Below are 70,789 nucleotides of genomic sequence, written 5' to 3' on the forward strand. Positions count from 1 at the left end.
TTTTCAGCATTCTGTAAAAGATACATCTCATCTCCAAGCACCTCCTGAACACTGCTGAGCAAAGGTGATAAACGTGTGTGACAGTCTTGCAATCATCTCTAACATAACATAAGGCCAATATAATAGCTCCAAAGTGTGCTCATCTCCTACTGAAATGAAATTATTTAGGCACATATTAGATTCAGATAGATTCAGATGTGACAAGAGAGAATTTCCTGAGTTCCCCCCAAAAGAGTAACCTAAAACAGCTTCTCAGCCTTGGCTGCACAATGGAATCACCTGGAGTGTTTTAGAAAACCTATGCCTGAGACCCATCCTGAGTGTCTGATTTATTGAGCCTGGGGTGCAGCTGGGCACTGGAATAAAAGCTCCCGATGATCTAATGTGCAGCCAAGCCTGAGAACCACAGATCTAAAAGAATAGGACATTCAGGTTCAAGAGCAATGATTAAAGGACTGGGTCTGGGTACCCCGGGGGAAGGAAGGTGACAAATGATTTTCAGTGTTTCCCGTCGACTTTCCATTATCCATACTAATTGAAAGGAAGACCGTCATGTGCAACTATCAGATCTTGAATTTGAAATTTCCTTTCTAGTTTGCAATTCATTTGATCTTATTTTAACCTCCCCACAGCCTGGGAAGTAGACAGCATAGCTATGCTTATCTGATAGCCTCAGAGAGGTTGAGGGATTTGCAAAGTTGGAAGTGGGAAAACCATTTGTGAAAACTGTAACCCAGAATTTCCAGCAGCCCCAAAGTCCCAACCATTTCATCCACGTTGTTAAACTCTCCCCCACCCACTGAGGTAGAGCAAAAATCTGTTCACAAGTCAAAGATAGGAAACCTTTTAAGAGCAGATGGACTGGCAGAAAACCAACCAAAATGAAAAGTTCCTCAGCAGATAATGGTGGGCGTGTCTTCATCTCAGGGACTATGAGAAGCTGTTGCTGCTTTATTTTTCTCATCTATATCTACACCCAAGCTGAAGATTGATATAGCAACAGATGGTTAGACTGTCAAGGGATCTTTTTAGCTTTCTCATCTATGAGATCTTCAGCTGGAGTCTTGAAGCACTTGCAGCAAAAATAAAGGGGGTGAGCCCTTGTGGATTACCTGGATATGGGGCTATAGGCCATATTAAGTTCTTTGAAAGAACTAAGATGATATAATAATAAGAGGGAGAACCATTTTAATGTTAAGCTATTCACATTTTCAAAGAGTACATCTTTGGGAACTTTGAGATTTTAGGTTGCTCTCTTCAAAGCTAGAGTAAACTTTGGAAGCTGTCTTTTTTTTTTTTTTTCAGGGCTGTGTGTGTATTTTCCACCCACTTTCCTCCTCCGGGGCATGTGGTCCTAGCGGGGCTGTAATCTGGTGCCCCATGCCCTTACATGGGCTCATGATCCCCCAGCTATAGTAACTGGTCCAAGGGTGGCTTGCGTGCCACACAGGGGCAATCACATATGTGCTGGGTACAGATCAGAAACCCTATCATCTGCAAAAAGGACCCCCGAATCTCAGTGCTTTACCAAATAGAAATGCATTTGTAATTCACTCTAAATCCGGTGTGGCCCTCTGTGCAGTCATTCAGGGACCCAGGCTCCTTTCGTCTTGTGGCTTCACTCTCTTCCTGGGCCTCAGAGTCTGCTCTAGTCAGCCAGCAAATGGAAAAAGAGAAGAGGAAAATCACTCTGGGGAGGTTGCTACGGGTCAGGCCGGAAGCAGAGACTTTCACATCTGCTCACATCCCATTGGCCAAGCTTCTTCCCATGGCTATTCCAGAGGCAAGGGAAGCTGGAATGCCATCCAGTTGTGATCTCAGAAGGAGGAAGCAGGTTTGGTGACCCGCCAGCCAAGCTCTGCCAAAAGCCTTTCTCTGGGATTAGTATATGGATGTCGGGAGGGCCACCTGGGGTCCTGCCCGTCTGCAGCACTAGGGGCCTGCCACTCTAGAAGACAGGTAAACCGCCACACAGTGGGAGGCAGAGCCAGGAGGTGGAGTGAGAGAGAAGAAAGGAGGGAGAGACAGAGCAAAGAGGGAGAAGGAAGTGAGGAGGGTGGGCATGGGGGGAGGAGGGGGTGGGGGAGGGGACGAGAGAGCACGTGCCCACAGTCTACGGTATGAGCGTCTTTGGGCAGTAACAGCCCTGGACTCCCAGTTACGGCTGCCATCAGGACCAGCCGCATGAGTGGCGAAGTAAGTCTGGAGTCCTTGTTAAAAAGTTAAGAGTTTCAAGACAGGGATGCCTGGGTGGCACAGTCAGTTAAGCATCTGCCTTCGGCTCAGGTCATGGTCTCAGGGTCCTGGGGTCAAGCCCCGCATCGGGCTCTCTGCTCAGTGGGGAGCCTGCTTCTCCCTCTGCTCCCCACTCATCATCTCTCTCACTATCTCGGTCTCTCCCTCTCTCAAATAAATAAGGAAAATCTTTAAAAAAAAAAAAGTTTCAGGACAACCCATAGCAAAGCATTAAATCAAGTGTGGGCCTTTCTGGGCGTGGGGTCCTATGTGACTTTATAGGTCTCATACCCATGAAGCTGACTCAGGGGGTCGCAAATGCCCTTTGGTCTTTCTGCCAGTTTGATCTGGGTTTGTCCCGCCAGCAACTAAAACTCCTGAGAAGTACAACAGCATTGCCCTAGACTCTGTCCCCAAGAGGTTGTGAACCCTCCACTTTTGGAAATTACAATAACTCTGCAGTGTGTTTGCGTGTCCTGGCATGGAGCTCTGTTTACGGTGGATGTGATAAGGATTGATTAAGTAAATTTTTCTTGGAGGCAGGAATCAGGACCAGCCTGAGCTCTGGAGATTTGTTCTGGTTGTAGGATTTTATAATCAGCCTAGAGACGTACATGTCTTTTGGCAAGAGATAAGTCCCCCCGCAAAGTTCATAGTATATTTTCGTTCTTCGTAAACTAAATCCTATTTTCAGTGCTTACCCTTAAGGAAATTCATGGGGAATTATTTTGTCAGGCCAAGAACTGTTCCTTTTGAAAGTGCAAGTTTGAATTTGCGCTCGGAAATTGAATTTGCTTAAAGTGAGGCGTGGGCGTGCTGTCCTTGCACTCCTGCTCTCAGGGCCGCGGTCAGTGCCCACTCCGAGGAGCGTCTCAGCCCTGCCCCAGCGCCTCTGCGTAGCACCCAGCCCTCACCTCCAGGTGAAAGCAAGAAGGTTTCACAGAAGAGGGTGAATCAGCCGCGTACCCTGGTCTCTGGACCCTGACAGGCTTGGAGTCATGTGGCACTCTGTGGTTTCCCTTAGGTAAAGCTTTCCCCCTTGTTGGTTTCTGTATCATCTTCTGAATCCCAGAAAGACTCAGTTTAAGCATTTATCTGATCTAGGCCTGAGCACCTAGGGAAAGTACAGTCTTTAGTCTAGAGTCCTTCTGCCTCTGTCTCTTCCCAGATAACCTGTTTCTAGTAAGGTCAAAATGCTAGGTAGAAGTGTCTCCCTCAGGGCCTACCCTGAGCAAGAAATAGCACGGGTGAAATGAAGAATGATAGCCATCTGGGTTCATTTCGAGAACACACACGCTTGGGTCGTTTTGACCAAAGATGTCCTTGAGAAACCCTGCCTCCTCCAGGAAGCCTTCCAGGGTATTTCGGGGAAGAGCCAAAAGCTTGCTTTTGTTTTATCCAGCTGGAACCCTTACAGGTAACCGCACCCCTGCCCCATCTCCTTTACGATTACTGCACAGAGGCACGTGAATACTTAATAAGTTAATGAATGAATTCTTAAGAAGCGTATTGGCCACTTACGACGTGCCAGGCATATTTTGGGAGATACACACTCAAATCAGACATGGGCCCTGGCCTCGTAGAACTGAATCCAGCAACTGATGTGGATGCATCGTGAGTGCCTCAGTGCTCATTCATCCGTGGTGCCTTCAGCTCTGCTGTGTCCCTGCCTCCAAGTCGGTGTCCGCAGGCAGCCATCCATTAAGCACGTTTGTAAAGTGCCTGCTCTGTGCACAGAACGTAGGAACTCCGAGACAAAAGACCTGGTTCCTCCACTGAAGGATTTCGCAGGCCACTGGAGAATGGCCCAGAGGGGGCAGTAGTGACCAGAAATACCCCCAAAGTTTACATCCCCATGTGAGAGGTACAGTGGTGACGCTCTGCACGGTGGTTCTGAGGGGATCCAGATCCTTGTCTGGATCGCTGAGAAGCAGCGAGGCAAGGACAGGACCCCTGACTTCCAGGTCTAGTTGGCCCCCTGCTTATCACCTGAGACAGAACAGGATGGGCCTTGCCTGAGGGTCAAGATTCCCCGAGATCAAGGAGGTCAAGTGCAGAGGACCATTCAAATGTTAATGAAAGGATTTTCTTTTTCTCTTCTTTTTTTTAAGATTTTATGTATTTGTCAGAGAAAGAGCTAGCCAGCAAGCACAAGGGGGTAGGATGGGCATCAGGCAGAGGGAGGAAACTCCCCTAGGAGCAAGGAGCCCGATGTGGAACTCGATCCCAGGACCCTGGGATCATGACCTGAGCTGAAGGCAGACACTTAAACAACCGAGCCACCCAGGCATCCCAACAAAGGACTTTCTTGAAGACAGAGCCATTTCTGTCCTTAGCAATCTTGTCGGACAGGCTTATGTGGATAAGAGACGTAGTTCTCCAGTCCCTTTCACACAGAGCAGTTTCTTTGCCCGGTGCCTTGATTTCTTTCCTACTAAGGGCAGGCGAACCTCCACTAGATCTCCTCTGCCCTGTGTTCTGGAGCCTGGACACTTAGGGAGAGTCTAGCACAGGCCCACACAGCCCTGAGCAGGGGCCAGAAGTTGAGTCTAAGCTGTGAACCTTGGACTCAGCCACACAGAGAGGAATAGCTCGCTCCACACACCAAATCCTAGCTGGGAGGGGAGATGGGGCTGGAGAGATTCCAAGTTTGCCTGCAAGGCTTCGGGAATGTTCCATTTGTTCTAGCAAGGGAATTGTAACTGGAATGCAGTACAATCCGGTGTGCTGGAAAACACTCCAACTCCTGTTGGCTTCCAAATGCCTTTCTCAAGACTATAACAACTCTTGGGAATTTTTAGAAACTTTAAAAAATCATTGTTACCTTCGCCTTGAGTACGATAAAATCCTGATTTTTAGTCCATGTTTTTATTTTTAGATTAGCACCTGACTAAATATAATAATGCTAATTTAATACTCTATGTAATAACATTCATAAGAAACAGATGCCAGTTTCCCCATTTAACAAATGATGCAAGGTGTTAAATTGATTTAAAATAACTGTCTAAAAATGATTTGTCAATGAATAAATTTTGAAATAACATATTGTGTTATCTTGGGGAGCCACAGGAGTATTAAGACAGATTGAGATTTCACTACATGTTGAGTATGGCATCGAAAATAGACATAAACTATTTTCATTACCTACTACTAGAATTCTTGAGAACCCCCCCAACCCCGAGTTATTTTGATACATTTTAGTGTTTTGTTTCTAAATGGCAAGAGAAGAGGAGGTTTTGGTTTCTATTTGTAAGCATGTCTCAGGAAATAAAGCCCAAGGACACAGAGGCATTTTCATCCAGTGAAAAGTCAAATTAGATATATTGACCCTATTGATTTTTAACATTAATTTTCAAGGTACTAGAGAATCTTGGTTGCTGTGGAAGAATTTTAATCAAATAATAATAACAAGGAGTTGAATAAAGAGCATCCTTAGGCTAATTTGCAGAATTATCATTTATGTGCTATCATTAACTTAATGCATATTAACACTAATGTTCCATAAATACTTTCCTATTTAAACAATTCTTCGTTTTGAAATTAAATAAATGCTATATGACCACGTATAAAACAAATTACAAGTTTCTTGTCAATGTGTGGGACTTGATTAGATCCCCAAAGAAATGAACCTGCAAAAATCACTTGTTGGGAGTAGCTAGGGAAATTTGAATATGGACTAGATATTAGATGATATTAAGGAATTACTGTTAATTTTGTTGGGAGTGATAGTATTGCCCTGGAGTTACACAGAGAATGTTCCTTCTTCCTTTGCAGGGCACACTGAAGGGTTCAGGGGTGAGGTGTCATGCTGTCCGGGATTTATGTTAAAATACCTCACCAAGGCCTCTGCCTTTGGCTCAGGTCGTGATCCCAGGGTCCTGGGATCCAGCCCCGCATCGGGCTCTCTGCTCCTTGGGGAGCCTGCTTCCTCTTCTCTCTCTGCCTGCCTCTCTGCCTACTTGTGATCTGTCTGTCAAATAAATAAATAAATAAAATCTTAAAAAAAAAAAAAACCTCACCAAAAAATAGATTGAAGTAAATATGGCAAAATGTTAATAACTACTAAGCCTTGATGATAGGCATATGGAGTGTTCTTACATTTTTCACAATACGTCTCTGTTTTAAAATTTAAATTTTATGGGGCACTGGGTGGTTTAGTCGGTTAAGTGGCTGCTTTCAGCTCATGATCTCAGAGTCCTGGCATCAAGCCCCACATTGGGCTCCCTGCTCAGCGGGCAGTTGGCTTCTCCCTCTCCTCTGCCTCTCCCCATCTCGTTCTCTCTGTCTCTCAAATAAACAAATAAAATATTTTAAAAATAAAATTTAAATTTTATTATGAATTTTTAAAATCTAAAAATTTCATAATAACGAGATTTAAGGAAAAATTCCACAAAGTAAAATGAAATGTAACCAGTATTCCTACCCGCACTGGCTCCCTCTAGTGGCTGGTGGCGGTAAACCGAGGGGAGCTGGACAGCCCTGCTCAGCCCTCACAGGGCTCTACCCACCCCTCCACCTGCAGCCAGCCGCTACCATACACTCCAGCTCTCCAACGGTTTCATTCTTTTCTTTGTTCTTATTGGAATTTTACAGAAGGAAATTGAGGCCGACATTATTACTTCTTTAATGACTTGAATCCATCCAGAGGAGCAACTTCTCATAGGTTGGAGGGTCACCAGTTGGAAATCACTGCAGTAAGACAACCTGTGTCTGAGCCTGGTGGGTTGTCTGTCTGTCTTGACTGAGGTGGACAGGGAAGGCTTTCATGGATGGCCTGTGACTTCAACTTAGAAAAGGACATCTGTTAAAAGTCTCAGATCTTCCTTTTCTTTGCGGAGGGTGGGCTCATGTAGGGTGGTGGGGAAGGAGGAAAGCAGTAGATACTCTTTTTGAAAATTTTTTTCAATTTAATTAACATATAAAGTATTATCAGTTTCGGAGGTACATGCCTGTGATTCCTCAGTCTTACATGGTACCCAGCGCTCATTACATCACATGCCCTCTTTAATGTCCATCCCCCAGTTACCCCATCTCCCCGCCCCCCTCTCCCCCAGTAACCCGCAGTTTATTTCCTGTGATTAAGAGTCTCTTATGGTTTGTTTCCCACTCTGGTTTCATCCTGTTTTATTTTTTCCTTTCCTCCCCTATGATCCTGTTTCGCTTCTTAAATTCCACGTATCAGTGAGGTCGTATGATAATTGCCTTTCTCTGATTGACTCATTTCACTTAGCATAATACCCTCTGGTTCCATCCATGTCATTGTAAATGGCAAAATTTCATTTTTTTTGATGGCTGAGTAATAGTCCATTGTATACACATTGTATACATATTCTTTATCCATTCATCTGTTGATGGACATCTGGGCTCTTTCTGTAGTTTGGCTTTTGTGGACATTGTTGCTATAAACATTGGGGTGCACGTGCCGCTTCACATCACTGTATTTGTATCTTTAGGGTAAATACCTAGTAGTGCAGTTGCTGGGTTGTAGGGTAGCTCTATTTTCAACTTCTTTTTTTTTTTTTTTTTAAGATTTTATTTATTTATGACCAGGAGAGAGCACAAGCAGAGAGGGAGAAGCAGGCTTCTCCTGTTCTCCATCAGGAGAACCCCAATGTGGGGCTCGATTCCAGGACCCTGGGATCATGACCTGAGCCAAAGGCAGATGCTTAACCATCTGACCCATCCAGGCACCCCTAATTTCAACTTCTTGAGGAACCTCCACACTGTTTTCCGAGTGGCTGTACCAGCTTGCATTCCCACCAACAGTGTAGGAGGGTTCCCCTTTCTCTGCATCCTCACCAACATCTGTCATTTCCTGACTTGTTAATTTTAGCCATTCTGACTGGTATGAGGTGGTATCTCGTTGTGATTTTGATTTGTATTTCCCTGATGCCAAGTGACGTTGAGCACTTTTTCTTCTGTCTGTTGGCCATTTGTAAGTCTTCTTTGGAGAAATGTCTGTTCATGTCTTCTGCCCATTTCTTGAGTTGTTATTCTCTTAGTTGACCTCCTCTGTATAGCCCACATCCCACAGCTAGGTTGACCTTGACATTCCATTCCCTCAGAGAAAACAGATGACCTCCAACCAGGATACCCAGAAAGCTCACAGCTAGTAGATCATATTCTAACTCTCCCCATGACTGTTGCCCCTGCCAAGTGACCTGTCTGCTTACCGAGGGTCCCTTCTGCTCTTTCTAAACTTGTTTGTGCCGGTTGTTCTTATTGGTATGACTGACTAAAGGACAGATGAGCCAATAAAACATAAGTGTGGCATCCTCATCAGACAATACATGTCACAAAAGAGTGAACACAGCTTGGCAATTAAATGAACTTTTTCTTATGTCTTAACATAAAATATGTAAGAAGCTTAAGGTGTACATTTTCATTTAAGTGCTTTTCAACTGCCGCCAGGTATGTAATGAAACAACTCCTTCATCTTGACTGTATTGGATAAGAGGTTTTCCATCATCTTAGGATTTTCCGTCCAGACTTGAATGAAAATAATCCCAAACCAGATCATTTAAAAACCACTTTTTTTTTTTCTACTGAGCCTGGTCAGGGAGTATATGGATTTTGTCCCCACAGACTTATCTCCTGGCATTTTATTTAGACTAATTAGTAAGATCCACTTGCATTTTCTGAGCATGCCCTGGTAGCTGGGGACAGACACTTTCCTCACCCATCCCCCCACACCCCACTTCAGCCCAGGGAAGCCGCCTGACCTTCCATACATTGGAGCACCACATGTCCCGTATCCAGCTCTAACCATATTAGAAAAGGAAGGACAGTGAACCCTGTAGGGCGGCTCTTCCAGAACATTTCCCTTGGTTCTTTGAGACCAGTTAGGGATTTTGAGATCACTTTCCTTCATATGACCAGTTAGAGAAGGGACCCTGGAATCCGTGCCCTGGGCTCTCCAGAGCAGTAAGGAGGAAGCCTGAAGCTTCAGCTCTGGGAGGAGCTGCCAGGCATTGGCCACATCCTGAATGATGATTCTCTTGGGGCGAGGCAAGGGCATCTTACCTCTGATCCCAGCTGCCTTAGACCTCCATGCCGATTCCAAGGTCAGAGATGTGTCAGATCACTGGCAGGAGGAGACAGCCCTTGGAGCTGTCCCATCACAGCCCAGGACTTGGGCAGAGACTATACCTACCCAGGAACAACCTCCCGGCCCTTGGGGGAATCTGGCTGCAATTTAAGGTGAAAGAATCTTGCCCTCTCTGAGCTTCAGTTTGTTCATTTCACCAGCGGAGGAGAGTGACCTATTGGCTTTTGTGGTCCCTTTCAGCCCTGCCTGTCCCAGAGGCAAGGACCTAGGAGCCACCAGCAGAGAATGCACACTACCCAACAAGCGCCCCTTACTCGGGTGAAGGGGTGAATAGGACATCCCGGAACTGGGCGTGAGAACTCAGGTCCTGGCAAACTCTTCCCCTCCCCTGGGGTAGATCTTGTCTGCCAAGATCCTGAATCTCTGCGAGGCAGGGGAGGCGCTGCTCCCACTGATTTGTGGGAGGGACAGGGAGGAGATGGATGCCCTAACTCGGGGCTCAGGGCTGATGGGGGAGTGCTGCCTGACGGAGTCCTTCATTTTATCGGAATGTCCTGGGAAGGAAACACCTCTTGGGAGTCAGGGGAAGGGGGGAGGTTCCGGGACGCGGGACCAGTCACCGGCCTCTCATGCCCTCCCGCTGGTGGCTCCGCTCCTGGGCAGGGGAGGGAATGGCTCAGTCATCTTTGGGCGCCCGGAACTCCGGCATGCTCCAGGTCCGGAGCGGTGGCGGCGTGTCCCGCTCCACGTCCTCAGAGATGGTCCGGATGTCACTGGTGAAGGGGGAGATGCGCGCTCGGGTCTTGAAGTTGGCAAGTGCCAGGGGGCCGCGGGGCCGCAGGCTCCACTGCCGAGTCAGCTTGTGGGCCTCCTCCTCCTGCTTCATTCTCTCCAGGACCTCCTGCAGCACCGAGCGGAAGAGCTGGGACACCTCCTGCACCTCGGGCTCCTGCTCCGCCAGCAGCTGCCGGAACCTGCGGGTGTGGCGCCGGGCAGGTGTCAAACTGCCCCGGCTTCCCTGTGCACGCCCAGGGGTCAGTGCCCTTTCCGCCAGCTCCCCACTTCTGACATCAGTCAGAAACCACCGCGCCTCCCTACTGCTCTGGCCCGTGCTGAGTTCAAATCAAATTGTTCAAATCAAATTCAAATGGCCAACCTCCTCAGCTACTTTCAGCCTCTATGGGCCTCAGCTTCCTCATCTGTAAACTGGGGTCATAGCTGCCATTGTGTGTGTGTGTGTGTGTGTGTGTGTGTGTATGTATATGTGTATGTGTATGATATGTGTGTGTATGTGTATGTCTATGTCTCTGTGTATGTAAAGATCCTGACATTGACTCAGGTTATCGATGTCAGAGTAGCAAGGGGAGCCCACTGCTACCATGGCCTGGCCTAACCTATATGGGGCTTTCTGGCTAACCTCTTCTACCCTTCTCTCCCCGGTAGCCAGAGTGATCTCTTCAAAATGTCTATCTGATGGTGTCACTGCCCTGCCATACTCCTTCCAAAGCTGCTGGCCACCAGCTGGGTGAGGTTTTCCTCTGCCTAAAACGTCTCTGCTTTGAGCTCAAAATGACGGACAGTTATCAGCAAGCCCACTTAGTGGTTTCCTCCACCATACTGTGAGTCAGGACTTCTCACACTTTTCAGCAGTGGGACGGGAAAGGTGAGGGGGTGATCACGATCATATGTGTGTTCCCAGACTCCCCCTCATTTATGAGGTTTTGTGTATCCACCTGGCTTCTCTCCCCAGCCCCATCCCCATGACTCACTCCCCCCGTTTCCCCCATCCCCGGGTGCTTCTGGAAGTAGGTACATTTTGGGGGGATTCTGAAGTACAGAACAAGAGAAGCTGGAGAGGGTAAGATTCTCAGCCTGGAGGAAGAAGCGGGGGGCAGGGCATGAAAAAGAATACAAAATCCAGGGGGCTATGGATAGGACTGGAGACAGAGAAGGAATTTAAGGAGAATTTCCAAGAAAAAGGGGGTATAAGAGATGCTTACATTGGTTAAAGAGATGTGTGGCTGGAGATTTGGGGGATGTTCTGACGTTTTACTGTGGACCCGTATTTCTTTACTAGTGTTTGAGAACTGCACGTAAACCCGAGCAACTTTTGAAATTACTGCTGGTTGCTGGACTACATTTCTTCGACTTTAACATGAACCCAGCCAAGACTGGGCCCTGTGGGTCAAACTTTATTGAGGTTACATTTATATTCAGGAAGACTGTGGTCCCCAAGCTCTAAATCTCTACGTGTTCAATGCCCCAAGCCTCGGAACACTTCACACACACACACACACACACACACACACACACACACACACACCCCGCACAGTCCCCTGAGGCAAACTATTATGAATGCTAGTGTGACAAAGGATAATTAAAAACTGAATTTTGGGAAGATTGTATGGAAAACCTTTCTAAGAAGGTAATATGGACAATAAACCAACGGAGGAGAAAGAGCCAGCTGTGTTGAAATCCAGGGTAGTGATAATTCAGGAAGAACAGAAAACTCAAAGGCCTGAGGTTCTCTCCCATTAAAAGTCCTGTGCCCCCCAAGAGCTGCCTCCTGCCTCCTTCTGAGCCCTTAGCTCTGGCCTGGTGTGCTCTGGGCTCTTGCAGATTCCTCCTTCTGCCTCACTCCTTTTAACGGATCCCTGGATCATGCACATGCCCCCACTCCTGTCCTGCTGGCCTCGGGGCCCCTCTCCCTGCAGCCACAACCCTGGGGTAGCAGTGCACCTGCTGGGCCCCGTGCCTGTGCAGGGGTTACCTGAGGATGGCGGGCCCACAGTAGGAAGGGTGGATCTTGGCACAGACGTCCTCTAGTTGTAGCCGTTCGCCAGGGCTGAGGTCGTAGGTGGGCCGGGGGGCACTGGCCAGCCAGCTGTAGTCGACCCCGGTGCAGATCTTCCTGACTGCGTTGCCGCGCTCCCACTGCTGCCTCTCTGCCTCTCGCATCTGCCCTGCCAGCTCCATCATGAGCGTCTCCAGCACCATCTCGGCGGGCCTCCGGGAGGACAGCCTGGAGGGGGCTTCATTCCACCGCAGCCAGGGGATGAGGGACATGGCCCCCCCAGCCCCTGCCGAGACAGGGAAGGAGTGCGTCTTTCCTGGGCCCCCTGTCAGTTAGGGTGGGGGAGAGCAAGGGGAAAGAGGAGAGCTGGGACCCGAGAGAACCTGCTCCGCCGTCACAGCTGGGTGGCCTGGAGTAAGTTGCTTAACCTTTCTGCGCCATCATTTCTAATTCTGGAAGACAAGATTGGGCTGTCGTGAGAAGCAGTTGTGAATAAACTTGGGGCACTCTAAGCGCCACATGAAAGTATGACAGTCTCATGGTTATAATGATCCCTGATACATCCTGAGGGCGGAGGCCAGGGAAGATGCCTCCGGAATCCCCATGAACTCCAAATAAAGAAGGAAATATACTGCGTATGGCTGAGCACAATCTTATCCCTGCACAATCTTATGTAAGGGGGAAAAATACATGACTGCATCTTCTGTCAACCCAACAGGAAAACACCCTGGGTTTCTTAATGCCCCAGCCTGCTGCTGAAGGAAGCTGGGAACTGTATGGGGTTGACCTCATCCTGCAAAGGACACAACTTACCTGCTGTTCATTCAATCACTCAGAAGCACTGATCCAGCATTGTGTACACATCTGTGGAAGAACACACACACGAAAGCAGATCAGGCACCTGCTGCCCAGGAGATGTCAGTGGAAAGAGGCCCATGGGAGTGGTGAAGCACACGGTGGGCACTGACGGGGAGGGGAAGGAGTGACTCTGGGCGTGAAGGGGGTCATGGGAGGCTTGTGGACAAGAGCAGGCTGAAGGGGGAATACTGGCTTCAGACACATGGACTGATGGAGAAGGTGTCCTGGGTGGAGACCCAGCCATGGTACAACAAGAGACGTGTGCAAGGAGCATCGGCTTCACGAGCCGCGACTTTCACTCATCATATTTCCACAAGGTCTTGTACAACACAGCTTTTCTGAATGGATGACTAGAGGGGTGGATGGGTGGATGGATGGTGGATGGATGGACGGACGGATGGATGGATGGATGGATGGACGGATGGACGGACGGATGGACAGATGGACAGATGGATGGACGGATGGACGGATGGATGGATGGATGGACGGATGGACAGATGGATGGATGGATGGACGGATGGATGGATGGATGGACGGATGGACGGATGGACAGATGGATGGATGGACGGACGGACAGATGGATGGACGGATGGACGGATGGATGGATGGATGGACGGATGGACGGACGGATGACAGATGGACAGATGGATGGACGGATGGACGGATGGACGGATGGATGGACGGACGGACGGATGGACGGACGGATGGACGGATGGATGGACGGATGGACGGACGGATGGACAGATGGACAGATGGATGGACGGATGGACGGATGGATGGATGGATGGACGGATGGACGGACGGATGACAGATGGACAGATGGACGGACGGATGGACGGATGGACGGATGGATGGACGGACGGACGGATGGACGGACGGATGGACGGATGGATGGACGGATGGACGGACGGATGGACAGATGGACAGATGGATGGACGGATGGACGGATGGATGGATGGATGGACGGATGGACGGACGGATGGACGGACGGACGGATGGACGGATGGATGGGTGAATGGCTGACTGGAAGGGTGGCTGGATGAATGATGCCTGTCAGAAATGGGTTTGTGCCTCTGACAGCAGTGAAGGTGAGGGCCATTCCTGGGCTAAAATCTAAAGTGGGTCTTTGAAATGCCCCAACCCCCATGTCTATGCCTTCCCCCCCTCTAAGGAGCTCCCAATTCCTGCACCAATGGTCTTCCTGCCCAGACCCTCCAGATGCTGAGAAAAGTGACCGGATGAACTCAGTCTCAACAACATAGCTGGGAAGCATGGGGACACACACATTTTTAGGCAGCCCTCCCACCACCCTGCAGAGAAATGAACTGGTAATGCCTGAGAATCAGACACAAATAGGAAAAGTATTATGGGGCAACAGTAGCCTCCCGGAGTGGCATCGACGAAACCTCCTCTTTACCCATGAACCACCAATTCCCTTAGCAACCATTATATTTAGGAAGTTTAAAACTTTCACCCTCCACTCAGCTAAGACTGTCACCAGCGGGGCCTCAAATTTCACCCTGACTCCTTCCCCGGGAGGTTGCAAGGGAAGGACACAAACCATCAGATTCTGTTCTTGGGATCAGGACACTCAGATTCTCTGCCCTTAACTGCTTCCTGTGTTCAGGATCACAAAGCTGGGTGTAGTGTGGGGAAGGGGGTGAGGGATGGGGGTGGGCTGTGTTGAGAGCCGTGAACACCAGGAGCCTCTGCCCAAGGCAAAGGGATCTGGTCGCATCAGGCAATGGGACCCCTTGTAAGTGAACATGCTGCGTTCCCTGTAGTAGCAGGTGTTTGTGTTTTCACACGTACACGGGTCAGGTTGATGCTTAACAGCAGACGAGTGAGCGGTACCTGGTCAGGTGTTCATTCAACCGAATGGAAGGGTGCTCCAAGTCTGGATGGGTTACCAGTCCCCGCAGGGGCTGCTGGTGGCGCTGGGCCACTCACAGCCCCCTGCTCTCTCAGTGTCCCTCCCTCCCCTGCCTGGGGACTTACCACCAGACTCAGCTCCTCTCTGGAAGTGTTTCCTGACACCTTCCCTGACACACTTTTCCTGATGTGACCACGCTCCACTTGGTGCCCTGACTGTGCTCTGCACAGACATTTCGCGCAGCCCCAGGAACATTTCATGGAGCGTGACCATCTGACTCCCGGACTCCCTACGTGGGTGAGGACCATGCCCTATTCATGCTTCCCTCCCTGGTGCTGGGTGGTACTGCTGTGGTGCTTAATAAATGCCAAACGAATGAGTGAATGAAAAAAAGGAATGAATGATGAATGAATGCAGGCAGGCATGGTGGTAGGAGAGCCAGCAGCCCCACAGACCTGACCTCGCCTGAATGAGGGGGCATTGGTCAGCGGCCACGGGAGAGACAGTCCCTTCCGGCCCCCATGGCTCCACACTCTCCTGTCACGTGGAGACCCCTCCTCAGGAGGAGACATTGGCCGAGCTGTGTGGTCATGAGGACCGACACTGCCAGGATGGTTCCCGCTTCTCTGCCCCACTGAGCCTCACACTAGGATGCTTCTAAACCTGGCCCAGGCCCTCCTTCCCCAGGAAGACGTCTTCGGTTAACCTCCCGCAACCCCTCCAGGCCATACTGCACCTGCCTCTCAATGCTGGGCACCTGTCCCTGGAGTGTCACCAGCCTGGAAGATGAATGAATGGGGAAGGGACCAGTGGGACTCAGGGTGGAGGAATGTGATGCCTTGGAACGAACGTCACCTGCCTCAGACCCCCTCCCCTCTCCAAACACCCTCCACTCCCTGCCACACCCCTTCCGACAGCACAGGTCCTAACTCACCTGAGGCTTCCCAACCCAACCCCGCTGACCCTTCCTTCCTGTGGAAAGAATCTTCCATTGGTTTCCGTCAAGCCACAATCTTTGGTCTAGGTCCCACCCTGGTCTGCCTTGTACCGCAGTCTGCCTCCTGGGACTCGCTCTCAGACCCCGAATGGGCGCCCCTCCCCTGGCCTTCCTTGGGCTGTTGCTGTCCCTTGGGGCTCTGTCCCAGGCTGTCTCGTTTTAATAGGCCTCCATCCTTTCGCTCGTCTCTAATTGCTTCCTCCATGTCCGTAGCTCCCAAATCAAAATCCGGAAGCCGCTTGTCTCTTGAGCTCCAGGTGCGGTGTCCAGATGCTTCCTGGACACCTCCCCTAGCAGCTTCCACATCCTGCCCCTGCGGCTGCTGCTTCTCCCCGGCCCCGGCCTGGCAGTGGGCATAACCCAGTTGCCCAGTCTCATGCATCGTCCTTGTCTCTTCCTTTGCCCCATCAGTCAGACCTTACACCCAATTCCTGTTGATTCTTCCAAATTTAAGTGTTACCATTCTCCTAAATCTGTCCATTCTCTTCCTCCTTTAGTTTTGGTCTTGACCATCTGCCAGATGTATTACAGCTGCTTCTGGCCAGCAACCCAGGGATGGTCCTTCTGATCTAATCTCCACTCTATTTCCCTTCTATTGTGGTGTTTTTTAAAAAAAAGCAAATAGAAGGAAATTTACCATCTGAAAGATTTTTAAGAGTACAGTACAGTGGTGGTAACTATAAGCACGGTGTTATGTGATTATTAAGTGTTCTCTGGCACTTTTTCCTCCTGCAAAATCGAAATTCCATACCCACTGAACAGCTTCCACTCAAAGATTTAGAAAACGTGGTCTTTTTCTTTTCTTTTTAAGTAGGCCCCACACTGAGCCTGGAGCCCAATGTAGGGCTCACTACCCTGAGATCAAATCCCGAGCTGAGCCACCCTGAAAGGTGCCCTGAAACTGGGATTCTTCTAAATCATAAGCCTGATCATATCACTATTTCGTTTTCATTAGATACCGTAACATAGAGCATGGGGTCTGTGAGCTGTGAGCCTGTCACACCCATACCTCCTCCCTTGCAAATTTCACTGGCTTCAAAATATCAATAGAAATCTGAAAAATTGAAATTAAAAAATTGATAATAATTCCAAATTAGAGTTGTAAAACCCCTTTCAAAGTTTTGTTTAAAAGTAATCATAACGTGGATCCTTTGTATGATGCTGTTTGATGTGATGTGGGGTGGGGCCTCCAATAGTCAGCGTCTGTGGCCTGTGTTTAAGCCCAGGGGTATTTAAAAGCTTTCGGTTGTTCCCAATGTCCTTAGACCCCTTCATATGGCTTCCGGGCCCTTTATCATGTGGCTCCTGTTCACACGGTCAGCTTCATGTCTCATCAAACTTCCCCTTTCTCCTGGCCCTACACACACACACACACACACACACACACTCCCTCCCAGAACATGCCCTGCTTTCTCTTGCTTTTTGGCCTTTGCACCTATCTAGAACATTATTTTCTTTTCTTTTACTGGGGTATAATTGACATGTAACATTATAGTAGTTTCAGATGTACAACATAATGATTTGATATTCATATATATTGTGAGGTGATCACCCTAATAAGTCTAGTTAATAACTGTCCCAATACATGGTTACAATTGCCTTCTTTGTGATGAGAATTTTTAAGGTCTATTCTCTTACCAACTTCCAAACATGCAATACAATGTTATTAACTATAGTCATCCCCAGGATTCATATATTTTATACCCAGAATTTTGTACCTTTAGGCCCTCCTGCACCCAGGCCCTCCCCCGCTTTCCACCTGCTGTCTCTGGCAACCACCAGTCTTTATCTCTGAGCTCAGTGTTTCGTTTTAGATTCCATATATAAGTGAGATCATGTGGTATTTCTCTGTCTGACTTACTTCACTTAGCACAATGCCCTCAAGGCCCATCCCTTTTGTTGCTAATGGCTCGGCCATAGCCATAGAGGATCCTCCTGTGACAGGGGAACAGAAGAAAGGAAAGGTGGGAGGCACTGAAGACAACTTTTATCTCCACACCCTTCCGGCCTCCAAGTATTGGCAGCAAAGCCACCCCAGGCCCGGTCAGGGCACCACACATTTGCTAGCGGATTAGGGCAGTGCCGTAAACAGAACCTCACATTCCATGTGTCTAAACATTTGTTTAAGTTACAAATTAGGTTAACAGACTATTCAATAAAATATGTTTTGCTTTTCCTTCCTTGTCAACTGTACCTTCACAAAAACAATAACAAAATCGGGCTCGGATCCCAACTGAGAATTCTGGGATGCCCAGGAGAGGGCTCTTTGCTAGAACACAGCAGCATGGGTTGAGCCAGCTCTGACCCTCATCCTGTCTCCCTTTTCTTCTCACACCACGAGGGACCTGGCAAACATGTGGGGACAGCCCAGCTTTCACGTCTAAGGCCCATCCACATGCGTACCAGCCCCCACTTCTTTGCCACACTCAGACCTGGGACTGTTCATGTTGATGATGTCGCCCACCCTGGAGAGACTGGGCCCGAGAGGAGACTTTGCTCAGGCTCTGGAAGGAGACGGGAGACTGTCTGGGTCGGGAATTCTGGATCTAAGAATCTAAGGCCTGATCTGGAGCGGAAGTGACCTCCAGGTGTGCATGACTTCCCAATCCCCAGACTTTTTGCCCCAGGACGGTGGGGTAGAAGAAAGCCAAGGTGTGGTCTACAGTGCAATCCCAGGCAGGGTCCCTCTCCTCTGGGTTCAAGGCTGGGCTCCTGACCCGAGCTGGCCTCTAAAGACAGGTGCTCACCCCGGGCTGTGCGGGGTGACCTCGCCTGAGTCTTGGGTTCTGTGGGCTCTCAGCCTCTCTGGCCCAGGTGGTGGAGCTTCCTAAGGGCAAGGGGCAGGTTCTGAATTTTCTCCCTCCTCCCCTAGCCCTCAGCAGGGCTGAAGCCATGCACAGAGACAAGGTTTCTGCTGGAGCTATTTCTGTCTCCGGTGCCAGCTGTTGTCCCGAGAGGCTCTTTAGCAGGTCTGATTAAGTTCTTAAAGGGGCAAAGGAGAGAAAGAGGGATAAAGAGGGATAAAGAGAGAGAGCAGGACAGAGGCGGGCCAGCCACACCGACGCCAGAGGTCATTGGCTTAGCCCACAGCATCCCCAGGACCTGACCCATAGCCAAGCCCCCACTGAGTCTTGTTGTGACCGTCTGGGGAAGAATGTGATGGCCAAATGGGGTCCCATGACACCCAGAAGACTCATCAGAACAGCAAGCGTAGTCTTCCCTGGGGACTTCGTACAATTTGGATTCGACTCCTCCCCATCCCCCAAATCTGGTTTAAGCCCCTCCCTCTGTGGCAGAGCCAGACTCCTCAGTGTGAGCTTCAGGTCCCCTCACACTCTTGCTCACGGCTGGGCCTCGGCAGCACCATGGTGACTCTGGAACCTTCCCAGGATGAATGCCTGCTTCCCGTTCAGTCAACAGCACCTACAACCTGCCTCCAATGCACAAACATGAATTGAATCCTTGTTTAATACAATTAGGACTGGGGGTGCCTGGGGTGCTCAGTCGGTTAAGCATCTGCCTTTGGCTCAGGTCATAATCTTGGGGCTTGGGATCAAGCTGGGGGGTGCTGTCTGCTCAGCGGGGAGTCTGCTTCTCTCTTTGCCCCTCCCCCTGCTCGTGTGAGATCTCTGTCCTTATCTCTGTCTCTGTCTCTCTCAAATAAATAACCTTTTAAAAATTAAACAACAAAAAAAACCCAATTAGGACATTGGGGGAAATTGGAATATGAACTTAGGTTAGGGAAGGAGTGTCAATCTTTTTAGGTATAAAGATAGTGTTATGGTTGTAGGGGAAAAGGGACAAATAGCCCAACTTAGGAGGCCATGTGGAAAGGTTCATGGCTGAAGTATCACGGTCAGCAGTGTCTTCTGTTCCAGTTCTTCAGAAAAATGTCTCATACACATGCACATACTCACAGAGAGGGCAAGTAGGGCAAAGTATTCACGGTGGTTTTCTCCCAGGGTGTTTTATGGGTTTTTAGGGCACTCCCCTTCCAACTCTCCTGCATCTTGGAGCATAGTCACAATTTAAAGCTTGGGGAGAAAACCTAACTCAGAACTCATTTTCTGCAGGAAGCCTTCCCAACTCATTCTACCCGGTGGACCTGACTTGTTCCTCTGCACCGTGGCATTTCTGCACGGATGCCCTTGGGTGTGGAGGGAGCGAGCCTCGGCGGATGCTGGGCTGGCCTGCCTTCCGACACACCCCGCCCGGCCACACGCAGGTGAAAGTGTGCAGCGGGCCGGCTGCCGTGCTGGGGCTCCCTCCGGGAGTTACTGAAAATAAAGAAGGGTGTTTTTCTTTTTCCTACCTGAGTGTGTAAACCTCAATGTCTTGTTCATTTATAAAGCCCTTATGTGGACATCTTTTCCTGATCTTCACAGTACCAGGAAGTAGGTACCTTATTACCCCAACTTACAGACAGGGAGACTGAGGCTTGGAGCAGTGCAGGTGGCTTGGACACAGGCAGCATCTGGCAGGGATAGAAAGGCGGAAGAATTGAACTTAGGTTTTCTCTGCCAAAAGCTGTGCTCATCTCCCAACACCAGCCGGCCTCGTCTGAGCTGGGCATCGGCCGTGGGCAGGGTGGGCACATGCCTCATGGCACTGTACTCCGGACTGCAGCCGCTCCCTCGCTGCACAGGCCCGTCCTAGCTTGTGTCCCTTTTGTCTCTTCCCTCCTGACCGTGTGCTCCTGGAGGGATTAGCCCTGCCACTAGAGTTCATCATTTTACATGTTGATGGAGAGGCACATAGATTACTAGATCTTAAACTGATTTTTAAAAAATACATAAATAGCTACATTTCAAGTACAGCTGGTTTCTTTCCTAACTGAATTTTATGTGTTTAGAAGCATTTTGCTGAGGATGTGTCCCAAGGTGTTAGAGACTTCCAAAGGATAAAAAATAAAGGACCCTATGGTTTGGCACAAGCTTGACTCCAGCATTGTTCCCAGCCTTGCCCTACCCCTGTCTTCTGGTCATGGCACTGGGAGAGCTCTGCCCCCTGGATGGAGGGAAGTTGCAGGTGGTAGCCTCAGTTTACCCCCACCAGCAGGAAAGCCCTCCCATGCGCTCTCTGCCTTTCAGCATCACTCGGCGAAGAGCTCCTGCATTCACTACCTTTCCTTCCCCTTCCTTATCCCTTCCACCCCCAGACTCTCTGAGCTCTTCCTTCAGCCTGTTTTTGAACATCCCTGAGGATAGCCTCTTTTCCGTGGCTCCCTGGGAGACACTATCACCAGCTGTGGCTCGTTAGATACGCTAGAAAAACCATCCCCAAGCTCCAGGGCAAGAGGCGTCTGGTCCCAGGCAGTTAGCAGTCAGAGGGGAGCGGGGATGGTCTCAGCGGAGGGAACAATCAGGGGTGTGTCCTCGAGTTAGAAGCAAGGCTCTGAGACCCCTACATCAGGCATGAGAGGATCCCTTGCCTCTGGGGAGTGCCAGGCCGCTAGCCCCGTGGCCAGCCAGGGAGGGACGGTAGAGCCCTGGTCAGGAAGCTGTTGTCTCAGTACAAAGGGAGCGGTGCCCAGGCCCCCCCACCGAAGCAGGGCTCTAACAACTGACCTGGGGTGTCTGCTGGCCAGAGCGAGGGCTGCCTCGCGTGTCCCCCAGGCCCACGGGCATGGGGTGGCAACTTCTTGGACTGTCCAAGCTGCCCCCTGTTTCAGAGACCAAGCAATGTGACTCTGCTGAAGCCAGACCCTCTTTCTGGGCAGAGGCCTTGAAACATGTGCAGAGAGTAAGCACTCTGCTCTCTGACCTTCCTTCCAGTCCTGTTAGAACCAAGGCCCAAGGCCCACTTCATAGATCACGAATTAACCTCACTTCTTTTCAGCATCGTAGAAAAACCACCGGGACTCCACCAGGCCAGGTGGGACTCGGCCCGACCTGCTGACCTGCGGGCCACCTGACGAACACCTGCTCCTCTTGTAAGGCTCACTTCAAGGGTCGGCTCCCCTCTGCCTGCCCCTCACTGACGGCCCCCGAGGTGCCTGCCGTTGGAGGCACGAGGGCCCAGCATCTGACGGCATCTGTAACGAATACATTTCTCACTTTTTTGGTTCTTTTCCTCTCTCCCCTGCCAGCTCTGTGCTCTGAGAGGGCAAGAGCTCTATTTGCTGAATCTGCTGGCATGTAGTAGACATTTCATAGATGGTTCCTGAATGAATGAATGAATGAATGAATGGCAGCCAGTCCTCCTCACTCTGAGGCAGAGGTGCAACCAGGAAGGGTCAAGTGCTCAGGCCCATAGTCACTGTGGGGGTGGAGAGGGGTGGCCGATCCCTAGGAAACTCTATGCTGACCCGCTGGTCGCTGCTCAGACGTCTCTTCCCAAGCCCTGTCCTCCCCCGGAAACGTACCCGCACAGCTCCGTCAGGCCACCCCTCCGGTGTGTCACCGGGGCTCACAGCCTGAGGTCTACACACCACCCTCGTGGCTTGGGCACAGCTGTGTCCCAAGAGCCTGCTCTTAGTAGGTGCTTGAGTCACGATTCTCAAATCGATGAATCTCGTGGGTTTCACCTCTCTTCCCCCTACGCGGGGCCTCCCCATCAAAGCAGAAGAGAAAAGGCTGGGGCTTGCCAGTTCCAGAGCAGACGGACCTGTGGCTTCCCACAGGACAGGTCACAGCCCCGAGGATCCCTCGGAGTTCACCGACCCTTGTGGGACGGATGGGGACGGAGGAGCCCTCCCTGAAACCATCTGGGCCCTGGGCTCCGACAGCTCAGGAGGCTGTGCCCAGCCCCCGCAGCCCCGAAGCCACCCCTCCCAGCTCCAGGCTCTGCCCGGCCTCTGCTCTAACGTCCAGAAGGTTTTAGGTGGGGTTGCTGCTTCCAGGGTTCGGGTGGGGAAGCCACAGTCTCCCGGGGAGACCACCTTCTCACCTGGCTTTCTGAGGCCAGCCTCTCCGGGGGTGAAGGGTCCCGCGGGGTCCTGCCGTCTGCTTTCCAGCCAGAGAGAAGAGCGCGTCCGGGGGACGAAGACTACCTCCTAGACCTGTCCCTCCTCTTTGTCATCGCGGTGGGCTGCTGCCTCCGGCTCTTCCCTCTCTGTCTCTCAGCAGTTGTACGGAGAGAAAGCAACGCCCGGAGGAAGGATCCAGCCTGGGCTGGTGTTTGTGGACTGTGTGCGCCTGTCCCAGGAGGCCAGAAGCACAGCTCCTCCTGAACCTCGGAGGCAGCGGCCCCGCCCCTGCTCTGCGGTTGCCATGGAGACCCACCTAAGCCTCTTTCACCTGCCGCTGTGTTATCTGTAGAGCGAGCCGGGCTGGCCTGACCCGGATGCCTGGGAAGACCCAGATGGTGAAGAGCGCCTGCGTCCCGCCCCCGCCGGCTCGGGGAGAGGCGGGCGTAGGGTGGCACCAACAGGGGTGGGGGTGAGCTGCCGGGGGCACATGGGGAGCCCATCGTGGTGCAGCGCCCCTCTTCCCGCCTGCTCCCCTCCTCCAGAAGAGGGGCGATTCCAGGTGCTGGGGGCTCGCCCTTGTCCCCCTGCATCCTTACCTGTTTTCCTCTTTGCTGCTCGGACTCCTCTCTTTCCCTCAAGGCAAGCTCAAGGGCAGGACGTTCTGCTGACTTTCTGGAGAAGGGGACGAGGCCCAGGAAGGAGTCCAGGGAGAAGAGGGAGCATGGACCTCGGACTGGCTGGAAGGTGTTCGAGTATCTTGCGGGGCTGGCGCGAGCCTTCTGTGGCTGTTCTCCGGGACCCCACACTGGCCCGTGGGCCTCCTCACTGTCCCCGCGCTTCCCGCGGGCTGGATCCAGGGCCCCCCCGAGGCCCAGCCTGTGCCCACCTGACGTGAGGGGCCGCTGGCACGATGCCTGTCACGCTGCCAGCGGCTTGGGCCCTCGGGTGCTGCGGCGCCGGCCGCCAGATGCCGGGTGGCCTGCCGGACACATCGAGCCCTGATGGTGTGCAAAGTGAAGCAGAACGCACAGCCCAGGGGAGATTAAGCAACGACCACCCGGCCTGGCCCGTCCATCTGCCTGCCCGCATGTCGGGGCCCTCCCGGGAAGCTCGGCCACTCTGTGCTCGAGGGACGCTTGCTTCCGCCGGGTGACTCTGCCTTCCTCATCCGGCTTCTCAAGCAGGGCTCTCAAGTCCGGTCCGGACGTTCCTTCTCTTGACCAGCTCACGGCGCAGAGAGCCGCTGGCCCTGGAGGACGCCACATTTTGGGGAGCTGAGCTCACGTGCTTTCATGGTTCCCACAGTTCCCACGTGGCCCCTGCCCCAGGGCCAGCTGAGGCCACAGCAACCCGAGGCCGGTAACCAGAAGTTCCCACCTCCACCCTGGCACATCCTCAAGGGCAGAAATTCTAAGGCATTTCTGTGCCAGGCATGGGGGTATGGACTAGCAGGACAAGAAGGCTCTGCCCTCCTTTTGGGGAAGGTACTAGAAGTGATTCAACGCGACCAAGTCACATACGGATTCATGCCACACAGAGGTCCAGAGCACTGTTTTGTGCCGGCACGCTGGTCGGAGGTGGCTGGACTGGGAGATCCCGTTCCCCTCCCCCTGCAAGCATCCCAGTGGAGCCTCTGGGAGGCCTGTCAGAGGAGTAAGAGATGGAAATCTCGCTGGAGCACAGGGAGCAGGGACAGTATTAGGGTTCAGAGCTAAAGACTTCTGTCTTCCTACTGTACGACCTTGGGTCTATTACTGGCCATTCTGTTTGAATGAAAAAATTTATCCCTTTTCTAGGGTCATGCATTAGTCTTAACACCTCACCCTCAAACACACACACACACACACACACACACAATTAATGTAAATGAGATCGAAAGGGTCAATGTCGTCAGCCATCAAAAGGAAGATTTCATCGCAGCAAGCGGTGAGCTTCTGAACTCCTGACCTGTGGCTCTGGGGAACATGCAGGCAGATGACAGAGGTTTTGTGTCTTCCTTCCTGACACAGCTGGCTCCTTTCCTGCCTTTTCCATGATGCCAGGGGTAGCCCCTGCCTGCAGCCTTGACGCCATAACTCAAAGAGGGCTTGGCGTTTGTGCCGACTGCTGATTTATTCTGATCTGTTAGCCTGCGGAGGCTTTGGGATTATCCGTGCTGAGTGTGACTTTGTACTAGAGAGAGAAGGTGGTGCTTGTTTTTTCTCTCATTTGACATCAGAGGGAGTTGCTGAAGCATAGTTAAATATCCAGCTGCCATTCAGAGGGAGAAACACCAGTGGGGCCCATGACGTTGCCTCACAGACGGCACTTGGTTAATAAATTGGAGGTGTGGAATTATGAAGCTGTTGGGCACAAGGCTAGATTAGAAACCAAGGAGAGACTGGAGAAGATCCCTGACCCCAGATGTCAGGTTGCCCTATTGGGGTGCTCCTCCCTCTCCCTTCTCCCTGGCTTCCTTCCAGACAGTGAGGACTGCTCCAAACCCTTTCTTTTCCTTTTTATTTCTTTCTTTTTGTTTTGTTTTGTTTTAAAGATTTTATTTATTTATTTGGCAGAGAGACCACAAGTAGGCAGAGGAGCAGGCAGAGGGGGAGAGGGAAGCAGGCTCCCCGCTCTGCAAGGAGCCCGACATGGGGCTCGATCCCAGGATCCTGAGATCATGACCTGAGCCGAAGGCAGAGGCTTAACCCGCTGAGCCACCCAGGCGCTGCTCCAAACCATTTCTAATCACTCGGTCGTGCATTGGGTTTTCAGAGTCCTACAGAAGGTCTGTGTAGCCCAAATTCTGAATGAGATTGTATTAAGCTGACACAATATTCATAGATACGGACCAGACTTGCATTTACTCATACCTCTTCTCTCCAGACAGCCCTCTCTCCATTTCTGCGGCCACATTTTCTTCTCCAAGTAAAGGCAGCATTGTATCTGATGACAGGAAAGATGAAAATGCTCACCTTCCCCCTGGCTGACTTGTTTAAGCCCCAGCTCCCTTTCTCTGTCCTTTTTCCTCTCTCTTGCCTCTAGACTCAAATGCATCAAACTAAAGGGAGCTGAGGAGAGAGGCACAAAGCATTTCTCATTCATTCATTCACAGAGTGTTGACTGTCTACTCTGTGCTAGACCCATTTCCATAGAATTCACTTACTACCAACTCCTTTCAGATGCTGCCCTGTGTTTTAATAGACCGACCTGAGAACCTTGGTGGCAGAAAAAGCTAGCTGTCCACCAAAGCTTCATGCTCCCTTCCCGAGTATAGACACGTTTCTGGGAAGCAGCTGTCCACACGGGGGACTCCGTCGCTCAGTCTCCCCGGCATCCAGGTAGCACCAAGTGACGACGGAATGTGGGTGGACGGGATAAGGGCCACTGTAAGGTCGGGCTTAGAATGTCTCTAATGTAGGCTTTTACCTTCCATCTTTTCCCACTTGCTGATGGGCAGCAAGGACTCGGGTCCTGGAGCACAGTGGAGCCACAGTTTGGAAGGAGGCATGGTCTAAATTATGTGGAAGACCGTCCACCAGTCACCCCTGCTGAACTCTAATAGTGCAAGAAATGTGTGGGTTTCTCTGCCACAGCATTGGCCCAACCCTAACGAGTGGAAAGCCCTGTGAGTAGGGATCGCTGTGGAAACCTTCGGCCCTTCCCTTGGTTCCTGGAGATCAAAGCTCTTCCTGACATGTTCCCTCCAAGATTTCCTATCCTCGTCCCCGATAAATTAATCACCTCACTCCACATTGTCTCATGCCTTGTGCACAATGCACCCTCTGCCCCAAGGGCACTCCCCGCTGGGGAAGTCTTACTTATCCCTCGAAATTTAGCTCCAGTGGTAAACCCTAGTAAGTTTTCCTGTCTTCCCGGCTGTTCCCTCCTCTCCACTCCCTGAAGCTCCAATCTTAGTTCTGTACATATAGCTGACCTTCATTACTCACGGATTCCATATGGGCCAATGTTCCTACTCGCTAAAATCTGTTATCCCCAAATCAATGCTCACGACACTTTTGTGGTCATTCCGGACCTTTACAAAGCATTGAAAAATTTGACTCGCCCGGCAAGCCCATCCCCAGCTGAGGCTGAACAAAGCGACCCTGGACCTTCCTGTCTCAGTGTTCGCACTGCGCACAAGTGTCTTTGTCACGGTCTGGTTAGTGCCACACTTTCCCCACTTGGTCCTTTTTGCTGGTGATTCTCCATCTGACACGGCCCCAAGCGTGGTGCTTGGAGTGCCACATGCTGGTCCAAAGCACAAGCGGGCTGTGACGTGCCTTACAGAGAAAATACCCGAGCTCCGTCCAAGTCCGAGTTACAGCGCTCTTGGCCGTGAATTCAGTGTTCACGAGTCAACAATATACAAAAATAATACTTCTTTAACCAGAAATACACAAAATGAGGTTACGGATGGAACGGTTGGCACAAACGTCATGACCAGAGGCTTTTGGGAAACTCACCCTGTATTTCCCCCAAGAACAATTGTTCAGTATTTGCTAATTCAGCGTTTGCAGCGACTTTTAGGACATTATCTCAGCTCATGAGACTCGGCTGTGCCTGGCGCTGTTTCCTGAGCATGGGGTTCCGCATCCCCGGCGGAGGGACAGGGAGCCCAAGCCCCAGCACTTGGGTTTGCCCTGCGTGGGATGGAAGCCCCCCATACGGGTTTGCCCTGCGTGGGATGGAAGATGACAGCGAGAGCAGCCTGAGCCCGGTGACTGTGCTAAGCGCATGTCCCAGACTCCCAGACCTGCCCCTGAGTTCTCCCTGAACCTGAAAGTGCCCCGGGAGATGAACTGTCACGGCTCAAGGGCCCGCAGGCAACAGACAGAAGCCAGGATGGGCTGTGAGGTGCCAAGTGCACACCGTGGGGGATAAGGGGGTAGCTGAAGCCGGGGGGCCATCAGAGGGTGACCCCAAGGGGCCTGGGCAGGTTGCATCCAGTATCAGGCAGGGTAGACCTAGGAATGCAGGGGAGCCCCTTCTGCTCAAGCTGGAAATGCTCTGGGAGGAGGCCAAGTAATGGAAAACCAGTGGGAAGAGGGGGTCTGATGTGTGGCAGTGCATTAGGGAGGTCAAAGCCCGAGGTGGCACACACTAATGGGGGCCCTCTGGGTGGGCACCGGTGTGAGACCGTGGAGGGGATGCCCGGGGGCCTGGGAAGAATGACATGGGAGAAGGTGCGACTGTGTGGGGGGTTTACCACGTGGACCTGAACGTCACATGTGCACCTTCATAGATTCTAGAATCAGTTCCCAAGGAAGAGCACCAGTGAGCCCCGAGCATGGGCGCAGCCCGGTGGTGAGTCCGCTGCCCGCCTCCCAGGAGGCTGTTTGAACCAGGTGCGAAGAAGGAGGGGTAGGTCGGGTTGTCCGGGCACTCTGACTTGGGGGGTGGCGAGACATGACATCCGCGGAGAAGCCGGGCTCAGCTCTGGCCGTGTGGACGTGGAGCGGACTGTGTGACTCCCTGCGGAGAGATCCACGGCAGCTCCACGCCGCAGGAGAAAGGGTTTGGGGAATGATACAGTTGTGGGGGTGGTCAGGAGCAGGGTAAAGGGTAGCTCTGGGCACAGGTGGACAGGCTCAGATCACAGAGGACCACAAGAGAAGAAGGCCTGGGACAGACCCTCCAGCCCGGGGGGAAACAGGCTGGGAAAGCACCAGGGAGCCGGGCGCCCCTCGCTTAGTTCAGCTGCGTCCCCACCCAGGGCTGTGCAAAGGAACACAGGGGAATTAAGTAAGCACCTCCTGGTAATGCGTCTCTCCAATGTCCTGACACCATCCCAGGGCCCCGGTGACACTCCGGGCCGTGTTATATAGGATGTGAGCACTTAGGAGAGGGAGTGGAGATAAGCAGCACTAGCGGATATTTACAATGGGTCTGGAGAAGGACCCCCAGAGAGATGGAGGAAGGGTGATCAGGGAAGGTCAGCAGTGACGCCTCTGGTGTCCCCGGCCCATCTTGATGGCCCGTGTCTGCTCCGAGCGCAGCTCTGGAGGGCGGTTCTTTTAGAAGTCAGAGGTTCCTCTAACTGACAACACCCGCTTGATCTCACAACCACCTGAGCCTGAGGACTCCCACTGGGCCCACCTGTGACTGTAGTCCCCAAGCATGGGGCAGCTAGTGTCACTGGGGACCGTCTTCAACCTGTGGGGGATGGGAGCTGGCAGATAAACGCTCCAGACTCCCGTCCATTGGAAGGTATTATGTCATGATTCCCAGGGGACCCCCAGGGACTCAGACCCAGCGGCTCTGGTGGTGGCGCTGCTAACACACCCTGGGCTGGTTTCCCTCCTTCCTGTCTCACTCTCCCGTGCCTCACTCCTGCCTCCTCCCAGGCTCCGAGAGCCACCTCCACAGCCTTGTCCTGGGCTCCGCTTCTGGAAAAGTCGAAATGTAGGGGTGGGTGTGACCTTAAATGTCACCAAGAGGTCAAGTAGCGAGCTGCCCGGGAAGAGCCAATAGCAACAGGGCAGTAGTGCAGGTTACTGGGTGGACACTGCCATGGGCGCGCAGGGACCAGTCCCCCCGGGGTAGCCACCCCAGTACGCCGACACCTGCTCTGTGTGACCCTTAACACTGGGCTCAGCCTCAGTCCCCAGAAAGAATTATGCCCTCAGCCGGAGTTGATGGAAGGGTTTCTGGACAAACTGAATTGGGGGGGTTTTCATCACATCCTGAGCTGTAAACTCTGTCAATGCCCTGTGGACATCGACTTTTCTCAGCCACTGCCAGGTCTCCTGTCTGCTGCTTGGACCCTCTGTCCTGCTGGCTCCAGGACACCTGTCCTCCATGTAGCGGGGTCCCCTCTCACAGCCACCTCCCTGAGGGCCAAGCTTGCTCATTCAATGACCTGAGCGGTGAGCCACAGCGAGAAGCCTCAGGTCTGAGCGACCCTGTCCCTGGGGAACCTCATGTCGGCAGGGAGCCTCCTTCCACAGTGGCTTTGTACAGAGAAGACATGCCCAGGACAACAGACCGGCTGACCTGGTGCAATCTTCCCCCAGGAGTCTGCGCAGATGCCTTTCTGTCGCATACAAAGGACAGAGAACAAGCCTTTCCCCCAGAGTTCTTTATGACAGACTCACAAATGGCTCGAGCCTCCATGAGCCCTGGGGGAACTCCAAGTGCAAGGTTTTCATTCTCCACATCTGGCCCCCCTGCACATCCCCGGCCCCACTCATCCCCTCAGCAGAGGCTCACTGAGCACCGACTTTGTGCCAGCCCCACGCTTGGTGCCTCGGTTGGAGGTGGAGAAGGCCGGCTCCTCTGTCCCCCACCAGGTTTCCAGCCAGAGATGGGAAGCAAAACCGTGTGCTGCAGGCTGAAGGCACCGCAGAGATCCAGGGATGCCCCCTGATAGCAGCCCCCGGTTTCCCAGCTCCCACTCTCTCCTGCACCACACACACCCCTCTCTTGTCCCTGGGTTGCTCAATGGAGAGAATCCCGGAGCAGCAGGGGGCTTGGATGCCCTTTACTCCCACAAGGCTGAGATGAGGAGCTCAGAAAGGGCAAGCAACTTGCTCACACAGCACAGCAGGTGTGTGACAAAGCCCGGACAGTGAGCTGTGCTCCTTTCTTCCAAACTTCCCCTGCCCCCTGCTGCCTTGATGGCAGCCACCAATCAGATAGAAGCCCCTGGGCACATACTCCCTAAGCTTTGGTCATGAGCACCAAATACATCTCATGTTCTCATTTTCTCTGGGTTACAAGCGCTTTATCTGGAGGGGACAAGGAGGTGGTGTATGTGTGTGTGTGCGTGTGTGTGCGCGCGCACGTGCGTGCACGTGCATTGGGTGGAATTCCATGTTATTTGCTCTTTTCGTAATCCTGGAAGGCTGCTTGGAAGAGGAGGTATTTCAGCAGTCTTTCAAATAGATAGACACCCTTGGTGGGCTGTTTAAGGAGGGACCCCAGGGACAGGAGGAGTAGGGATTGCATCTGAAATCCAGGGCTGGTGAAAGAGTCAGGATGTCAGTGGAAGCCAAGCACCTGTCCTGTTAAGACCCTGTACTGGCTGCTGGAAATTGCCAGAAGGTAGCAGCAGGCTTCCCAGGGTTTCTCTCACCTGTGCCCTTGGCTCTTTCCTCAGAAGATAAAACAGAGGCACTTTAACCCCCTCCTGCCAAACAACTGGTCAGGAAAGAAAAAGAGCAGGGCTGTGCAATCGCACCACAGAGAAGCAACGGCCCAGAGGGCCCCAAGGCGTGTTGAGCCCCCAGCGCGCTTGTCACTGGGGCAAGAGGCCCCTTTCACTGCTAGGTGGGAGCTGCCAGCTGCCTGAGATCTCTGGAAGCCCCGCGGGGAGGAAATTGGTCATGGGAATTGAGAAACCAAGACCCCAAACTTGTTCTGACACATACTAGAAGCGATCTCGCCGTCCACCAACGGAGCGGCTACTTACAAATTATGCAACATCAACAGCCCAGACTTTATCTAGCCATAAAATAATAATTGTGTCAAATTTGCTTTCTAGCTTCCCATCCTGTAGAAACAGCAGGACCCACCGCGGTGGGTGTATACGTGGATAAAGGTGGGGAGAGGTAAACTGCACCCCAGAAAGCCCTGGTGTTGTGCCAGAATTCCCGTGTTATCCTCGGCAAAGAATAGGACTGCCTGTGTGCTGGGATTCTCTTCAAGGTGTTCGATCTGTGGCTACATTGCCCTTGAAAACCAGTCTGATATTTTAAAAGGACTCTTGAAGGAAAAGAGAAGGTTATTCATTGATTTCCTAGCCAGTAGCTTTTCTGTTTGTGCTAAGGGCACCTGATGTTCTGGATGGTTGGGATGCTCAGAGAGAACTGTAGAGCTTCTCTCAGCTTGAACATTTCTTCAAAGGGCTGTCGAATTCAGACTCCCTGCCCGGCTGGGTCTTCTGAACAGGCTAAACATGACGCGCACATAATAATTCACTCTGTAAAAACAAAAGCATCTGCTTGACTCTAGAGTTGGACAAGATCATCTTAGGGGACGTGTAACTATAAACAATCTGTCTGATCCATGCTGTCCTGGGTGGACACAAGTCGTGTAAGACCACCCTTGTGGGGCTGGGTGAATCTGTTGGATGACTTCACCAAGGAAGGATTAAACACAGAAACCCAAGGTACTCATCTGCTGGAGAGTCACGGCACCCAGGAGGGAAAGTAACGGGCAATCATTTTGCATTTGCAAACCACCTGACCACACAAAACACATTCAGATCCTTTGTTTCATTTTATTAGCAAATATGGGTCCTCCCTCACCAGGGCCCAAGAATCTGCCCCAGGACAGATTCCTGTGTGCTGGGGCTGTGGAGAAACCTAGCACCCATTCCCTGAGTCCAGAAAGCCTCAGAGCTGAGTGGCCTGAGCTGAGTGGCCCAGAATCATCCTCAAACTCATGTGAGCTCAGCATAGAGGCAGCGGGGCCTTATGGATGAGGAGTGGGGCTCTTCAAAGACCTGTACCTTTCTAGTTTCAAACCTAGACCCATACTTGTTTGCTGTGTGATCCGAGCTTCGTGCTGGAACTCCTCTGAGCCTCGGGTAGAATTCAGGGCAAGATTACCTTCCTTAGAGAGTTGTAAGGACCAGAGGAGGTATGTATGGAACACATCTTGTCCAGCGAGAGCCCTACTCAGAATAGCCCCCTCAGTAAACTCTGGGGACCCCCCAGAGTCCGTTTCTCTGTGTTACTGCACTGCCATGTTGAGGGGCAGAGTGCATGGCCCCCATTTCCTTAGTTCTAACAAAAGACACCCTAATAGTGGAGACCTTAGCTCTGTGAGAAGGAGCAGGGTGGTGAACGGGCTCTCTCATTCCCCCTACTCCAGACGCTCCTGGAGCCCTCAGGACAGCAAGGTGCCTCCAGCGCAGACCCGGACCTGTCCCCAGGGGCAGGCTTCTGGCTGTGGACAGGGGCCCAGTCAGAGTCCCATCTTGTCCTTCCAGGGGTCATCCCTGCCCACCGAGCTCCGGACCAAACCTTGAGGCTCCTGGCAGTGCATCCAGAGACGGACTTTGCTCCCTGGCGGGAGAGATGCTGTGTTCAGGGCCCAGGCTGGGCCCTCTGGGAGACTTGGGGATGGGAGCCTGGCTCCCAGAGGTCTCTGGGTTTCCAGGTCCTGCGCAGACACCCATGCCCATCATGGGTCCTCAGTTTCCCTAATGCCCTGACAGGAGAAAGGGCCTAGTCCGCCAGGCCCCTGGCGCACCGGCCCGTCTCAATCCCACAGGTGGCCCCATGATAGTGTTCGGAGTGTCTCCCTTTGCCAGTGAGAAAACTGAGGCTCGGGTAGTAATTGTTGAAAGTTCCAGAGCTCAGACTGGCAGACCCGAAAGGCCAGGCCCTTTGCATCAGCCCAGAGGCCAGAGCTGTCACTCGTGGTTCTGGTGATGGCTGCTCAAGGTCAGAGGCCCCCTCAGACTGATGGAGCAGGAAGAGAGCCCAGTTCTCATGGAACCTGGCCCTGTGGCTGGGGCCCTGTTCCCATGGCTTTTGAGAAATGGAGCCAACGCAAGGCTCACACCTCTCACTCCGTGCACCCTGACCTAGAGGTCGACTGTGCACAGAACTGCCCAGTGGGCAACCCCCAGGGCTCCTGTGCCTGTGCTACCTCTGATCCTATACCTCTTCCCCAATCCTTGTTCACTGGGGCAAAGTCAACCCCCAGCTCCCTTGTGCGATGGGCGGGCACGGAGCGGGGTCAATTACAGGGCTCAGAACTCTGTTGGCCCCTGAGACTTCTACCTGTTTATTCAGAAGTCAGGCACCACACCTGAGGGGCTCCTTAGAGAGGTTTCCAGAAAGCTCAACTGTGCTTCTCCTGCCTGCCCTCAGTCAGTCCCCAGGGCCACCAAGCGGGTAAACATGGCAACAGGAGTAACCTGCCCTCATTACCCGGCATGATCCGGAACTCAAACATCTCTCCCCGACCAGCCAAATAGGCACGGAGGCCTTCAAGCTTTGGGCTCCAGCGGGAAGACCAAGTTATTCTACCCGTCCCAAGCATCCCATATCTGTCCCCAAGGAGCTACTGAGGCCTCATTGCACAAATGCCCTCCAGTGGCTTCCTCCACTTCTCTTAGGGTCCTGAAATTTGGTGGGAGTAACTTATGCTTCTTTATAATCCGCCTTCTTCCAGAAACAGCCTGAGGCCTAGTAGGCATTCAGTACACTGGTTAATAAAAGTATTGATTTACATATTTTTGAAATCCATGCAATACATGATCAAATTAAATTTTTAAGAAATGGATACTAAGGCCCAGACTGTGGCCTTGAAATGCCATCTAGCCCTGAAATTAATGAAGGTTTCTTGGAGAAGAGGCTGATTCCAGGCCTGGGCAGGAAACGTACCAGGCGAACCTGAACTTCTTCTATTGCAAAGCAAGGAAACTGTGGAAGACTGCTACAGCCTACAGGCCTGATGGCAATGTTGAGTCAGCGCGGGTTTGATCAAGCGCCCAGCCTTGCTGAGGAGGTGCGTGTAGCAAGAGGTTCAGGGATTCTCAGCTGCGATCAGAGAGCTAGAGAGTGAATCTGAACCCAATGTTCTTTCCGCCCCTCCACACTGCTGCTCACCGTACAGGAGCACAGGAACCATGCTTTAGGGGCAGCCTCGGGTAGGCCTTGAGAACACGAGCACTGTGTTGGGCTGCCTGAGTTCAAATCCAGTCCCACCACTTGCTAGCTACACGATTTGGAGAAAATTATTCAGTCTCTCTGTGCCTTGGTGTGTCATCATCCCTCACAGCACCTACTTCATAGGGCTGTGTAAGGATTAAATAAAACACATAAAACAGGGTCTCAAACATGGGGAGTGCTCCATGGAAGTTGAGCTTTTATTATCTGTACTTACTATTTATTTTATTTTTATATTTATTATACAATATATTATATATTATTATTTACAGCATAATATAGTAATATATAATATATAATTATATGAGATATGATCATATATGATACATAATACACAATATAATAGACAATATTAAAATAAATAAAATATATAATAAATAATTAAAAACAAATTAATATAATATATAAATATATAATATATGAATTAATGATAATAAATATAATAGATTACATTTTATTTATTATTTATTATCTGTATTCATCGAGCATAGCTTTCCCTGGGTCTCAGAATGGTGATTCTGGGAGGGGAGAGAAATACGGGTGTCCAGACAAAATAGAGACGATGGAACCCCCCCAAACCAGCGGCACTTCAAATGTTTGGAGTCGGTGTGCAGGAAATAAAACCCCAAGAGCCATGACACACCTTTACAGCATAGTGATCTGCCTCTGCAGACCCATTTCAGACACTGGCTCATTGTGGCCTTCTAACGACCCTGTCTGGTGGGTACTTTCACCCCCACTTTGCAGCAGGGGAAATGGAAGCTCTGAGAAGCGAGCTCCTGCCCAAGTTAGGTAAGTAAGCAGGGAGGGAACTCCAGGTGGGGGACGGGCTGAGTTACTCCGACCACCTGCAGGGGAGCAAGACCTGAGGGGCCGCAGGGCCTGCAGCACGACCTACCTACCTGTCCGGTGGTTCTCAGCCCTGAGTGCGCATCGGGATCTCCGGCTGTAGTGTTACGCCGGGAGGCCGGGCCCAGGCGCGGAGCTTCTGATGCCGGAAGTCAGATCCGACCCGGAGCCCGCCCGGCCCGGCGCGCTCCAACGGTGAGCAGCGGCGACATCTGGTGGCGAGGAGGGGGACGAACCTCGGGGTCCTGCCAACCTCTGCCCGCGGCGCCCACCGGTCCCGGGTGGTGCGGGGCAGGGCAGCACCTCCCAGAGCGACTCTAACAGGCCCAGTTCTGGCCGCGGAGTGTGCGGGCGCCTGCGTGCCTCGTGGTACCCCAGGGCCCGGGAGACCTAATCTCGCCTTTTCAGTTCGGAACACTTTCATCCTCATTTTGTGAATGAGTTCCCTGCCTGGTCTTTCCACCTGTGAACCAGGACCTGGAAGTCTCGGGCACAGAGGGGATGGCCGCGGGGTCGGCAGGGGGACGGCTCGGACGCCGTGTCTCCCTGGGCCATTGCGTTGAGCCCACAGGAGCATGTTACAGTGTAGCGCGACATGCATCCTCGGCAGGATTTTCGGACCGATTCAGGCTGCCGGGAGGACTTGGGAGCGGGTGGGGACGGGAGCCCCGAGGCCCGCACGCCGCCGTGCACCGATTTCCTCCGGTCGCGTAGTCGTTCACGCGGTAGACCGGGGAGTAGGCGGCCCCGGGGCTGGACAGCTGCGGGAACAGAAAGCGACGCCGGGCCTGTGTCTGCAAGACCTGGGTGGGTTCTGCCCTCTGCCCCTGAGCCGCGACCCGTCGGGCACCTCGCCGCAGCGCTGGGATTGCTCGGCCTGCGGAGCGGGAAGACGAAAGCAGCCGCTCGGGCGGAGGCGCCCTGCGGAGTCCGGCCCCGGGGGCGGGCGCTGGAGGAACGGCCGGTAAGAGGGGGCCCGCCAGGGGCGCCCCGAGGCGGGGTGGTCGGGGAGGGGGGCTCCGAGGAGAGGAAAGAACATTACCCTTCCGCTCCCCGCAACGCCAAGCCCCGCCCCTGCCCCCCCGCCCGCCCACCCTCCCCGACAGGCGGCCTCCCTGCGCTGGGGACCTCGCCCAGCCCTGGCCTCCGCTTCCCGCGGTAAAACGAGCGGCTGGGGGCGCTTCCGAGGCTCCCTCCCCGCCCGAGTCCCGTGGAACTTTCGCTCCCAGCCGGGAGAAGGAATTAATAATTAACCACCAGGTTAACGGGGACGTCTGGGGCGCGGAGGGAACCAGGTGCTGCCCCCAGTCCGGGTGACCCCGGGGGAAAGAAGGGCTCGGGCCGCCCTCCGCAGGTGTCCCCGTCGCTCTGCGCGGCGCTCGGCCTCGGCCAGCTCCCGGGACCCGCCTCGGCGCGCTCAGCCGCCTGCATCCTTAGCTGGGTCCTCTCACCCGCGGGGCTGCGCCTCCGTCGCCCTGTGGCTTCCAGCCGGCAGGGGACGACCGCCTGGACCGGGCCCGGGGCGGGGTGACCCTGAGTGGGGAGGTGGCGCCTTCGGACAAAGCCTGAACCCTCCCTGCTGGGATGACTGGGTCGGGAGAACCCTATCCCCCAATCTACCCACACCCCCCGCCCCGGACATTTAAAAAGGGCCTGCGCTCGAGCTTAAGCAGGGAGCCAAGGTCAGCCTCTTGCCCAGCCCTGTCCAGTGGAACTTTCTGCAGTTCTGAAGATGTCCTCTAGCGGTGCTGTCAAATGCAGGAGCTGCTGAGCTCTAGCTGTGCAAAGTGTGCGCCTGAGGAACTAAGGAACTTTTTATTTCATTTCATGTTATGAATTTAAATTGCCACATGTGGCTAGTAGCTTTAGTCATGGACCATCACTCCTTTTTCAGCTCCCCTGGGCCCCACAATTGTTCTGGAAAAGATCAGATAAATTAGTTGACAATGAGAAACTCCTAATTAACATGGTTAACCCTCCTCCACTAGGTTCAGGCCTCCTGGCAAAGGAACTGGTGCCCAGGAATGGCAGTGGATTTTGGAGCCCCAGAAGGTTCAGGAAGTCCACTCCTGAGGTTAAAGTCTTCTGGGCACCAGGAGAGCTCCTCCAGGGGGGCCAGACAACCACCAGTGGAGATGAGGAAGTATCCTGGTGCCCCCCACCTCCAAATCCCAGGGACTCCTACTTTCTCTGACTCCCCCACAGTGCCGAAGTCAAGGAGGTCACTTCTCATTTAATCTGGCCTACCAGAAGGTCAAAGGTCACTGCCACGTGCAGCCAGGTTTCACTCTAGCTGTAGTGGAGGCTCTGAGGTGACTGTGCTGGGCAGGCTGATCCCAGGGGAGAGGAGCCACAGAGTGCTGTGGTCCCTGAGGACGGGGACGATGCCGTATCAGCCGGCTGAGAGAGCAGCGCACACCGATTGTCCCCACGGCCCAGAGGCAGCGGGGTGCAAACCCGCCCACTGGATCCCTGTGCCTTCCCCCAGTCTGGCTCTCTGAACCCCAAGGGGTGGCCGAGAGGGTGCGGGGAGGGGGTTGAAAAGGACAGGCCACGGGGCTGGGAAAGTGCAGTCCCAGATACTGGGAAAATAGGATTCTGACCCCACTTGGCCACTGCGTACCTCTGTGTAGCATATAATTTCTCTGTGTCTCAGTTTCCCCCAGCCATAGATGGCACTAATGGTAACTCTCTGGGCTGCCTTAAAGGTTGCCGTGGGGTTCCAATCAGATAACAGGTGTTTGTTCGTTAATCCGTTCATTCATTAAATGTCTATTAAGAACTTGCCTGGAACGGGACAATCCGAATTCTCAGTGGCCGCAGAAAGATCAAGAAGGACCCCTGCGGGCGAGCCTGCCAGTCTTAAACCCAAGCACTGGCAATTAATTGTGCAAACAGGCTTGGCACCGGCCTCTCCTAACCTGTGCGAGAGGAGGCCAGCTCAGGGCAGGAGCCCCAGGCAGAAGGGAGCAGGAAAAAGTGTACTGCAAGGTGGGGGACAGAGGATGAGGGCTGAGGAGGAGGAGGCTGGCTTCCCTGATGGCCTCATCGGGCCCCAGGAGCTCGCTGGTGGCCTGCTGGTTCAGACAGGGCCAGGCCCGGGTTCTCCCTGAAGCTGCCAGGGAAGGGTCCGGCAGGGTGGGACTTGACATCCCCGCTTCGGCCTGGGCCTCGGGGCTGCTCAGCACTGTGGTCTCTGATTCTGGCCTCCATCTGCTCTCACTTCCTCAGCCCCTGGCTCTCTGTCACTTTCTCCTGTTCCGGCCTCCCCAACCCCCACGCCCCCCCACTCCAGTGATGAGTATATGGAAATGGTGACTCCTGCCAGAAGACCTCCCCCCCCCCCAGGAGGCCCCTGTAGGGGCCCACCTTACTGTGCATTTTGGGCTCAGGCTTCCCCGGGCCTTTCCCTCCAGCGGAGATTCCAGCCTGAACCAGCCTTGCCTGATGGCGCCTTCCAGGCAAAGGAGGGGCTGGGCCAGTGTGAGAGGGGAAGGTTCTCCTGTCAGGGACCGGCACCGTGCCAGGGCTCCCAGGCACAGCGGGTCGTGACCCAGGCTATGTGGCCAAAACGGGCTGGGACCACAAGGGCAGAAATAATCGAGTGGACAAGGATAGCAGAGACAGCGTGGAGTAAACGTAATTCCTGTCACAGAGGAGGCCAGCAGGCCGTCTCTCCGACAGCGACCCGCGCATCAAGCTGGATGCCCCAGAGTCCAGCTTCAATCTTGTTACTTCTCTCTCCTTGGGCGGGGAACTTCCCAAACACATCCGTCAGGTTTCCTCTTCATCCTACACCCTCAGCAGAAGGAGTTGTGTAACTCCTTGATCCCTCCGAGCCTGACCTGCACTCACCAGCCCCTGTCGGCCCGTGGGCCCGGCCTCCTGGCAGGGGAGCAGGCCACCAGGGACTCCCAGCTCCTGAGTGGCCTGCTAGGCCAGTCTGCACCCCAGTTCTACCGGTTATCAAGCTGAGCCTCCTGGGCATACGGTGTTTGGAGAAGCTCAAGGGCAATTTTCCATGCGACTTGGCAAACATCGCTCTCCACCTCCTCATCACTTTCTGGGACGTGCGCAGACTCCGAATGCCTCCCTCTGGATGTTCAGCTGAGACGGCTGGCGCAGATGGAAGTAGGCGGAGGTTCGGCAGCTGATGTGGGACCTCGCAAGGCCCTGCTGCCCAACTCTCCACTTGCCTCCCTTCCCAGATGGTTCTAGAACCAGGTCAACCAGTCGGTGCTGTGGGCTGAACACGTGTTGTGGGCAGAGCTCGGTGCTTGGCGTGTGCAGGTCACCTGCTGTTTTGCCTGCCCATCGCCCCTTGCCCCTTATTCTGGCCAAAGCATCCAATTCTGAACTCCTCACCTGCGGTCTGGCAGGTTCCTGTAGGTCCCACAGCCAGAAGTTAGCAACTGGCCCAGGCCTGGCCAGTAAGAGATTTCTCCCACCCCCACCCTGGCCACTGCTGTCCAAGCAGGGATCAGCGCCGAGACTTTTGCCAGGGTGGGGGCGTACTCTCTGCTGATAGGACATAGGAATCTGGGACTGCTGGTGGGCATCTTGCCACGGTTGGGAGGAAAGCCAAGGCAAGAAGCAGAGAAAGACCTATCCCTTGAGCTCCGAGAGTTACCAGGCCTGGAACTGTCCGGCTATGCCAACATCTGCATTTCCTTTTCCGCCTAAATTAATTTGAGTTGGTTTTCTGGCACTTGGAACTAAGAGCGCGGGCTGACATGGGGAGAGGATGGTGCAGGGAGACATAAACAGAGGAAGTGAAATGGTTTCCACTTTCAGAAAGGCCCCAGGCTGAGGGGAAATACGGTTTCCATTCTTGGGTATGTGAACGCATGACCTTCCACTTCTTAAACCATTGTGTGTTTGTGCGATCAGAAAAGATCTTATACTTTTTATTTCTCTACCAAGTAGTACATAATGGAGAATTTACCAAAAAAGAAAAAAGGAAGGAAGGTCACTCATCTCGCACTATTTGCTGCTATTCATTTTTAGTGCATTTAAAACTGGTCGTGGAGTCTTACCGTACATATCACTCTGGTCTGTTTTTCTTCCCACTTAGCAGAACATGGCGATCGTCTTTAGGAACACATTAAAAAAAACTATTAGGATCTGAGTTTCGTGGCACAATCGAATTCACATGCATCTCACTGTCTAACCTCTCAGCTGGTTTCAGAAAGCGACACTGGAGGCCATCTGTGAACACGAACTGGCGATTTTTCTCCATTGTGTCATCTTTGGAGAAAATCTGAGAAATGGAGGCTTCATTAGTTCATGCTCCCAATGAGCAAACGTTTCGGTGCCTCCCACATGCCAGGTACTTCACGGTGCGCCTAGGGCCTGGCTAGACATGGTCTCTCCTCTCGTGGAGCTTAGAGGACAGTGAGGAAACGCCATTCACCAAATACTCACCGGACAAACCATGAGCTGGGACAGGGGCTTCAAGAACATAACATAGGGGGGGTTGACCCGCTCCCAAAGGGCTTCCTGAGAAAATGGAGTTTGGGCTGGCATCTAAAGGACGAAAAGGTGTGACCCCGGCCAAGGGAGGAAGGCGCGCATTTCGTGCGGCTGTGGTGTGGGACTGTGGGCAGTGCGGCTTGTGTGGAGACAGGAGGAGCCTGTGTCCTGGGACACGTGAGCAGGCGGCAGGGCCAGGAAGGAGGCAGGTGATGCAGGACTTTGGAAGTCACAGTAAAAAATTTTGTCTTGGGGCGCCTGGATGGCTCAGTGGGTTAAGCCTCTGTCTTTGGCACAGGTCATGATTTCAGGGCCCTGGGATCCAGCGCCGCATCGGGCTCTCTGCTCAGCGGGGAGCCTGCTTTTCTCCTCTCTCTCTGCCTGCCTCTCTGCCTACGTGTGATCTCTGTCAAATAAATAAATAAAATCTTAAAAAAAAATGTTTGTCTTTATCCTAAAGATGAAGGCAAGACACTGGGGTTTCCCCAAGCTGCTGTGTGCGCGCCACAGGACTAGGTTTTGTGCTCTGTAAAGGTCACGTGACTACAATGTGAGGAATGACCCAGAATGAGCTCAGGGGCCCCTAGCAGGTAGCTGGCTATTGCATGACTTAAGAGGGGGAAGGTCCCGAAAGGTCAGGGTAACTTGCATCACGGGAATGATGTAGGAAGTGGAGAAAAGGAGTTGGGGGGTTAAAGAACTATTTAGGAGATAAAGTCAGCCAAACTCAGTAACCAATGGGATGCAAAGGGTATGAGAAAGAGATCGTGTGTGGGTTTCTTCCTGGCTTCCTGGCTTGCGGGGCTGGGTGGGTGGAGTTACCACACACGGAGCCAGGAGCCAGTATGAGGAGATTAAGTGTTCAGTCTTAGACACACTGAGTTGGAGGAACCTTTAAGACATTCAAAAAGAGATGTCAGGTAGGCAGTTGGATGTCTCAGTCAGGAGCTCGGAGATAATATGTGTGAGTCATTTGCAAGTTGTGTGCACCGACCCATGAGAAACAACAAGCTGGTGTGGGTTCTGGTCCCAGCTTCGCTGATCAAATCACTGCTTGCCCCTAGGACTCTGTCCTCAGTGTTCGACTGGGGGGTGGACCGCAGCTCCGTCCAGCTACAAGACTCTCTGAATCCGTGAGCGCACGAGGATGAAGCATTGCCCAAATGTCCCTGAATCGTCCCCCCTCCCTGCCCCCAACAAAACCAGGGAAAGAAGTGTTCCTGTTTGGGGAGTGTCCCTGGCTCTCTTAGACTGGCCATGGGGAACTTCTCATTGGGACCTAGGCTGATTCTTCCCTGATCAGATCCAAGACCGTCCTGAGCACCCAGGATTCCTCTTTTGAGTGGGAAACCCAGCCCCTCATCCCTCTTTGAATGTGAGAGTGAACTACATAAGCTACTGTACTCACGGGTGTGCAGTGAGACAGATTCTCTGACGATGCGTAAGGTCAACAAAGGTACAACAAGGATGTTTCCTACCACAGACCCTCCAAGGCACTTCCCCCAAGGTTTTCTTCCTCTTCCCAGCCCCCAGACGGGTCTCTCCTAAACCTTTTGCTCTCTGTACTCTTCCCAGAAATGTGTTGGTGGGTTTCCATGGGTTAGCTATTTTCACAAAAGACCCAGTTCCTGATGATGTCCCACGTTCTGTCGACCTTTCTTGGCCAGAATAACCCATGGAAGAGTGTCTTCCTGGAACCGTCTGCCGCCCGACTCTCTGTCCTGGGTCCTGGCCAAGACCTAAGAGCCATTCATTCAGGGCTCAGTAGTAATGCCTGTTACGTGCTTAGACACTGGAGATATAAAATGAGCAAAGCCCACTCCTGATCCCGGAGAAGCTTTCCTTCTAATTGTTTTGGAGTATGGGCTGCCCTACTTTCCCCTAAAATTTGTTACCAGCTCTTTGCCTCAGTAAAGCCTCTTTTTGGCTGACTCACTTACCTTTTGCGTTTGTCCCAAGGATCACGGATACTAGTGACTATCATACCGAGTGCCTCTCACATATCAGTCTTGATGTCGAACACTGCACCTTCTTTTTCCCATTTCATCCTGGAAAATAACAATCTGTGCCTCCCACTTACCCCTGATGACCCAAAAGAGATGAACTCGCTTACCTGAGTTCCAACAGCTGGGATCTGAGCCCAGATGTGGTCCACTTGGAAATGCCGGACTCTCCCCTCCCTGCCCCCTTTGTTGGGATGGTTGAGTGTTTCTCACTGGAGAACCTGGTGTCAGCCACCAAGGGCTAGTTGGACTCGACTGTAGGCCTCAGGAGTGCAGGATTCTTGTCTGATTTCTGCCCTTATCCCCAGATGCCTGGAACGGTGCCTGGCAAATATCTGTTGAATCGACTGGAATGAATGAAACACTTCGCCACCCACTATCCTCAAGCATGGCCTTGGCCACCATCCACCATGGTGCATTCTGTGCACCGAGACACGATGGGGGTGAATCTCAGCTGGTGGGCTTGGGGTATTCTCCAGGTTGAAGGCCCAAAGCAGTAGCTCATTAAGCCATTAGTAAATGGGTAGTTTCCTGCATTTCTCATGTATGTCTGAATTTCTTCCTTTTGCACCAAGGAGCCGAGCTCTGCGCCAACACTTACATCTGCCAGTGACCTTTATTAAAGGCAAAAGGTTTTTTAGCGAACAATGAAGGAACACTTTGAGAAAAAAAGAGTCAACTGAAGCAAGGTTCATTATTTTCCAAATTTGATTTTCTGCTGAGAACTTTTGGTGTTGGCATAGATCTATTTTCAAAGACTCCCTGGCCCTTGACCCCAAAGCCACCCTCCTTTGTCCACACCAGTCCCCTCCCTGGGGACCCTCTGAGCCCCTCCAGCCATATCCAACAGTGTCAGACTCGCTGTGGCTCCCGGGTCTGTGTCCTGACGGTTCTCTCAATGAAATCAAATCTCTTTTCCCTCTCTCCTTGCCTGGGTAAGTCTTATTCATCCTTCTAATTCTAGGAAATCTCCAGTGCCCCAGCCAGACCCCCACATGCACCATCTGAGATCAGGCCCTCTTCTGCATTCCCTATCCCCGAGACCTGTCACAGGACATACCGGTTTTTCTCATCTTTACCCCACGTGCTGCCTACCCAGACATGCCCAGCTGTTCTAGCCTCCCCAGCAACACGCATAGAGCCTGGCCCACGCTTTGTCATGAAATAACATTGTGACTGATTGCTTTCCCCCCTTATCAAATAGTTGCCGACCCCCTTACTGAGTCTACTATGCACCAGGCCTCGAACGTTCATGTATGTGGTTCGCAAGCCTGGTGACAACCTTGAGGGCAGGCTTGATGGCTCCTTCTTTTAAAAAAAGGGAGCTGATGCTCAGAGAGGTTCAGGAACTTGTCAAAAGACACACATTTAGCTGGACGTGAGCACAGGCCTTTAGGACTCAAAATCCTGTCCCCTTTCCTGCAAGATCCCTGGCTTTAAATCACCTGCCAAATCTCTGGCACCTTCAGACTTTAAACTCTAATTCAAAAGAAAATTTGCTTATCAGCCATGTGGCCTTAGGTAGGTCACTTGATCCCTCTTGGCCTCCCTTTTGTCAGGTGTGAAACAGAAGAGGGGTGGGCCACGTGAGCTCAACGGCACCATAGAGCACGGGCATCGCATAAGTGCACAAATTAGGACAGGATGGAACTTTTCCTGAAGGTAAATGACCCGGAGCACGACTTCGCTAGAGTCAGTGAGTGTTTTCCGAACTGTGGACACACACACAGGCTCCGCGAGTGTGGACAGATCGCATCCATGCCTCCCGGCTCCCACCTGTGCGCACGCAGCCCGTGAGCCTTCCAGACTGTGTGTGCGCCAAGAGCTCCTGGGTCTGCCAAGCCTGCAGGCGGGCCAGGCGGCGAGGCTGGAGTAAATTGTCTCCTGTCTCTTCTAGGCGGGTCTCCCCTCAGGAGAGATGAACTCAAGCTGTTCCCCAGGAGTTGAATCCACAGCCTCTGAGATGCTCTTCCCAGGCGTGGCTTGGCTGTCCCCCCTTTCTGGGGTCCATGGAGGCCTCACCAGTGTGTCAAGCCTTCCCCAATCAAAGCGCTCTCTCCTGCTGCTCTCCAGCTACCCGGCCACCTCCGTGGAGCTGGGTTTCCAAGAGTGTAAGGTAGAAGGTAGTTGTCCCTGTCCCCACCCCAAACACCATGAGCCTGTTGGTGGCGGTTGGAGAGGCCGGGATTATCAGTGGGGAAGCACCCTGGGAAGACTAACAGGGCCACAGGATCATAATTACACATTCATGATTTAAAAATCATAGAGATGGCGAGAGTGAGCCAAGAAAACCGTAAGATAGAAAAATTGCAAGGACATGGCACTCTCACAGCCCGGGATCGGATGAATTCCTCCCAGCTTATCCATGGTCCTGCCCCAGGGCACTCTGGGATTAGCCACCAGTCAGAAGCCAGCTGGGGCCCAGGCACCCCAGGCCCGCCCAAAAGCCCACTCAGGACCCTTGTTCATGATCGATCCTGGGCCCAGCCAGCCCCTGGGAAGGCACAGAGCGCTGTCACGGATGGCCCCTCCTTCTTTGCCTGGGCACCCCTCCCCCCCAGGGTTGAATACAGAGATGGCCTAGGTCTGAGGCTGAAGCAGGACCCCTGGGAAAGAAAGGCATTTGATGTCGAAGCTGGCTTTGCTGCAAGAAACAGAACTTCACAAGAATTCAGGAGGAGACGCCTCCTCTGGCTTCCTTCCTCTGGGGCCCTGGTCTAGGAAGAAGCCTGGAGTTGACAAGTCCTCCTCCTCCGACCTGTACCCCTGGATCCCTGCTCCTCCCAGTAGGCGCCACCCTGCCACACACGGCCTCTCCTAGCCCTAGCATCCCTTCCTGGGGGCGCATGACATGTTCCCCACCCACGCAGCCCCCACAGAGCTGTGGTGCAGGGGGAGCCCCGTCCACGGCTTCCGCACCGGGGCTTGCAGACCCCAGCGCCTCAGAGAAGAAGGGAGAGGAGAGAATGGGGCCGGAGGAGGGGAGTCACCTTCCCAGGCCTACTCTAGACAGTCCTCGAAAAGCACGCAAATGCTGTGCAAAAATAGCATGCAAATCAGCAAGCCTTGCCCACCCCCCCACCCCCGTCATCCTCCAGCCCTCCTCACCCCCACCCGGGTCCCATGATCCTTTAGGCCATGAAGGGGGAGGCCGGGTGCCTCTGCCCACCTAACCAGCTCCTTGATCTTGTGTTTTCTCTCCCCCAGCCCTCACCCCGTCCTCCCTCATCTCTGCCCCACCCTGCAGGGGCACCGCCCGACACTTGGTACTTGGAGAAATCCGAAGTTTGCTACTTTGGCTGCAGCGTCTCCACTGGGGGGGCTCGCCGTGGGTTCAGACCTTCGAGCAATGATGGGGACGAGGGAAAGAGGAGACGCCTGGCCTGGGAACCCGTCCCAAGCCCCAGGCCCCGTGGCACTTGGCCAGAATGTCCAAAGACTGTCCAGACGGGGAGCAGCAGGGCACGGTCTGCTGGTGGGATCACCTGGCCCAGCCCCCGGTAGTGTGATCCCAGGGCCTGTTGCTACTTTATCGAGGGAAGGAGCCCCTGGAGCCCCTGGAAGGTGGGATTCGTGCTGAAGGACAGAATGGAGACTGATCGTGAATGGACGTGCCTATCAAAATGTCACAGGGTACCTTAGATATTTACAACCTTTATTTGTCAAAAACAAAATCAAAGGGAACAGGAAGCAGCCGCAGAGTGGGTCTCAGCCCCGAGCTGAAAGCTGATTTGGATCTTAGCATTTGGAGAGTTAAATGTAAAGCGATTGCTTAAAGCTACCTACACTGGCTCTTCTAGCAGGCTGCCGTGGGTCCAGCGCCCACAGGGAGCTATCTCGGGCTGCCTTAGGGGGACAGCGACAGAGCTCTGTGTCCCTGCTCTCGAAGTACCGGGCTGCATGCTCTGTCCCTGTCCCTGATGCCTGATCCAAGCCTGACCCCAGGGGCACATGTTCAGCCCGTCCCTCCCCCTTCCCCAGCCCTGTCCTGAACTGGAAGGAAGACACCCTCCACCCGCCCCCCACCCCCCACCCCCCCCAACACCTACCGCTTCCCCAAGCTTGGCCCAGGCTCAAACCAGGCCTGACACAGCAGCCTGGGGAGGAAGCCTCGCCACCCGTTAGCCGGACTCGGCCTGGGACAGGAAATGCCTAAGCCAGTTTCAAAGGCTCTGTCGCCAAGGGAAGGAAGCCACTTGAAGTGGGTCCCCAGGGCAGGCCAAAGCCTTCCAGAGGATGGAATAAGTAAGAATGCCAGGCCTGGAGGCTTGCGGGAAAGTTTGCAGACCTTTTGCTGGGCTGGGCCATGAAGTCCAGAGTGAGCAGTGAGTGGGACCCAGATCTGCCCCTGAATCCGGTGCTTGTGGACGACTGGACCTGGGCTTCCACACCGACCACACTGTCTTCGCGGCCTGGCCTCCAGCGCCGGGAGATCAGGGACTCTAAGCGACCCTCCCCTCAGTATGTCATTCCTGTGGAAACAACTAGAACTCTATCCCCAAATGCCAGGGATGAAACTCTCTTCCTTGCAAAGACCTTCCTGAGCAGAGACTCTGCAGCTCAGCCTGGTGCCCACCGTCCAGCTGGCGTCTAACTCCAAATCCCTTTTACTGTTTGCGCTCCGGAAAGAGAAGGCTGAGTCCGAAAGGCGTCCTGATCAAGTCAGGGGGACAGTCCCCTCCCCAGCCCACATCAGCCGCCTCCTAGAAGAGCCCAGGCAGGGGCTTCTCCCCCAGAAACTGGCTTCCTCCCCACACCTGACTTCTCCTCCCACCCTGAGCCCTTTGCTAATGTCGCCCTCGCCTGCCCCGCTGAATCAGCAGACCAGCCACATTTTACAGACAAGGAAACTAAGGCCTGGAAAGCTCCAGTATCTTGCTTAGGCCTCGCTGTCAGTCAAGGACCGGCCCAGGACCTGAACGCAAGTGTGGCCTATTCCCTAAGGACCTTGTACTTCATTCTCCCAAGTGCTCCTCGGTCGTCGGGGCAGAAGAGAGTCCACCGAGTGAGGACTACACATCGGTGGCAACAATAGGAGACATGTCCCTGGAAGTCAACTCTTAAAGTTAACCTTCTCAATGACGGGCTCCCAGCTGCCCTTCTGTGGGCTGGAAGGGGGGTGGGAGGTACGCCAGTCGTCCTATGACCACAGCCATGTCACCAGTCAACGCTTTCAAAGGGCTAACCATGGTTTCAGCCCATTCTTATGGTACAAACAACTCCCCAAAGCAGTTAGGGACAACCCCTGAAATGTCAGGTTGTTAGGAAGGCAAGTGCAATGAAAGGTTCGTGAGCCACACAGCAGACCCATTCCTCCTGAGTCCTGGTCCCGCGCCTCCTCTCCGGGTCACCGTGGGCAGGCGACTTCATCCTCTGAGCCTCTGTTTTCTCTTCTGTAAAATAGGATGATCGTCTCTCCCTCCACGGGCTCTTTGTATGGATAAAATGAGATAGATCAGGGCTTTTGTGGTGCTTAGTGATCAGGAAATTCGTAGTAGCTTTAAAATTAACTGGAGAGACAGAGCATTCACACCCAAACTGAGCTGTTCCCCCATCTCCCGCTCCAACCGAAAGTAAGCTTGTTCCCACTCCCCAGCCTTGCGCACGGCTCTTCATACTCCTACACCCCCTGCCAAATCAGGATGCTTCCCACCTTCAAAACCAGAGACACACCGTTTTCAGCAAGGCTTCCCAAACGAACTTGTTCCTTTGTGGCAAATGCCCCCGCTTCAGACCTCCACATCTCTGCTGCCAATGGAAAGCTGTTCTCATGGTTGAGCTCCCTTGTTTGCTCGTCGGGCGAGGAGATGCTCAAGGGCCGGAGCTGTGTCTCCGGATCAGATTAGGATCCCGACACCAGTCATTATGGAGTCCCTGATGTGTGGCCTGCAGAGGCCAAGCTCCATTCCACCTCAGGGTCTTAGCATGGGCCACTGCCAGGGCCTGGAAGGCTTGCTGCTCTGCCCCTCTCTGCTCCCCCAACTCTTAGCAAGTTGCCAAGTGAATTCTCAGGTACCATCCGGGATTCAGCTTAAATACCACTTCCTCCAGGAAGCCTTCCTTGACTCTCAGACTGAAATTCCTTATTTTGCCCTTTCCAGGCATCTGGAAATCCTCCCTCAGCGCACTGACAGCTAAGAATGATTAAGTATGAGCAAGACTCCTTTAATGTTTGTTTCCTTTGAAACTGAAAGTTCCATGACAGCAAGGACATTATTTTCCCTGCTAAATTCTCAGCGCTTAGTTCCGTGCTTGGTGCACGATAGACGTGCACTCAACACGTGTCGAATGAATGAATGAATATAGCCTCTTCCCACCATTCCCTGGTCTCAGCATGAATCTGTCCATAGGGGACCCTCAGGCACCGAGGAAAAGGACAGACATCCAGACCACCTGCTTCCGGCTGAGGCTGAGTTCTTTCTGGGAGCCTGCTGTCTTTTCTTGTTTGAACCACGAGTCTTCGGGGTTTCTGCACATTATAACCCCCTGTCCCCTGCCCCGCACACACACCCTGTCATCGACACTACAGAACACTTTCCTCTGTCAGAAGAACAGCTCCCCAAGGGTTTTCCCCAGCAGGGGGGACAGAGCAGCGGCCACGGGCTAAATGTACCACGCTTTGCATCCTGTGTGCTCTAAGTCGCACCTGGCAGACACGCATCACAGCCTTGGAATCGTACCTCACCCGATTGCCTGCTCCAGTGCCAAGAAGCAGCCCCCACAGGGCCCCAGAGAGAGAGCCTGGCTGGATCCCCTGGCCCCCCCCCCCAGCACATACCCCACACCCCACACTGATATTTCGCCATGGCCCAGTTCTGACATGTGGTTAGGCAGGTGCCCACCAAAGCTTTGGGCAGCAGCCAGAACCCGTGGGGCTAGAGAGTACTGATCCCCAGCCCGGCTGGGCTGCGGCCGGGGCCGCCTGGCGTCTGGTTACTCCTGTTCTTCCTGCCGCAACAAATCACTTCACTTCTCTGAGCCTGCTTCTTCGCTGGTAAAACGGGGGTAGTGGAGTGGTCATGCCTTGTGCTTGCCACGTTCCAGGGTTGCCGTGCAAACCAGCCAGGAACGTGGGGAGTAAGCCCTGGAAGGGCCTGTCCACTGCACACAACACCGAGGGCACAAAGGCGAAGGAGACTGGTCCCTCCCCTCAAAGAGACGAAGTCAGCAGTAAACAAGCAGAGACATTTTTCACCTGGCAAGCCAGAGGAGTGGGAGGGGTGCCAGCACGGGGCCAGGATGCACGCAAGAGAGGCAGAGGCCAGGGGCACAGACACCTGCGGGGTGTGTAAAAGATGGTCAGCCAGGAACTCAGGCCAAACAGACTGCATCTTGCCCACAAGCTGTGTGACCTTGGGCAAGTTACTCAGCTTCTCTGTGCCGGCTCTGTGCCTCCTAGAGGGGTTGGGAGGATGAGGGTATGTAAATGGACATATGTAAAGTACTTCATTCTGGGGCAAAGGAAGTACCAAATAAATGTTGGTTGTTACTGTCATTGTTACCTTTGATTCATTCAGCCAGTATGTGTAAGGCTCTGTTTCAGGCACAGGGAAGCTGTTGGTAAACAAAATGGACTGGGAAAACCTGCTCTCTTTTAACTAAGTTCTGGAAGGGGAGAGGGATGACAAACCAAGTAAGCACCCTATTTAATGTATTTGATGAGGGTGCTTTGGAGAAAGAAAAGGCGACAGGGAAGGGCGATAAGGAAGTTCCAGCCCAGTGGGGAGGCTCCCATTGTAGGTGGAGGGACCGGTCCCGGCCTGCGGGTGAGAATGACTGTGACCGCGACCATCAGGGGCCTCTTGCTATGTCGCTATGAAGGCATCTTTAGTTGCAAAAGGGAAATGAGCAGGCCTGCAAGGATTAAATTAGAAAACAAAATGCCAGGCATACACTAGGCCCAGAATAAATGTTAGCTCCTCCCTTTCCCCTTGTATCAGGAAATCAAGAAACTCGAGGTAAAGGCTCCAAGGGGGCCAGTAAAGGTCCCGGGACACCTCTTGCTTAAGGGGAGCTCTCACTTGAAGGTGGGCTGTAAGCAAGCAAAGGGGCCTCTGTTCTAGTTCCTGAGGTTTAGGAGATCCAGATCTGACTCTTCAATGGCCAGAAAAGTCTACAGGGCTAAGATGTGCCACCCGGAGCCTACGTCCCTCAGCCACACTCTAGTACTGGGACCCTGAAAGTTCCTGCCCAAGGGGCCCTAAGTCAGCTTGCAGGGCCTGGGAGGGTTTCTACCATGGGCCCACTGAGGACCAGCCTCATGACTGGTGGGGACATCCCTGGTTAGGACTGCCCGATAAAATACCGGGAGCCTAGTTACATTTGAATTTCAGATATACAAGGAATAATGTTTTAGTGTAAGTATATCCCAAATATTACAATCCTTCCCTGGGCCCAAGGAGTGGCTAGGGATTGCTGTTCGGTGATGTTTCCGTGTGCAGGAGGGGGTGTCCACGCAGGCACTGGTGACACCGGTGCCCCCTCCCCCACCCAGCATACAGGATGGAACCAGAAATGGGAAGAAAATGTGGGTGGGCCGCCGTCTGGGAATACATTTGTTCTCCTACACTGAGCCCTGTAAATACCAGGGCCTCCCACTTACCTCTGCTGTCCCCACCCACCTCTGAGTTGTCAGCCCTGCCTTCCCCAAAAGGACTGCTCTGAGTGGGCCAAGAGGGCTGGCTGGCTCGGCCTCTCTCTGCCTGGGGGGCCTCCCACCTCCCAGGCTTGGACACCACCCACCCCCCAGCCCCGGCCCCTCCATCCCTACGCTCAGCCTCACTTGGTCTCTCTCCTCATGACCTCCCCTGTCCTCCTAAGCTTTGCTCTCCCCAGGAGGCCCCGAGGGTGTCCGTGGACGAGATGGGTTGGAGAGATGGGGTCATGGGTGTTCTGGTCTAGACAATTCTGATCCAGCCAGCCCCAAACGAGGGAGAGCAGCCTGTCCAGGTGGCGGTGGGTGTGACCGCTGCTGGGAGTTCAGATGCCCTCCCTGACCCATGCTAGAACCCTGCGGAAAATACCGCTCTCCCCTCAGCAGGAGCTTCTCCTCAGGATTGAGGTGAAGAGTGAGGACGATGAACTTGTGCCCTTGGGCCCCGGGGCTGCGGCAAGGGCTTGTCCCTGGATGCCTCTCGTGCCTCATCTGTACCTCAGCTCCAGCACGGAGCATGTATGGAAGGTTTATGACAGGGCTGGGGACGTGCGGGACCGTGGGGCCCTGTGGTGCTGCTGCTTTTATCGTCATTATCAGATACTGCTTCAGAGGGAGCCATGACGGCCTGTGATGCTCCTCTTACTCCCCCGATGGCAAATTTCTTCGGACCGGGTGGGCCGGTGTTAGGCTCACGGTCGGTAGTGGTCCCAGGGTCTGGTGCGGACAAGTACACCCTCGGGAGATGTCAGTCTAGTGAGGACAGTGGGTCGTGTTTACTTGTTCCTACTGCGTGCACCTGCTCCCCGCCCCCTGCCCTCTTCTTCCCCCAACCCCCCCCCCCCCCCCCCCCCCCCCCCCCCCCCCCCAGTCTCTGCCCGCTCCGTGCGCGCGGACCACAGTACAACGTCTCTGGCTTCTAGTTTTCCTGGTTTCCTTTTTACGAGGCCTCAGACCACTGCCATCGCCCGCTCCCACCCCCCAGATGCCTCCACCCGGGGTTCTGCCTGCCCAGCGCGCCTCCCAGAGTGCCACCAGCCGCTGCCGCCTGGGGGGCCTGGCTTGGAGCTGGGGCGTTGGGAGCTCTAGACGTCTACGGCGGCTGCATCTCCCCCTGGTCTTATGCTTGGTTGGAGAGTCACAGTCTTCGAGGGAACATCTTCCTGATTCTCTTCCTAGGGCTCAGACCTCTCCCCGAATGGGCCACAGATCCCTCCTCCCCCTACTGGGGACTTTGGTTACCCACCTCCTTCCTGGGCTGAGTCCTTTGCATAGCGGCTGCAGGGACCTGAGCCAAACTCCCATGCAGAGGGCAACCCGCCAGCCAGGCACGTTGAGTCCTGTCTGAGGTCCGCGCGGGACCCCACGACCCAGTCTGAGGGGTCACATGCACACGCACACCCTCACCTGGCCCCCACAATTCCACCTTCACACATAATCGCACAGTCACACGCACGCACCCCCCCACACACCCTCACACGCAATCCCACAGTCACAATCACACACACAGCCTCCGACACCCTCTCACACACTCACAGCCTCACCCCTCCTCATGGTGTCCACTGTCAGCAGCTCACGGATCAGCTACGATGTGACCAACCCACAAAGTGCATACCCTACTAACCCTGACTGCTCAGGAGCCCCAGTGAGCAGCAGACACTGAAGCTCAAAAAAATCTCTATTTTCACTCTTCTTCAAAATTAACACTTTTTCAGAGTCCCTCTACCTCCCCTTCTTCTAGATCTCGGTATCCCTTCTGCTCTCCCTCTCTCTTGGTCCAGAACTTCCTGCTTGCTGCCCCCCATCAACACCCCCAAAGATGCCGAACTAGCGAGGCCCCGCCCTCACCCGTGCTGGGAGGGACAGAAAGACTCTGCAGGACCCCTGCCCTCTCTGGGCACTTTGCTGGACCTGTGAGCCCACGAGGCCGCAAGGGAGGGCAGCAGAGGGCCTCCTGCTCAGGGGCAGGGCTGAGGGCACCCTCTGCTCCAAAATCTGGGGGGCCTGTGGGTCCCAGCCTGAGCCACCCACTCATGCAGTGATTTCTTGGTCTTGGGTGGAGCCTGGGCGCTGTTGGGGGCCTGCGCTCTGCCCCCTCCCCTGTCTCTCCTCAGCCCTCCTCCGAGTCCTCCTTGGTGCCCGCAGGGCCTGCTCTGACCCACCTGCAGCTCCCGATTTGCTCCCCCACCCCCACTCCCCCGGCTCCCTGCACCTGCTCCTTCCTGTTTCTCCCTCTCGCTGGCTGCTCTGAGTCACTTGCTTCTGTCCAGTCCTCTCCCCATCGCCTGACAGCTGGGGGCCCCTCCCTGTCCCCTGAAGTGCAGGGCCTTTCAGGAATCCCCTTCTGAGAGCCCCCGCTCAGGCCTAGCGGACAGGACAGGCTTGTGGGGGAGGGGTGGAGAGCAAAAATAGCTCCTTATCTGGGCCCGAGGGAGGCCAGAGCAGGGCAGGAGCTGGAAGGGTTGTGAGGCCGGTGAAGGGGATGAAGAACCCGGCACGTGTGACACGGTGTTTGTGCGGGGACTGGCTCTCCGCGGGGACACCCTGGCCTTCCCGCGCTGCGACCTGCCAGGGGCTGGCAGAGCAGTGGGGGCCCCCGGGCATCTGGCCTCACCGCTCCTTCTGGGCGTCTGCAAGACCCCGCAACAGGCGCGGAGGACGTGGAGGCAGGCCCTGGAACAGTCAGAACGGGGGTCACATACCCTCTCTGAGTTACCCAAGGGGGTGGGTGTGGTGCTACACTGGGGTCTCACTCCAAGATGGCCTGAGGGACCCTCTCCCTCGGCCTCCAGGGAGCTCGCAGTTCAGGGGGAGACAGAGGACTAATCAGGCAACTGCAGCTCCGACAGATGGAGGCTGTGTTGGGGGAGGGTTTGGGGTACACTGGGGCGCAGGGCGGGGCCCTCGGCTTCGGTGGCCTGGTTGTCGGTTTACGGAATATGGTCACCGTGTGTGTAATCTGATGTCACCCTACCTTTTTGCCAATACCTCTCCCACTGTCCCTGTTCCCCTAACACACACACACACACACACACAGACACACACACACACACACACACACACACTATCTAAGTTTTTCTAATCAAGCAGGTCCCTGTTAGTCCCCACTCTCTCTCCAAGACGCCCTTTCCTTCACGTGGGCGTCTCTTCCCTTCCGCCCACCTAAATCTCCACATCCTTGTGGACCCAGCCCAGGGGACCACCCTCGGTGAAGTCTCCGCCTGTGGAAGCCCTTCCTCTGTCCCCTTCCGTTCCAGCCTGTGCCCCGCGGGTGCTGTTGGCTGTTCCTAGGGGGTCCTCCTCCACTACTACTAATGACAAGGCCATTCCTCAGACATTTTTTTTTTTTTTCCTGAGCCATAAATTAGCAACATCATCATCATTACGGTCTTTATAATTTTATTTTTTCTTATCATTGTTGTGTGTGCGAATTCTCCTCCAGACAGAAACTCCTGTTTGGCAAGAGCTTTCAAGAAGCCCTTTCCTTCAGCACATTATTTCCCTTCACCGTCTCTGTACCCCTCAGGCGTGCATCTCCCCTGCTCCAAGACGCCTTCTCTCCTTTCTCCTCTCACTTGTTGGTGTGCTAGAATTTCTCGAGGCTCCAGCTGGGAGGCTGGCCAGGTGGACATGTTCTCCTTTCTTAGCCCGGTGACTTAGAAAGGAGGCAGGGAAGGCCTGCAGAAGCCAGGAAGCTGCCAGAGCAAGTCTGGTGTCCCGCTAAAAACCGCCACAGCAGGGACTGACGGTCAGGTCTGGCTGAGCCCAGCCATGACCTCTGCACGTGGCCCCGCCCTCATCACCCTCCTGGTCCAAACCCCAGGGGCCCAGAGGAGTTTGTCACCCAGCCTGCCCCTGTCACCCAGCCCGCCAAGTGCCCCACCTACTGCCCTGACCTGTTTCCCTTCATTCACTCCTCTCACAGCTTCTGCAAACCCCTCCCTGCCAGGTCCACAGCTGCCTCCCCCGGTCCACCCCCACACAGATCAAAAGCTGCTTGCTCTGATCTGGATACCCTCAGCACCGGGAACAGGCAACATAAATATTGCCCCAACCCCCAACAACATGTAGCCCCCCCTCCCCATCCAGTGGTTCATGCCACAGGAACTGCTGTGGAGGCAGATTAACTCCATTCCAAGCCTAGCTCCTTGGTTAAGCAGCTTTGTGAGTGCAGACAAGTCTACCACGCTCCTAAAACCTCAGTTTCCTCATCTGTAAGGTGGGACCTGCTCCTATCTTTTAGGGTTCCTGTAAGGGTTAAAAGAGAACAAGTTGGCAGAGAAGCCGGCCCTGCACCTGGTGCCCAGTGGGTGTTAAATCACGGCCAGTCCTCCTTGAACACCTACCGCAGAGCGTCCACCATGCGCCCCACGCTGTTAAAGGGGCAGGCAGCTCTGTGGCCCCCGGGTGGGGTGCGGAGGAGAGAGTGCCCCTCTTACTGGACTCATTGGACGGCATCTAGCTGAGGAGCTGCTGCCCAGAGCTGCTGCCAGAATTCTGCCTTGGATGGCGAGCAGATAGGTGACACGGTGTGTATGACTTGGGGCCGGCGGGGGACCACCAGAGACTATCCTAACTTCCTGCCGTCTGAGAAATATCCCCCCGTGGTGTAGAAAGACTTGAGGTTCATCTGTAAAACTCACGGAGAGTCAAAGGGTTTGGGGTCGGGCAAGTCCGGTTTGAAGTCTAGTGCTATAGAAAGAGCTGCGGTTCTGTGTGGGGCTGGCTTGTTCTCTCCAGATCTTTTGTGAACATGCTGTTGCCAGTGACATCACAAGAGGCGGCCACCTCTGCACCCCCAGTGTGGCCGGCCTCAGGGGGCAGTGGGGGAGGACGGCTGGCCACTGGGGAGCAGCGGAGCAGCTGCCCATGGAGGCCATCGTCTCTGGAGGAGGTGACCTTGTGCTCTCTGTTCTCACTGGCACCACACCCCATACCTTTGTGCCACTACGAAATTTCTGGCTTCCTGGCTGCGGATCTACGGGAGCTCTGCCTGGAAGAATTTAAAAACTTCCCAAAGTCTTCAAAACAAATCACCACCCCTCATCCCCCTGCCCCAAAGGGAAAAGAGAATGGTCTCCGCTGCTATGAACCTGCAGGCAAATTTAGGGAGGCCAAGCCGCCCTTCCGCACCCCTGCCAGGTTTCCGAAACTCTGCCCCTCGCTCTCTCATCCCCAAGCGCTGCATTTATAACACATATTTAAATATTCACAGCTTTGCCTGAAATAGACGAGAATCCTGAAGCTTGTAATGTTTCCCAAGGATTACCGAAATCTCTTAATCCCCTTCTTTCCTGTAATAGCCTATAGGGAAACTGATTTTAACAAATGCATTTTTAAATTGCACAAGCATTTTCAAAAACATGGCTCTAGAGTACAAGGAACGTCTTCCATATTAAAGCATCGGCGGGAGTCATATTCTGTACCAAACTCTGTGTGTGTGTGTGTGTATATGCGCGTGCGCACGCGCGTGCGTGTGCGTGTGTATTTCAACCCCAGCTTCCTCACTCATCCGGGGACCTATCCCCAGGTGTTTAGCCCCCTGGGCCTTACTCCTAACACCCACTTGACACCCCTTCACCAAGTAAGGATCCACTGAGCACCTTCCATAGCAGGAGCTTCGAGGCTCTGGACGCAGAGCGAACAAACAAAAGAGATTCAACCTGTCGTGTGAGGGAGCCCTTCGGTTGTGTGTCTCGGATCATTTTAAGCATTTAAAAGAAAAATTTGGCAGAGGAGGAACACAGTGACCTGCTGTGTGGGTCAGACTAAAGGCCAGGCCCACGTAGGAGCCTAGTTTCCTTGTCTTGCTCCGTCATCTCCTACAGCATCCTGACCAAGGGGTGGGGACGCCTCACCCACACTCCTCACATTATGATGTATTTTCTTTTTTCTCTTTGTCAGCAGAAACCCAGGATAGGAATGGCAGTGGGCACGGGGGTGGGTGTGTGAGAGGCCTTCAGGGAGACTTTTCTATTTCTTCCACAATTATTTATTGAGCTTACTAGGTTCCAGGCAGCTGGCGGGCACAGCCTTGTTAAAATTGGAAAGCTTTATATAAACACCCTGAGTTCTGGATCCTTTTGAAAAATTGGAAGCTCTAGCAGCACTGGGCATGACTTCCCTAGGGACAACAATTAGCCAGTGCCCAGAGGGGGCTGGTTACTTCCAGGAGCTCGAACATTCTCTAGTTCACTAGCCCTTAATGTCTCTTACACCTGGCCAACTTTGCTCCCTGGCCTGACTGTGGGAGCCATGCGTTTGAGTGTGTAAGCCCTGACTTACATTCTCATCATAAGGAATACATGCAAAGAGCCCAATACGGAAAGAAACAAATACTGGGATTTTGACATTCCTCCCGCGGAGAAGAGGAGTCTCTGTCCCTCCGCTCGAGTGTGGGTGGCTTGAGTTTGCTTCAGCCAGCAGAGTCCAGTGGAAGTACCAACATGTGACTTCAGAGGTGAGAACATGAAAGTCCTCAGCTCCGTTCACTGGAACTCTCATTTCCAGAACCCTGAGCTAGCATGTAAGAAGTCCCATGGCCCTGGGCCCACGAGGCCTCATGTGGGCGCTCTCAGTGGCAGTCCAACTGAGCCCAGCCTGCGAGCCATCCCGTCCAGGCCCTGAACATACGAGTTAAGATGTCTCTAGATGATTCCAGTCCTCAGCCTACCAAGTCACCCCAGCTGTTCACGTCTCCCACATGGAGGCCTCCGAATTGCCGACCAGAGAAAAGCCATCCCCACTGCTTCCTGCCCAAATTCCCGACCACAGTAAAATGGTTGTTGTTTATGCATTTTGGGGTAGTTCACTACATAGCAATAAATAATTGGAATAAGGTTGACCAAGAAGGATCAACCTTCAGCAGAGCTGAAGGATAGGTAGGCAAAAAAGGGGCATCAGAGCAGAGCGTTTCCAATGGGGGGGGCGGGTGTTGTGGGAAGGTAGTAGGGACAAAACCTTCTGGTAGGAAGAATCTAGTATACTAAAAAACAACAAAGAAAGAAAGCAACTAGAAACCCCACCAGGTGTTTCAAGCACAAAGCTATTCAATACAGGGAGTTTAAAAGAAAAGTAAGGGCTGAAAAACAAGTCAGAGAAGCTGCCACAGGCTTCGAATTTGATACCAGCTTTCAGAGAGTCAGGAGGTTACAAGAAACACAGGGAGCTTTCCACAGCGACCTGACTCCATCCGGAAGGCAGGTGATGTGACCGAAAGCACTCACAGACCTCTGCGAATCTTCTATCGACGAACCCACAGCTCATGTACTTGTCCATCACTGCCCCGCTGGAGAAACAATAACATTTCTGCTTCTCTTCTACTTCCAAGTCTAGCGTAAGTTCCTCCTCATTTGTGGCAACAAACTCAGAAGCTTGTTGGCGGGGGATTCTGGGAAATGCAGTTTCTCGCCCCAGTCCCTGCAGTACTGAGGAGAGTGCAGAGGGGAAGGGGGGCTGAAGCCAACAGGCAACCTGGCCCCTCCTCAGCCCCAGTCAGCTCATCTTCCTCCTCACTTCCGGTGCTCACCTTCACGGTCACGCCCCAGACACGTTATTACCACTAACTCTGTAATCTCAGTTTCACACCTCCTGTCTTCCCAGTTTCACTCCCTCCGGTACCTGAACGCCAGGAATTCTTCCTCTCCTCAGACTTACTCACCCCCTTCCTTCCCTTCCACCTCCCCAAGGCCCCGCTCACCCAGTTAAGATGCTCTGGTCAATCATTAGAGCCGCTCGTTTGCATACCCTCAACTCCCGTGGCCCCTCTTCCTTCACTGTACTCTTCTAGAAAAACACTAATTTTGGTTAAATCTAGCTCCCATCTATTTAACGCCTTTACCACAACAGCGACATATGCCTAGAAGACGTCTACGGTGCTAACTGATCTTACTCTAAATTCACAGCCAAGGGAGGTCAAGTGGACCCTTGGGGCTCCCCAGCAATCCTATGAGTTTCCCTTGCTCGCCCACCCTCCCACCCTCTAAGAGGACTTGCAAGAGAACTTTCATAGGCTCCCACCACATCGGCCAGACATTGCCCGTTTCCTCCCGTTACTGCGGATGAACTGTTCACACTCCTATCTGAAGCCAAACCCTCTTCTTAGAAACTAGAGTCTATCCTCTTTTGTTTATTACCCAAGGACCTTAGTCCAATAGTGTCTCTCTCCTTCATCACCCCATTTTCACCCTCTATCAGGTCACTCCCATTAGCCTCTAGATGTAATGCTGTTTCTCCTGTCTTTCAAAATAATCCTCTCTGAGTCCCATGTCCCCTACCAGCTCCTGCCCCCCTTTTACTGCTTCTTGATGGCCAAACTCTTCCAAAGAGCTACCTCTAGCTCTACTTCAAATCCTTCAAGTCCTATACCTCCGCTCTCTCTCTTTCACTTCCCCACAAAACACACCTTCTCAAGGTGACCAATTATTGCTGATAATTGATTCTCAGTTCCTAGCTCACTTGGGCCCCCAGGACTCTTGAACCCAGTTGGTCACTTGTTCCTTAAAACAGTCTCCTCCCCTGGCAGCCAGGACACCGCCCTCTCCTGCTTTTTCTTCTGTTTCACTGGCTGCTTCTTCTGTGTCCTTTGCTGGCTCCTTTTCATCTTCCTGACCCCAAATCATTGAAGTGCCTCAGGGCTCTGTCCTTGGACTTTTCTGTCCCATTGAGGTAGGTGGTCATGAATTTAAATAAGGACAATTGTCAACCATGCTCATGGCTTTAAATACTTCCTACAGCTGATGGCTCCTCAATTTATATTTCCAGCTAGATCTTTCCCCTGAATTCCAGACTTGAACATCCAAATGCCTATTTGACACTTTCTCTGCGATGTTGAATATTGATCTCAAATTTAAAATGTCCAGCACCAAAGTCCTGCTCTTACCCCCAAACCTGCTTCTCCTGCCATCTTGGCATCTCTGGAAGTGGTCAGTTCATCTTTCCAGTTGTTTGGGCCCCAAACTTGATTCTCTCTGACTCCTCAGTTTCTGTCATACCAATCCTGACAGCTCTGCCAAGCAGGTCTGGATTTTCGCCAGCACCACCACCCCCACCGCTAGGACTGTGTCCAAGCCTCCCTCGCCCCTCTCTTGGATTGCTGTAAGAGCTCCCTAACTGCCCTCGTTGAGCCTGCCATGGTCCCCCTTCATTTTACTGCCAAGAAAGCCGGCAGAGGATCCATTTAAAATGTGTCAGGGTCTGGGCGCCTGGGTGGCTCAGTGGGTTAAGCCGCTGCCTTCAGCTCGGGTCATGATCTCAGGGTCCTGGGATCGAGTCCCACATCAGGCTCTCTGCTCAGCAGGGAGCCTGCTTCCTCCTCTCTCTCTTTCTCTGCCTGCTTCTCTGCCTACTTGTGATCTCTCTCTGTCAAATAAATAAATAAAATCTTTAAAAAAAAAAATGTGTCAGGGTCATACCCTTACTCAGCTCGAAACCCTCCACCTCACTCGAATAAGAGCCAAAGTGCAAACTCTCTGGTTCTTCTTTGAACTCATCTTCTGTCTGTTACAACCACACTGTCCTTCTTGTTTTTGGAGCATGAAAAGCATGTTCCCACCTCAGGGACTTTGCATGTGCTGGTCTCTACTTTGCCCCAGATATCTGACTTGCCCTTTCTCTTCTTTTGTTTTTTTTTAAAGATATATTTATCTGAGAGAGAAAGAGAGAGCATGTGCACATGGTGGAGGGACCACAAGGGGCAGAGGAATAGGGAGAGAGAAACCCAAGCAGACTCCATGCTGAGTTGTGGAGCTCAACGTGGGGCTCGATCTCATAACCCTGAGATCAGACCTGAGCTGAAACCTAGAGTCAGTTACTTAACCGACTGGGCCACCCCAGGTGCCCCAGTGTTTCTCTCCTTTTAGACCTTTGTTCCAATGACACATTGTAAGTGAGACTTTCCTTGATTACCTTAAGAAATAGGACCCCCCGTGCCTTCCTTGTTTTATTTTTCTCCTTAACACTTATTGCCTGCCACCCTGCTATAAATTTTGCCAGACTCCCCTTCTGGAATGTAAATGCCATGAGAGTGGGGACTTTATTTGGATCGCATGAACCTCCGCAATGACTAGAGCGTGCCTAGCACACAGCAGGCCCTCACTACTAGTTCTTGCACTGACCGAATGACTGGGCGTGGTGATCCTGGCTGCTTGATCAGGCTGAGAGATGGGCAGGGCAGCAGCCAGACCAGCAGGGCTGTTAGGTCTTGCTAAAGATCTGGAGGAGGGCTGACATGATGACCTTCGGGTTTAGAAAAGCTCCCATGGGCTCCGGGAGGGAGCGCACCTCTTCTAGAAAGGTGATTCTTGCCTTTGCGCCGTTGAGGGTGGCAGAGGTACACGCACGTGTGTTTTAGAAACGCCTCTCCCACTTAGAGTGGCCAAGGGGTTCTGGGGCCAAAGAGATCTCTGCATTTGGACAAGACACAACAGCACACGGGGCTGTAATTATGGGTAATCAACCCTGCGCCTCTGAGTCAGCAGCTCAATCCAGCCCTTTACAAGCCACAGGCTTCGGGGCCTCTTACTCCCCGCAGGCCTCTTGCACTGGGAGCCTGCTTTCACCCTACTCAGAGCTCTCTGCTCCAGAAGCCCCAGATCAGACAGGATGCAGCAGTCCCCCACTTCCCATGTCACCCGATGTCCCCTCTTGCTTTCTTCCTGCACTCGTCAACCGGGAGAGAGTCCAGTGGCGATCGAGTCCAAGGGCAAGAGGCTAGTGAGGCTCTCAAGCCTCCAGGGAGTAAGCCAGGAGCCTCTCACCTTGTGGGCGGGGACAGGAGCCGAGGGTGAGCAGACTCTGCCTGCAGCCCACTCTCAGGGCAGAGCCCCCACAAGCCTTGCAGGAGATGTGGCCTGGGGCAGCCCTTCCTCAAAGGCTCCGTCTCTCCAACACCCCAGCGATGCAAACAGCTGCGCTATTTATTCAGCCTTTCTTGGCCCACTGGGGCTCCTCAAACTAAATGTGCCTTCTGCACATTCCTTGAGGGTTTTAATAACCTACCAGTAAGAACAAAAAGTCCATTTCTACTAACCTAATAAGTCAAGCCAAGGTGGAAATACCTTTCCAGGGCCCCTCCCTGCCCAACTCAGCTGGACTCGCATTGCAGAGGGAAGCAAAATTAATTCTGACTTAGCTGCCGAGATGCAACTAATTATTTCGCTTTGCCAAAGAAGGGGGCAGGAAAATCACAGCCAGCAAGGCAGAATATTCCATCCCCAGGCACTCGGGAAGTTTGGGATTCTTCCTACCTTCTCGTGCCCTGGGCTGCAGGAGGTTGCCAGCGGGCTGACCTCCTGGGTCCTGCTCCAAGGGCCTTGCCAGGCACCTCCCACCTAGAGAGACTACAGGGCCTCAGGGAGAGCAGCAGGCTGAGCCAGGGCAGCCGCTTTGTCACCAACCAGCAGGTTACAGGCCAATCCAGGTCAGGCATCCTGCAAGTGCAGGGGCCGTACGCGGCAAAGGAGACAGACAGGACAGAGCTTCCTGAAAAGGCTGCAGCCCAGACTAGAGGATCAGCCGCGCAGACTGAGGGCAGCGCCTCTCCAGACCTCTGTCCCCAGCCACAGCAGTCACGACTATCCACCATTTCCTGTCTCCCTTGCCCCCAGAAAATTCATCTCTCCCTGGTTCTTACTCAGGAGAATTTAAATACGGTTGGACTGTATTTGTTGGCCGGAGTCACCTGTGCAGAGGAAAGTTCCGTCCGTTTGGGGGGAAGGGAGGAAGAAGGTGAGAGAGAAAGCTCATACTTGAGGGCCTTCTATCCATTCTCATGGGTTCGTTCACCCGATATTTCGGAAAACATCTCAGTATCTGAGCTTGGGACAAGCAGGACTGGGGTTCCGATCCCAATTCACCGTGTGTTAACCTCTAACTACACCCGTCGAATGGGGACAGCCGTACCTTCCTGAAGGGCAGATGAGGCAAACTTTTAACTCAAACTTGAGTTAGTACATGAAGAACCTGAACTGCTAAGAGGAGAGGTTATACACCCGCAGAGGAAATGTCTCAGGGCTGACAAAGAACCCCCCACTGAGTCTGTTGGGGCGGGGGAGGGGTATGGTTCTCCCACAGGATGCAGGAGTTCGGGCTTTGTCAAGGTTGCTTCTGACTCATGATGAACTTGGGGGGCCACACAGCTCATGTGGCACCTGGACCGAGTCACTAGCCCATTGAACGTCTCTTCAACAACACATCAGTCAACAGGTTTGTGCCTCTTCCTTGCTAGGTATTGTAGGTACATTAAAAATGGAATCTGAAACAGTCCTTGGCTGGGGTGACCAACTCCTCCCAATTTGCCCAGACCTTTCAGTGTTAACACTCAAGTCTCATGGAAACACCTCCTCCATCCTGGGCAAACCAAGATGGCCGGTGGGCCGGGTCCGTGCATCCACAGACATGACCGTCTTACTAGGAAAGCCAGACTGACCCAGCGGGCTCTGAAGTGGTTGCCGACGCTTGCACTGCTTAGCAACCTTGTGCTGAGTGTCATTTCAGGATGACCAGCTGAGCACAAGCCACCACTCTCTCTTTTGGCTCAAGTCCTAGAAATCGCAGGAAAAAACAAACAAACAAAAACTCACCCTTTTTTTAAATGTCAGAATTTTTTGAGGCATAATTTACATATAAAAATTTCACTCCTGGGGCACCTGGGTGGCTCAGTCTGTAAGTGTCTGCCTTCAGCTCAGGTCGTGATTCTGGAGTCCTGGGATCAAGCCCCGTGTTGGGCTCCCTGCCCACTCCTCACCATACTCATGCTCTGTCTCTCTCTCTCTCTTAAATAAATAAAATCTTTAAAAAATTAATAAAAGTAAAAATTTCGCTTCTTTTAAAAGTGTATAGCTATGACTTCTGACAAGTGTATACAGTCATGTAATCACCACTGCAATCAAGATGTAAAACACTTCCATCCCGCCCCGACGACAGTCCCCCTGGGTCCCTTTAGGGAGGGAATGGGAGGTCCATTCCCTCCCCACAACCCTCAGCCACAGGCAACCAACAGTGAGTCTGATTTCTGTCCTATGGTCTTGCCTTTCCCAAAAGGTCATTTGACAGGAATTACACAGTGTGAACCTTTTGTATCTGGCTTCTTCTTTTTTTTTTTTTTTTTTCAATTAGCACAATGTTTGTGAGATTCATCTATGTAGTATGTGTCAGAAGTTCTTTTTATGATTTCTGAGTAGCAGTCCATAGTATCAAAGTGTTGGAATTTGCTCGTCTGTTCACCAGTGGATGGACACATGGGTCGTTTCCAGCTTTGGACAATTACAAATAAGACAGCTGTACACGCTCATACACACAGCTTGTGTGGACACGTTTTCATTTCTCCTAGGAAACTGCCCTAGGAGGAGGACTGCTGGGTTGAATGGTATATGCATCTATTTTACTTTATTAAAAATGGCCAAACTGCTTTCCAAAGCGGCTATACAATTTTGCATTCTTCTTAGCAGTCAATGAGCAGCGAATGAACACTTTTTCCTTCTAGCCATTCCAGCCAATGTGTAGTGATCTCTCATTGTGGTTTTAACTTGTGGTTCCCTGATTCTAATGATGTTGGACATCTTTTCTTGTGTCTCTTTGCTATCCAGACCCCTTCCCTGATGAAGAGTCTGCTCACATCTTTTCCCCATTTTTAAAAAAGATTTTATTTATTTACTTGGCGCAGAGAGAGAGAGAGAGAGAGACAGTGAGAGAGGGAACACAAGCAGGGGGAGTGGGAGAGGGAGAAGCAGGCTTCCCATTGAGCTAGGAGCCCGATGTGATGCTGGGCTCGACCCCAGGACCCCCGGATCATGACCTGTGCTGAAGGCAGACGCTTAATGACTGAGCCACCCAGGTGCCCCTTTTTCCCATTAAAAAAAAAAAAAAAAAAAGACCTGGGTTTTAATTATTATAAGAGTTCTTTACATATTCTGCTTGTAATTCCTTTATCAGATATGTGTTTCACAAATATCTTCCCCCAGTCTGTGGCCTGTTTCTTCATTTTTTATTGAGAATGTATTCCAAAGAACAAAATATTTTCATTTTCATAGAGAAAAATTTATCAATTTCATCGTTTATGCTTTTTGTGTCTTATTTAGGAATTCTTTGTTAGCCCAAGATGGTAGAGATAGTTTTTATGTTTCTTTTTTTTCCCCTTAAGATTATTTATTTATTTATTTATTTATTTGATAGTGCAATCACAAGTAGGCAGAGAGACAACCAGAGAGAGAGGGGGAAGCAGGCTCCCCACTAAGCAGAGAGCCGATGCAGGGCTCGATTCCAGGACCCTGATGAGGTCATGACCTGAGCCGAAGGCAGAGGCTTAACCCACTGAGCCACCCAGGTGCCCCGATAGTTAATGTTTCTTAACAAAAGTTTTATTGTTTTAGCTCTTACATTTGAAAAATGCAATTTGAAAATGAAATAAATTTATAGTCAATCAAAAACAGGAAGAGGAACCTCTTCTAGGCCAGAAATGGTGCTGAGTCCCTAAGAGGCAGAAAGTACATGAGAATATGGAGGTCACTGTTCTCAGAAGAAGGTGGTACCAAGAGAACCCCATCCTCGGAGGTGGAAACTGAAGGCAGCTAAGATATTGGGGGCCTGAACCCCAGTGCACCCTGTTCCTTACTCCTCCTCTCTCAGCCAACTCTGTCTAGACACATGGTAGCGAAATTTCAGAACCACCAAAGAGAAAATCCTAAATACTTCCAGGGAGAAAAAAAAATACCGTCTACAAAGGAAAGACACTCAGATTGACATAAGCCCTCATCAGCCATGTTGGATGTAAGAAGACAAGCAATAGGGACGCTGGGGTTGCTCAGCCGTAAGCATCCACCTTCGGTTCAAGTCATGGTCCCAGGGTCCAGTCCTGCATTTGGTTCCCTGCTCAGGGGGGAGCCTGCTTCTCCCTCCCTCTGCCTCTTCCCCAGCTTGTGTGTTCTCTCTCTCTCTAAAATAAATACATAAAATATTTTTTAAAAAAAGGACAAGCAGTACATCTACAAATGTTAATAGGAAATAAAAGAAGCTAGAACTCCATGTCCAGACAAAGTAGACTCTCTCTGAAATAATTACAAATGTTTCCAATAAAAAGAAATATGTGTCCATGAGGAATAAGTGAGTTTCAAGTAGTGAGGTGAGATACACATGTGTGTACATACACAAAAGTACAGGTATGTATATTTTTTGTGTTATATCATATCTATATTTAGGTGTATATAAATATAGACATGATATATATAAATAAATTTATATAGAACTATAGACATGATATATATATAAATTTGTATTTACTGTAAAAAAAACAAAACAAAAATTTCTAGAATGAAACCTTTGATAAATTTGGTAATTATACTTGGTAATATCAATAATTACACTTGGTGATGACCTAGAAAGACATCTCATGCTTATGAATTGGAAGATTTAATATTATTAAATTTGGTTTGATTTCTCTTGAGACCTCTCTCCGTAGCCTACAAGTGGCCATCTTCTTGTGTTCTCAGATGGCGCTTTGTGTGTGTGTGTGTGTGTGAACATATTCCTAATGTCTCCTTTTCTTCTGATCAGTTATATTGGATTGAAGGCATATTTTATCAGCTTCATTTTAACCGAATCACTTCTTTGAAGACTCTACCTCTAAACACAGTCAGATAGACTAAGGTCCATCCATTTAACCCCACTAAACTTTAATTACCTCTTTAAGGGTCCAAAGTCCAAATATAGTCAAATTCTGAGGTATTGGGTGTTAGGACTTCAACATATGAATTTGGGGGGGATATAATTCAGCCCATAATAACGTCATTCAATGGGGGAAAGGACAGCCTTTTCAACAGACTGTATTAGAAAAACTGGATCTCCACATGCAAAAGAATGCAATTGGTTCCTTACCTCACACTATATACAAAAATTAACTCAAAATGGATCAAAGACCTAAATGTGAACACTAAAACTTGTGGAAAAGAAAATATAGGGGAAAAGCCTCATGATATTGGATTTGGTAATGATTTGTTGGTTAGACATTAAAAGCACAGGCAGCAAAAGAAAAAGACAGATAACTTGGATTTCATCAAAATTAAAAACTTATGTGCATCAAAGGACACTATCAAGAGAGTGAAAAAACCCACAAAATGGGAGAAAATCCAAACACACATATATATAAAGAATTCCTAGAACTCAACGACAAAAATAAAAACAACCAAAATGAAAAATGGGCAAAGGACTTCAATAGGCATTTCTCCAAAAAAGATATCCCAATTGCCAATATGCACATGAAAAGATGCTTGATATCACTACTCATTAGGAAAGTGCAAATTAAAAACCACAATAAGATACCACTCCACATCCATTATGTTGACCGTCATCAAAACAATGGAAAATGACAGGTGTTGGGGATGATATGTAGAAACTGAAATCCCAGAGGATTGTTGGTGAGAATGTAAAATGGCGCAACCACTGTGGAAAACATTTTGGTAGTTACCCTGAAAGTTAAACATAGAATTACCATGGTTTCACAATTGCACATCTAGGTATATACCCCCAAAGAGTTGAAAGCAGGGACTCAAACATATTTGCACATCAATATTCACAGCAGCATTTTTCACCATAGGTAAAAGGTGGAAATGACCTAAATGTTCATCAGCAGGTGAGTGGATAAACCAAATGTGATGTAGTCATACAATGGAATATAACTCAGCCTTTAAAAACTGAAATTGTGATATATGTTATAACACGGATGAGTCTGGAAAACATAACACTAAGTGAAACAAACCAGACACAAAAGAACATATTATATGATTCCACACATATAAGGTACCTAGAATAGGTAAATGCAGAAAAATATAATTTTTATAATAGAGGCTACCAAAATCTGGAGGAAAGCAGTAAAGAGGAATTATGGTTTTACAGGTACAGAGTTTCTGTTTGAGATGATGAAAAAGTTCTGGAAATGGAGAGTGGTGGTATTTGTACAACATTTTGCGTGTACTCAATACTGTTGTACTATACACTGAAATGGTTAAGTGGTAAAATTTATGGTACTTTTTAATCAAAGTTTTAAAAATATACTGTAAAAAACATTAGCATGGGTAGTTGTGCAGTGGAATGAGAGAGAAGAAAAGTAAAGACATGCTAAGTTTTCTGTTCAAGGGGCTTTAATAGACAACTTGAACTCTATGGGAATGAAAAGTACAGCACAGGGAATATAGCCAGTTATGTCATAATGACTTTATATGGTGACAGATGGTAGCTGCGCTTATTGTGGTATTTTTAATGTATATAATTGTCAAATCACTATGATGTACACCAGAAACAAATCTAATTTTTTATGCCAACTATACTTCAAGTAAAAGAATAGATTGAACTCTAGCCATTGTTTAAAAAAAGGTATGCTTAAGAATGTATGTTAAATATTTAAAGGCATTAAAGCAACTACAAAAATATAAGTAGAATGTAAAATCTTCTAATAAGTAAAGGAAATAAAATGGAGCAAAAAACAACACAAAAACAAAAGCAAGGGGCGCCTGGGTGGTTCAGGGGGTTAAGGCCTCTGCCTTCAGCTCGGGTCATGGTCCCAGGGTCCTGGGATCCAGCCCCGCATAGGGCTCTCTGCTCGTGGCTAAAATTAACAAGTCAGGAAATGACAGATGTTGGTGAGGATGCAGAGAAAGGGAAAAACTCTTACACTGCTGGTGGGAAACCAAGCTGGTACAGCCACCCCAGAAAACAATATGGAGGTTCCTCAAGAAGTTAAAAATAGAGCTACCCTACCACCCAGCAATTGCACTACTAGGCATTTATCCCAAAGATACAAACATAGTGATCTGAAGGGACACTTGTACCCCCACGTTTATAGTAGCAATGTCCATAACAGCCAAACCATGGAAAGAGCCCAAATGTCCATCGACATGAGTGGATAAAGAAGATGTGGTCTATATATACAATGGAATATTACTCAGCAATTGAAGAAATGAAGTTTTACCATTTACAATGACGTGGATAGAACTAGAGGGTATTATGCTAAGCAAAATAAGTTAATCAGAGAAAACGATTATTATATGATCTCACTCATATGTGGAATTTAAGAAATAAAACAAAGAAACAGTGGAAGGGAGGGAAAAATAAAAGAATATGAAATCAGAAAGGGAGACAAACCATAAGTGACTCTTAATCATAGGAAACAAACTGAGGGTTGCTGGAGGGGTTGGGGGGATGGTGTGACTGGGTGATGGGCATTAAGGAGGGCACGTGATGTAATGAGCACTGGGTATTATACACAACTGATGAATCACTGACCTCTACCTCTGAAACTAATAATACACTATATATTAATTAATTGAACTTAAATTAAAAAAAAATTTTAAAGAATTGAACTGAGAATTTTACATAGAGAATCTATCAGCATATCTATTAGTATAATTTACTATATTAATGAAATTAAAGAAGAAAATCGGATGGGTCACTTCAATAGACAATAAACAATAATAACATTTAATAAATTCAAAATCCACTCATGATTTTTTTTTTAAACAAACTCCTAGAAAACCAACAACACTTCATAAACTTGTTAAAGGGCATTAACCAAAATATATAACAAAGGTAGTACCTTTTCCTAAAGCACTGAAGCAATCCCATTAAAGTGGGTAAAGGCTAAGTATCACCTCTATACTTTGACATGTTCCAGGATGTTCTGTCCAATACAGTAAATACATAAAATGTATAAATGTTGGGAGGGGGGGAGAAAAATCTGCCATTATAGCCGTTCAATGTAGATCCATTGGTTGTAACAAATGTACTACTCTGGTGGGAGATGTTGATAATTGGAGGAGGCTGTGCCTAGAGCAGGGGGAGTAGAAGGAGAATCTGGACATTCCTCTTAATTTTCCTGTAAACCTAAAACTTACAAAAACTTAAGTCTTAAAAAAAAAAAGGTCAAGAACTCGAAAACAAAACAAACTCACACACAAAAAATTTAGCAATCTGTATTGTGATGTGAATGATTAAAAATGTAGAAACCAAGACTGTCAACTAATAAAATATTATCTCCTTACCATTCCTAAAGACATAAAAATGGTGAGGAGAGACAGAACTGCTACAGATTAGAAGAAAATCAAGAAACATACCCACCCAATAATTTGTTGTTGTCATTGTTTTAAGATTTTATTTATTTATTTGGGAGACTGAGCGAGCGAGAGAGAGAGAGAGAGAGAGAGAGACTGAGCAAGAGAGAGAGAGTGCTCGCTGGAACGAGATAGAGGGAAGGAGAAGCAGACTCCCTGCTGAGCAAGGAGCCCAATGTGGGGGCTTGATCCTAGGACCCTGGAATCCTAACCTGACTGAAAGGCAGACGCTTAACGGACTGAGCCCACCCAGGTGCCCCCACACTTACTTGTTTAGATCTCACTTCAAACAAAGATGGAAATCTATCTTTAAACAATCAAGGAAAATTTAACATGAACTCGGTATTAGGTGATACTGAGACATTTTTACTAATTTTTCAGGTATGATTATTGT

At 51.7% G+C, this 70,789-nt stretch overlaps 1 protein-coding gene and 1 pseudogene across 7 annotated transcripts; one reads left to right on the top strand and one right to left on the bottom strand.

Annotated features, from left to right (window-relative positions):
- Nucleotides 1–8,132: 8,132 nt before the first annotated feature.
- Nucleotides 8,133–23,075, bottom strand: RD3 (retinal degeneration 3, GUCY2D regulator). 7 transcript variants are annotated; one of them, XM_032317304.1, is made up of 6 exons: nucleotides 22,694–23,075; nucleotides 21,705–21,839; nucleotides 20,226–20,279; nucleotides 12,891–12,941; nucleotides 12,054–12,529; nucleotides 8,133–10,257 (listed from the first exon to the last, which is right to left on the bottom strand). In XM_032317304.1, the coding sequence occupies exons 5-6, from the start codon at nucleotides 12,347–12,349 to the stop codon at nucleotides 9,960–9,962; spliced, it is 594 nt and encodes a 197-aa protein (XP_032173195.1). In that variant the 5' UTR covers nucleotides 12,350–12,529; nucleotides 12,891–12,941; nucleotides 20,226–20,279; nucleotides 21,705–21,839; nucleotides 22,694–23,075; the 3' UTR covers nucleotides 8,133–9,959. The 7 variants fall into 7 exon arrangements, with proteins under 7 accessions (XP_032173195.1, XP_032173196.1, XP_032173192.1 ...); XM_032317305.1 differs by having other exon boundaries at nucleotides 20,118–20,279; XM_032317301.1 differs by having other exon boundaries at nucleotides 21,634–21,839.
- A 12,640-nt stretch (nucleotides 23,076–35,715) lies between these two features.
- On the top strand, nucleotides 35,716–43,174 carry LOC116576597 (annotated as a pseudogene).
- The last annotated feature ends 27,615 nt before the right edge of the window (nucleotides 43,175–70,789 follow it).

The sequence above is a fragment of the Mustela erminea genome, chromosome 17 (genome assembly GCF_009829155.1).
Source record: "Mustela erminea isolate mMusErm1 chromosome 17, mMusErm1.Pri, whole genome shotgun sequence".
NCBI lineage: Eukaryota > Metazoa > Chordata > Mammalia > Carnivora > Mustelidae > Mustela > Mustela erminea.

What these genes read in the sequence shown, in the direction of transcription:
- RD3 (XM_032317307.1), bottom strand. Translation starts at nt 12,349, where the DNA reads ATGTCCCTCATCCCCTGGCTGCGGTGGAATGAAGCCCCCTCCAGGCTG. An exon ending in TGTGGGCCCGCCATCCTCAG is followed by an intron (nt 10,258 to 12,053) that starts GTAACCCCTGCA and finishes CCACACCCGCAG; the next exon opens with GTTCCGGCAGCTGCTGGCGG.